This window comes from Acomys minous, assembly GCF_964271855.1.
Source record: "Acomys minous genome assembly, chromosome: 19".
Taxonomy (NCBI): domain Eukaryota; kingdom Metazoa; phylum Chordata; class Mammalia; order Rodentia; family Muridae; genus Acomys; species Acomys minous.
This window is the reverse complement of record NC_140499.1, coordinates 20,171,396-20,243,484: the sequence shown is the minus strand read 5'-3', so window position 1 is coordinate 20,243,484 and position 72,089 is coordinate 20,171,396. Positions and strand designations below refer to the sequence as shown.

The window sequence follows — 72,089 nt, the reverse complement described above, 5'->3', positions numbered from 1 at the left end:
CAGGAACTGATTGTTTTTGTAAAGTTTTAGTATTTTGACAATTGCGTACATATAACAAGTGCGTCATAATGGTATTGCCCGCAGTACCCTCCGGTATCTCCTTTCCTTCTCCCCCGAACCTCTTTTTCCTACCTCGTCTCCCAGTGACTATTCCATTAGGTAACATAGACACCACGCCCAGGCAGCTGCTAACAGCGTTTAGTTCTTCAGCAGAGATGTTGTCATGTGGTCAAGTCCTGTGCATGTGTCCTTAGCAGAGTGTGCTCATGGTTCCAACAGCAGTGTCAGATCTGTGGAGCAGCACTTCCTGCCACTCTTCCCCATCTTCCAGCTCTTGCCTTTTTTTTTTTCTGCCCCTCTTCTGCACTGTTCACTGGGCCTTGGGTGTGCGTGTGTGACACAGATATCCCATTCACAGCTCAGGGCTCACACTTCCTCTCCACATTTTGACCATGTAGGAGTCTGTGCAATAGCTGCCTCTCTTTACTAAAAGGAGCTTCTCTGGCCCAGGCTGAGAGCTGCGTGAGTCTATGGGCATCAACAGAAACATGTAGAAGGCAGTTTAACAACATGTTCTTTTAGGAAAACAATGGTGGTGTGAGTCTCTTGGCCCATGCTCTCCCCAGCCGTCAGCTTTGGACCAGCTTTATAATGTCGGGTACGCACTCCCTCCTGAGAAGCAGGGTACCCAATCACGAAGCAGTTGGTTACCCTCAAAATAGTCCAGACACTATTGCACCACTGAGCATCTCTTGCCCAGCAAGTAGGTATTGTATCGTACATGGTTGAGCCATTCCGAGTTTTCTCCCTCAGCAGCTTGCATAGTACCTTCCGGCATTGTGAGAGCTAGTCATCAGGAGAGAGTTTCCAGCTGTGCTCCGTCTTAATTTCTCCGTGCCCTATAGTCGCAGCATGTGGTGTCTTCAGCAGCACAGCTTTCTCACCTAGTGTTGGAAGGCACCCAAGAGCAGTGACAGCAGCTTTCATTTTTAAAAAGATTTTTTTATATTTGCTTATTTATTTGCGTGTGTGCATGTATTTGTGTGTATGTGTGTACATGATCAGACAAGAGAGAAAGAAATGTGTGTGTGTGTGTGGGGGGGTTATTTGTGCATGTGTGTTCCTGGGTGCATACATACGTGTGTACACACACACACACACACACACACACACACACACACACACACACACACTCACTCATGGATGCCGCACATGCCTGTGTATGGAAGCCAGAAGAAGCTATGAAATCTCCTAAATCTGGAGTCACAGGCAGTTGAAAGATACTCAGAGTGAGTGTCAGGAGAGCCATCTCTTCAGCCCCAGGAGCCTGTATTCTTTCGGGGCCCTCTAAGAACTCTCTGGCCAACTACTTATAGGAAGGTTTCTCACGCCTGGTAGTTGGGTCCTTGTTTCAAAGCCTGTGACTTCTGGGAGCAGCAACAATGAAAGGCAATCTCAAAGAAATGGATCTGTATGTATTTAGTCTGAGTTAGTATGAATTTCGGCAGCTACTCACGCTCAGCAGCTACCATCATGGCGAGTGCAGCTTTGGCCCTGCATCCAGCCAGGCTCAGTGTGGTCAGCAATCCTGAGTCCCCATCTGAACTCAGGGTTCTAGGGTGTATACCATCAGATCACACCAGCATGCCTATTGCTCCTGCCTTCACAGCACCTGTGGTTTACCATATCTTTACTGTATAGCTATTTGATTGTGTCCTCCTCGCTTACCTTTGTATCTGGAGCATTTAGCAAAGCTCCCGGCACGTGAGAAACAATGTTTTCATAGATGCATGCATGCGTGCATGCATGTGATGAGAGGAAGAAGAAGGAATACAGATTAAAGCTGATAAAAAGGATCTTCAGTATACTCCAAGGGAAAAATTGTACCCTTGCAATTAGGGGGACCCCAAGCATTGGAGCTGGGAAGTCTACCTCCCAAGTAGCGGCCAGAGGCGGTACAAAGATGGCCGACACTAACATGGGCTGAAGGCAAGCTCCCTGCCCCCCATTCAAGATACATTCTTGTATTTGCTGATTTTCTAACTGTTGTGACATAGGCAAGCTGAGGAATGAAGAGTTTATTTTGACTCCGCAGTTTGAGGGGCAGTCTGTTGTGGTGGGAAAGGCACAGTGGCGGGAGTGGGAGGCAGCTGGTCACATTTCTCCCTCAGCGAGGAAGCAAAGCAAACAACGCTGGAGCTCAGCTTCCTGTCCCCTGCCTGTGTTGAACATGGGTCTTCCTATCTCAACCAAGCCAACCAAGAAAGTCCTTGAGGGTCAGAAAGCCTGGTTTTATCTCCCAGGTGATCCCAGATGCTGCCAAGTTGACAATCAGTGTTAGCCGTCACATCTTGTTACCCACGTCAGGTTGAAACTGGCCAAAGTGCAGCTGTCAAAACATCATCTCTAGCAACAGAGCAATGAGCCAGCTCATTTATCCCAGAGCACTCGGGCCACTACGTATCCTCTGTAACTTTAAAAACACTGGGATAATGTATTTGAAAGATAAACACGTTATTTCAACACCTGATCCACTCACTTTAACATATGGCTTACATCTTAAATGTGTTTTTAAAGGATTATAGACTCTCAATTTGATAGGATTATAATTTACCCTATTTAAGGGTTACATAATTGAACAGAGGCATGTAATTTTTGTGGAAACAGATGCAGTATGATCTATAATATCCTAAAATATTCCTGCTGTCTCTCCTACTGACAGTTCCCCTGGGAAAAATAGGAAATATTTAAACTCAAGAAGGTCGTTCCACCTCTAACAACTCAATTTTTCCAGTGATAGTTTTGAGAATTCCTTTCTAAGGTCAATAATTTTTGAGGATTCTGCACTTTATGCTAATTATACTTTTAGTATTCAGTTTAGTGAAAAACATTATGGTAAAAGCTATAAACCCAGAAATGCTCTGAAGTAGTCTATTAATCACCACAGTACTTACATGTACATAAAAGACCAGTACAAATATACACCCCATCTTATTTATTCACAATATCAACAGTGTTTGTGGTAGGAGCACACGCATACAGCTGCCCTGTCACCTCTGCTGTGTTCCACTGTTTGTTTCTCTTGTGTATATTTGGTAACTCAACTTCTCAAACATGCATCCAATATTTAGAGTAGGAAATGGAATAACTAAGCAGGGATCATCTTAGCCAAGAAATAAATAATCACAATAACACACACACACACACACACACACACACACACACACACACACACACACTCAGGGGATCCTGTGGCTGGCCCCCACACTGCAGTAAAGCTGCATTTGGACTATACCAGAAATAGCCTGGATAATTAGGTGTCGTCTGTAGTGAAACCATGCTGTATTCTTCAGAGACCTGAAGCGTGCTTTCTCCTTCTTCCCCTTGACTGCTGCCACTAGATCCTAAGTATCCAGCAGGATCATTTGTTCTGTCCACACTTTTATTAAGTATGGTAAATGCAAGAACCCAGCCAGTGTCTGCTTTCCTACAGATCAGACTATCATGCCAATTCCTGGATCTACCATTTGCTTTTCCCTTATTCAAATAACATTTCAGCTTCAGGGCACTCAGTTATGACACACTTTCATAATGTCTCGATCAGCTTGGCTTTTGCATTTCAAAGAGTCCTTCATTTTTAGAGCCATCTCCACCTTACCTAGTTCCAATGAGTACAAGCAAAGTGTTTATGAGGCCCCCGCCCTGAGAGCGTCCCTGCTACAAGAGCTACCCTCACTTGTGACGTGTTTCCTTTGCATGGCCCATATCAGAACGCTGCTATCGTGCTGCTGTGTCTGCGGTTCATTTACCGCCTCTGCAAGCCTTCCCAGTTGCCTGATTTTTTAACGGCATCTTAAATGAGTCATAGGAAACATCTGCTGAACTAAGACCAGGCTGTTTAGCTTGTGCTGACTCTGAACTTCTGAATCACAAGCTCACCTCCTTATTAATCTCATAAACTCACGACCTTTTGATCATAATGTCAAGCTCTTTCCTGCTCCCAGCCCTCTATAAACAATTCTACTTTTGCCTGTTTCCCCGAAGGAAGGCTCCTTTGTTTTGAAGGTTTGCACTCTGCTGGTGGCCGTCTTCACCTAGTCATCTTCCAAGATTCATTGTGGCAATTTGAAAATAGCCACCTGCCCAGATGGCCAAGTTCATTCCCACGCTACTTCCTATATAATTAGGTTATATAGCATGCCTCGGGGAGAGTGCGGAACTACGCTTTTATTGCTCATATTGATCCATAATCAGATTCTCCTGCTAATTTAACAATTAATACTAATTTGTCACACATTGCAACACAGACTATTTCCAAGACTGTCTTGGCATAATAAACACTCAGTTAATTTTATTGAAAGAGCGAATGAATTAACATATGGTCTTGGGTTGGAAAGCCGAAGGCTCAGATCTCTCTTCTGCCACCACAATATGGGAAGGCATGATGCTGTGCATTAATTGTCAACTGTATGGAATCTAGAATTACCTAGGAGACAAATGTCTGGGTAAGCCAGAGACGAGATTTCTTGATTGGATTAGCTGGCCTAATCAGGTTAACTAACCTAAATGTGGGTGGGCACCATCCTGTGGGCTAGGGTTTGGGATGGAACAGTGAGGAGAAAGTGGACCGAGCACCAGCCTTCTTCGCTCTCCCTCCTAGCTGCAGAGGCAGGGTAGCCAGCTGCCTCACACTCCTGCTATCGCACCTTGATGATGGACGCTCTCAAACTGTGAGAAAAAAAATTCCCTAAGTTACTTTTGTTCAGCATTTTGTTTCAGCAAGGAGAAGGGTAATGCAGAAGGCAATGGTGCCTTCCATACGGTTCTGTCACTGCCTGTCCTAGCATCCCAGGCTGAAGCCGGTGTGTACCAAGAAAGGTGTGGTTTTGCATCATGCGTCGGTTCCTTTTCTGTTGTTGTGATAAAGCCCATTCTCAAGAGCAACTTAAAGAAGAAAGGTGGTTTTTACATATGGTTCCTGAAGGATAGAGAGTCCATCATGGCCGGGAAGCACGGCAGCAAGTGGCAGGAGCAAGGTGCACTTCCTAGCAGTTCCATGACAGCCCGGCAAAGCGTCACCAACTGAGGACTGAGTACTCAAATACATGATGAGCCTATGGGCACATTACCGCCTCCCCTGTACTGTGACAGGTATGTTACTCACCTCTTTGTCTGAAAAGGATTTAGGATACAAATGAAAATCAAAGACAGTCTCTGATGTCATTCATGTTGTAACCTTCACCTCCAAATCAGACCACCACTTTGTGATTTTTCTCTTCTCTGCACTTTTTCCTTTTCTCACCATCTAAGCTCAGTAAATAATTATTTTTACACATTTCTCCTTGTCTCTGTCTCTCTGCCTCTGCCTCTCTCTCTCTCTCTCTCTCTCTCTCTCTCTCTCTCTCTCTCTCTCTCTCACACACACACACACACACACACACACACATCCCACACATACACACCACACACACACACCATGCCCCCCACACAATAGATACACCCAAGAAAACATTGTAAGTCCATAATATTATTAGTCACAACTAATTAAAGCACAGTGATTACTGGCATGACTTAGCATAGAGTATGCATGCCTTCGTGGTCACATGGTGGACTTGGGACCTGATGGTTCACTGCCTCTGGCCAGCATCATGAGACAGTATTGTTTGTTCTACACACTACTACCTCAAAAAAAAAAATCAGGTATGAAAGATGGGCTTTTCCAGACACATGTCACTCTGGAGTTAAGAGATCTAAGCACGACTGTAGTAAGCTGTTTATGCACTCTCTCTGTGTTTCTTGTTATCTCTCTGTACTTACCTATCTCTAATAACAAAAAAAAAACATATGTGACCTATAAAATAATTCTGTCAAACTATGAATCCCAATCTAAAATTTATTCTATAGACTTGATGTTATTTTATTAACTTAATACCTTTAAGCTATACTCTGCGTACAGTAAGCATAGAATAAGCATATCATCATACCTAGAAAATATTTTTGCATTCTATATACTAATTGATACCTTTCACTAGCACGGAAAGTTTATGCCTTCCAAAATAATTTATTGCCTCGTGACGAACATACCAAATTGATGTAAGTTTATATGAATGTACACACCTAATTTTATTACAATCTCACTAAGATTAAACTGAGCAGGTCTTTGTATAACTGACTTATGAACTATTTCCAGTCACTTATCCACTTCGAGCGAATGTTAAAGAAACCAAATCGAGGCTGAGAGATGGCTTAGCAGCTCTTCCAAAGGACCCAGGTTCCATTCCTAGCACCCACGTGATGGCTCACAGCCATCTCTAATTGTAATTGCAGGGGATTTGATGCCTTCTTCTGACCTCCACATGCACCTAGCACACATGTAGCCTACATACGTACACGCAGGCAAATTTCCCATAGGCATGAAATAAAATGAATCCAAAAATTAAAAAACAAAACCAAAAACAAACAACCAAAGTCTGGTTTAGCCGAAGCTTCCACAGTTCCTCAGAGTTTTCAGTTGTAACAGAATGTAAAATTTTCTATGTGAAATTCCAGGGCAATTAAAACTCTTGATAACTATCTTTCCCAATGACTCTGCCTTTATTGGTCTGTAATTAATGATTTGACTTTTGACCAAAGTACAAAAAAAACCCCAACAAACCACTTCTTTCTCAGAAAACTTGTGATACAGATACAGTTTCCCAGCTCTAAGATGCCAGTGGGAATTGACCCCGACGGTCACAGCTGTAATGTCTGTATGTGAAATCCACTGGGAACTCCATTCTAGTAAGAAGCAAATGGGAGCTACTCATTCTCTTTATCCAAGAGCTGGCCTATGGCTCCCCTCGTTGCAGGCCTCCTCACAGTGGCCTCTCTATCCTACCACAAGCTCATCAGAGGGCTGAGGGTAGACACCAGCCTGGGCTATGGTACCAGGATCTCATGTTGGGGTCCCCTGGGCTCCTCCACCCTTTTGCTTTCCATAGAATGAGCTCAGATGTGACATACAAAGTGCAGAAGAGAAGCAGAGTGAAGTGCTGTACACCCAAGGGACAAAAGAGGGTGTGATCCCATGGGCCTCGGAAGAAAACACTCATAAAAGGAAAATTGGGTAATGGTTAAAGGGACCACTCGGAGGAAGACCTCATTAAACACATTTGTTGGTCTGTTTATACATGTGGGTGTCTTGCCTGCATGGACGACTGCACATGAAGTGCACTCCGTGCCTGAGGAGATTGAAAGAGAGCGTTGGATCCCCTGGAACTGGAATTACAGTTGTTAGCTAACACACGAGTACTGAGAATGGAACTCAAGTCCTCTGCAAAACCAGCAAGAGCTCTTAACTGCTGAACCACCTTCCCAGTCACAGAGAAGAAGACGCTAGACAGAAAGGCCCTTTACCAGCCACATTTTTATGTCGTTTTTTTTTCTTCTTTTTTAGTTTTTGAGCTGAGTCTCATGTAGTCCAGGCTAGCCTCAAACTGGCTATGACTAGAATGACCTTCAACTTCTGATCCTTTGACCTCCACCTCCCAAGGAATAGGATTACAAGAACGAACGTGTCTGGCTGTGTGCGCGCTGAAGAGCAAACCCAGGGCTGGTGCATGCTGGGTACACACGCTACCAATCAAACTACGTCCCTAGTCTCCACTTGGATTGACTTTTTTTATGGCAGGGGACATTGCTGTGCTATTGTTCTCTAAGCCTCTGCTTAGATAGTAATCGTATGGTGTAGGAAGTTTAGAATGCTACATATCCACCTACGGCCAGAGATAGTGACTCAGACGCCATTGATTAGATCAGGTCAGTGTCCTGCAATTTCAGACTCTAGAGCTGCAAGCTGATGACTACCAGGGAGGGTCCAGTCCCTGACCTTTAAGCCTGCTGTCATCTAGCTAGCTACTAGCACTCTGCCAGTGGCCTCATCAGTCTAGCAACTGACTGGAGGGATTGACAAAAGCCATGAGCCTAGGCTAGAGAGCCACTCATGTCCCAAATGTCTGTACGTCTTCAAGACATCCCCTCCCCCGGGGTCCAAGCTGCATGGCAGCATTAGTGGGGCTCTTGGGAGGCCTACTTGGCTTCTTACTGCAAGGCAAGGCCACAGCTGTAGAATATTCCTTTTTCAGTCTTTTTGAAGAGTACAAGCCAGGACACAGGAAGGCTGGAAGCTGGTTTCTCGGACGTTTAACCTCTCACACTATAGACAGACATTATCTAATAGCCCCGAAGCAGCTGTTCAGTAGCGTAGGGTCTGGGAAAACAATCCACACAAAAGATAAAGCACAACTTTGAATAATTAGCACAGTCCTTAGGACTAATGAAAAGATTATTAAAGTTAAACATTAGCTTACACAAAGCAAAATTTTCTCCTAAAACAGTGGAGACGTGTCATTGTCCACAGAAGCATTTATTTTCAAACTGAAGCCAATTAAGATGCTGGGCTGTGGGCCATAACTCCCACAGAAACCAACATAGACTTCCTCCAGGCTTCCAGACAGCCAGGCTTGGGATGAGAATACAGTGGAGACGGGATACCTGCACTAACACAGCACAGACTCCACGGAGGCCAGGCTCCACGGAGGCCAGGCTCCCTCTGCCTTCCAGTGTTGGTCAAGGGTCGGCCAGTGCTCATGCAACCTTCCCAGGGCTTCATCAACCCTCTGGTTCACAACCCAGCATTCAACAGCAAGATCTGTCTGCCAAGAAAGGGAACCTGGAAGCGAGCCAGCCTGTTGGTGCTAAGATGATTCCTGCCTGAGCACGGCCTGCCAGGCCAGGCGTTTATGGGAAGGACCTGGCAGCAGGACTGACATGCAGCTCCTCATCTGGTGGGGAAGAAAGGTGGACGAGTGAAGCTCTCAGACAATCCATCAGGTGGACAGAGAGATTGTTATAGCATCTTAAAGAGGTGGTGTGGCTCTCCCACAGCAGCAGTGCCCACACCATCATGAAGCATGCAAACTTTTCCTGGTGAGACAGGATAACCAAGGTACCAATTGCATCCAAGTCCAACGTAGCAAACCAGTGAGGTTTTGGGGGTTGCTGCAGAGCATGTGTAAAGAGTGGCTTACATGAGCATGGGTGACCCTAAACCAGCTGCATCCCCACCAAGACCTAGCCTTCATGGACAGCAGCCTCATCGCAGCAGCCTCTTCAATTAATTTTGCACTAACTGATCTCTCAAGATCAATTGCAGCTGAGAGAGGACAGGACAGAGGAACAGCTGGAATCCCTCCTCCTCCCACCAGGGAAGTGTCAGTAGTTATGTTACCATCACCATAGACCCAGCTATCCCTGTAATATGCTGCTCAATCAGTTGCCATGGCTACTAGGCCAAAGAAATATCTTCTCCAAAGTGGCATGGATGATCGTGTTATACCCAGAGAAAAGGCCATTCCACAACTGAGAAAGAGGCTCAGTGTTGGCTCACAGCAAGCTGGAGGCAGGGTTCTGGTGGACATATGAGGCATGCTAGGCAGCTGACCAGGGACCTCTCAGGTCTCCTGTCTCACGGAGAGCTGAAGGAGGCCTTGTACGTGCAGCTCTCCCTCAACACACCAGAAATTATGACCCCATTGAGCAAGTAGCAGGAACCAGAAGTTCTTCCTGTTGTGTGCCTTTTTCCTTCAGGCATACCATAACCATCCCATTGCATCACCGAGCAGAGATAACATTGGCCTTGTAGTCATGGCAACACAATAAGCAGAACAATACAGTGACAGATAGGTCTAATGGTACTGGGATGAGTAACTCTCTAGCAGAAAGGGGAGGCGGATCACACTGGTCCCTCACCTGGGATTCACCCATCACCCGCTCCTGACCCAGAGCTCCATGTGGTCTTAGAGAGTGGCTAGAGTAGACGAAAGTGGAATATTGGCTGAAAGATGAGCTCTATAATTCTGCTTTGGGGGCCCTACCCTTGCTAAGGTGGGACTTTTCTGTGATGCCACTGTGTTTGAGTCATTCCTGCTGTTGTGAGGAACCCCAATATACTCATTAGTTCATCACAGTAGACTTGAGTAGAATCTTTTCTTTGGTTTGACATTGGTTTCCTGCCCAAGGTGAGTATATGTTTGTTCATATCTCCCCAGGACAAGCAATAGAACACTTCCTAATGCAGAGGGGCTGCGGTCCAAAAGGCATTTCTGTGGTAAGTAAAAGAATAAGGCTGACAAAAGGGAGGCGACAAGGCTCCTGGAGCCTGTTTGCCTGGGAGCATCACTCAGTGAACTCAGTTTAGGTCTCAAGGCCATCCAGCTATTTGACACATAGTTAGCACAGGTAAGCTTAGTGTCACATCATCAAGAACTATAAACACTTTTCTTAAGTGACTTTTCAGAGCAAGAAAAGGAGTGTGGTATCAGCAGACACTAGTCACCTGACAAAGGGCATTATCAAGGCACAAAACACGCTTGGGTCAGGAAGCCAAGGGCAATCGTGAGCAGAAGCAGGAAGGTAAAATGCTCAGGAACACACACATTCACACACACAGTCACACATACTCATACACACACACACATACTTACACTCACACACTCACACAACACAGTCACACACACATACACACACACTCTCACATACAAATACGCATACACACATACACACATAGTCACACACACATATTCTTTCCCACACACACTCACATACAAACACACTCACACACATACACTCACACACACATATTCTCTCACACACACTCACACACAAACATACACACAGTCACACATATACACACACACACACTCACATACAAACACTCACATCCATGCATATTCACACACACACACATACTCACACAGTCATACACACATATACACACTCTCTCATATACAAACACTCACACTAACACACATGCGCACTCAAACACACACTCACACAAGGAATATCATGGTTACAGGTGCTTACCATGCCTCATGTGTCCACCAAATCCTTGCTGCTTTGCTTGGAGTCCAACTCTGCACATCACAGAGCATGGGAAGACAGAGGTGCCACGGTCCCTGGGGTAAAACCATCTGATACAACTTTGTGCTCCTGAGATAGCCAGGCCTGTCCTAAGTCTAGCGTTACTGGGTTCAAATCAAACAACAGGGAACCAACCTAAAGTGTTTACTAGCACAACTGCCTCCACAGCTAACTGAGGAGCTTGGAGAGTCACTGACTCACAGGAAAGCCAGGCCAGTTCTATCCATGCTAAGCTTTGACTGGAGATCATGGGTCCCATCCTCTCCATAAAAGCCTACCCTGAAATCAGTGTGTGTGTGTGTGTGTGTGTGTGTGTGTGTGTGTGTGTGTGTGTGTGTAGGTGTTGCTTTCTACTCATTTACTGAAAGAGTCTCTGACTGAACTTGAAGCTCACTAATTCAGCTCCACAGTCTGTCTGCCTGTCTGTCTCCCCAGCACAGAGACTGCAGGTGTGTGCTGCCATGCCCAGATTTTCACATGGGTGCTTGGATCAATGCCAAGTCTTCTTGCTTGCATAGCGAGCATCTTACCCACCAAGTCACTTCCCCAGCTGCTGTGACTTTCTTTTGATGAGGAGCCATTAATAACTTTCCTTATCATGAGATCCAATGACCCTGCTGGTTTTTCCTGGACAAGCCAACACTCCTCCCCAGCATTCAGGTTTCTGTTTCTTTCAAGGCAGCAAATCCATTCATTCCCAGAATTCCCAAGTGGAAAAATGGCTGAGTAGCTGTCTGTGGTTCACACAGTTCTGAGCACGGTGTCTTACATGGCTGAGGACACAGTTTTAGCCGAATGGCGGTGGCTGAATGGAAGAGTGGGTGAATGTGTGAGCCAGCGGACGGATGAGTAAGTGAAGGAATGAATGACTCTCTCAAGCTGCTGTGGGAAAGCCCCTCTAGTCACTACTGCCTTCACCCAGGGTTGCCTCAAAAGAGGAAACATGTAGACTCCCGGAGGAGTCTGCCAACACAAAGTGACAGCCTGAGTGTGTCAACCGCCCACGGAGGTATTATTGTCTGTCACCCTTTTCTCTTTTTAGATCTCTCTGCCTTAGTGAAAAGGAATGGGAATGACCAGCCTCTCTGTGGGCGGCACGTTCGGGGAGACACATCTCTGCCTTGTGGGAGCCCACATAAGGACTGTGTGGAGCGATCGATAGCTTCTGCACCTTGCCCCAGTGCCACAGTGCCAGGCAGTGTGCCAGGCTCTGTGCTCCGCTGGGCACCTTCAGCGTGTTATCTTTGAGCATCTTCTCAGACACCTCAAAGGCAGATGCCACTCCACAGAGGAAATGAGGTCTCAGGAAAGTTGAGGTACCCAGGGGCAGGGAAGAGCTAGGGCTTCTCGAAGATGTGGGAGCTCCACTGTGACCCACTTCCCTGTGAAATGGCTCCCCGTCTTCTACTGAATCACTCAGAGTGGGCTCAGATCTGCAAGTAACCAAATGCCTGCTGTCTGCTGAGCCCTGTGGGGGAACAGATGCTTAAAAGAAGATGAAGCCCATGATCTCGAGGAGCTCACAAAGAAAGCCTCAGAGAAGACACTGAGGCCTACAAGGGGAAAGAGGCTCTCTGGGGGGGGGGGGGGGGAGGGTTGCACATACACAAAGGGTACCAACCAGTTCAGCATTCCATGGCCCTGTCCTTGAGGAAGACCCAGCTGTGGGGGCTTTGACTGCACACTGTTTCAGATTTAGTTATCAGGCTCGGCTGTCTTTCTAAAGCTCATACTATACATATAATTTCCATTCAAATTCAAAATCTTTCCGATTATTGTGTGAAAGCAATGTTATTCAAGGATTTTTTTTCCCTGAAAGAGCACCTATCTGACATGCATTTTTAATTTTATGTGCAATATGCAAATGTCATCACTGTAGTTGTTAACCGCGGTGCAGGATTGCAATTAACTATGGAGCTGTGCATTTTAGTTATATGCTAATGCTAATGAGATTTTCATAAAGCAACTCCAATTACCAGCCCTATTTTTTAGCTGCAACAGCTATTGCAAAGCAAAGGTGTTGCCTTCCCTTGGAATAAATTACCCTTTGTCCTTGGCTTCCTCATCACATCCAATCATCCTAGAAAGTAACTCCTGCTTCTCTCTCTTATATGCGGCCTTGCTCGCCGATGGGATATTAATGGAGACTGTGGGCAAGCCCGTTTAGATACCAATTTGCCCTGTGCAGGCAGTGGGGGAAACTTCCTCCTGTTGTATACTGCCCCAGCAGAAGAGCGGGGAGCTTCCATTGGCCCAAGTAAACAGGAGCTGCAGGAGACTGAAACTCAGACAGTGAGTTAGCAAAAAATAAACCACACGCGAGCACAAGGCAGTACGCAGCCTTGGACTGAAGATGCCAGGCTGTGAATGGGCCGTTAAGCTCCGATTTATGGTCAGACAGAAGACTGGTAGAGAATGGCTACTTCAGAGAGATACAGTGCGCCATTCATTTAAAAGACAGGCCTACAGTCCTAGGCCAGCAAGATGCCCAGCAAGCCTGGGGACCTAAGGTCAATTCCCTGATTCTATGGTGGAAAGAAAGAACTGACACCCAAAACTTGTCCCTGTGTGCCCATGTTCACTCACATACCACATTACACATTCTCACACAAGACTGAAAAAAGGAGGGGGAAAAAAAGTAAGTATGGGGAAACAGCCCTGTTTTGGTCTCGGGGTGTGGCTCAGTTAACAAGAGTCCTCGCTTAGCACACACAAACTCTAAATTTAATGCCCAGCACACTATGAGCAGGGCATGGTGGTGACTGGCTCTATCCCCAGGACTCAGCCAGAGGATTTGGGAGTTCAAAGTCAACCTCAGTGTATTCAATCAGCACTAGAGATTCTAATGTGAATCAGACGAGGAAAGGGAGAAAGATCCTGGGCTTTGATTTTACTAATGTAGTAATTATTTTATCATTTTGTTTTATTTGAGACAGGGTTAGCCTTCTAAGTCCTGGGATCACAGGCATCAGCCACCACACTCAGCATTTACGGACTCTTTTATGGGAAGGAAGAAAGTTCAAGAGTGTGGTAAGTGGTGACCGACCGAACTGGTATAATGCCTACCTCCCACAAGGGCACGGGCAAGTAGAACTTAAATATGGAAGGTGAACTTGGAAGAAACAATGATACTTTTTATGATGTATTTTTTAGAGGGAAGCACCAAATGAAGGAAAACATATATATTTGGGGGGGAGGTGTGTGTGTGTAGGGGGGCAGATAAATGGGATCAAGAAGTGCCACATGGGGCTAGAGAGATGGCTCAGAAGTTAAGAGCACTGTTTGTTCTTCCGAAGGTTCTGAGTTCAATTCCCAGCAACCACATAGTGGCTCACAACCATCTATGATGAGATCTGGTGCCCTCTTCTGGAGTGGAGGTACACATGAGGGCAGAATACTGTATACATAATAAGTCTTTAAAATCTAAAAAGAAGAAGAAGAGAAGAAGAAGAAGAAGAAGAAGGAGGAGGAGGAGGAGGAGGAGGAGGAGGAGGAGGAGAAGAAGAAGAAGAAGAAGAAGAAGAAGAAGAAGAAGAAGAAGAAGAAGAAGAAGAAGAAGTGCCAGAGATGAGGAGACTCCTAAGCTGAGCCTCTTGGGGACTGAGTGTTTGCTAGGACAGTAGAGAGAGGTGGTCCTGGTAACAGCACGGAGAAAGTAAACAGATGGCATGGGACCTAGCAAGTGAGTGTCAGTAGGTAGCAGAAAGCACACCATAGACAACAATTAGGAAGGTTTCTTCATTGCCACTGTACGGAGTATTTTTGAGACAGTTTCTTTTGTAGCCCAGGCTGGTCTTGAACTTATGATCCTTTGACTTCTACTTCCCCTGTGTTGGGATCACTGGCATGCACCACCAAGCATGTGTGGATGGAACCCTGACACTAAGGCATTTCTTCCACAACTGCCCATGGGGCACACAGTGGAGGGGTGCAGGGTCAAAGAGGGGAAGCAAATCGTGCAGGTCTCTCCTTCTAGCTGCCTCTGGCAAGACCCTCTCTCTCCATGCAGGACTGACCTAGAGACAAGTAAGAGGATTTTGTTATATTTCATTTTTCCCCTCATGCAGATGTTGACTGTGTCCCTTTGGGAAGCAAGGAAACAAGTACTCTTGCATCCTGAATATTCTCATGTGAGTAGTAAGAATGAGTACGTGAGGATGTTGACGGAAGAGCTGAGGGCCTTTCCTACTCTTCGTTAGCTTATAAACAAAAACAAGGAATGCACAGAACCCAAAATACCAGCAAGGAGAAAGAGAGAGAGAGAGAGAGAGAGAGAGAGAGAGAGAGAGAGAGAGAGAAGGAAAGATAAAAAATACTACAAAAACTAGGCAGGAATTGTTTATCCGCAATGGGGGCTACAGTCTCTTCTTTCACACCAACCTACCTGCCTGCTCAGGAGCTGGAAAAGGACAATGGAACACGGACTCCACAGAACCAAATCACAGGAAGCTGGCTTCCATTAGAGATGCAAGTGGATAGACGTGGATAAGTGCGTGAGTGGCAGGAGGGGCGGCTGCCAGGCTCTCCCATTAACTGGGAAAGTGAAGCGAAGTGCCTGACCGAGTGTGAAGGGGTAAGAGTCAAGGACCACGGAAGTTTGAACAAAGAGGTAGTGGGGAGATGGTCGTTCAGACCTTGGTGACTAGATGACTTCAACAGAGCCACCAAGGGTCAGGCTGATAGGTGGCTGAGAGAGAAGTGCAATCATGGTGCCTTGAGCACTGAAAACAAGCTGAGAAAGTAGAGAGATGGTCAGGGCAGGGAGGCATTATACTGGCTGGGCATTCAGAGATATGGACCGCCAGGCCCAGAACGAGGCTGAGATGGAAGGCAGCGGTAGTGTGCGAGGTCACTGGAGGGTGACAAGGTCAAAGAGCCCATTGATTGCTGATTAGATGGATCACACAAAGAATCTGATACAGATGCTGAAGCCCTCGGTGGCAGTGGAGAAAAATAGAGAAAATACTGTATAGAGGGGCAGAGGGATACTGTCCCGATGACACGGCAGTTTGTTGTCACCCTCTGGTCACTTTTCTTGCTGACCTAGCCTTCCTCCCCTAAGAGGCTGTATACTGCGTTCAGGAGCCCCATCCAGCTAATAGGTCTGGGGCCAACACGCTGAAGCCATCCAGAGGAGATTTTTTCTCCCTAAGAATTTACAGGTGAAGGGAGCTGGAGATGTGGCTCAGTCAGTACTCTGCTTGCTTGGAGAGCATGACGCATGCTGGGTGTCGGGTGGTGCAAAACGTAATCCCAGTACCTGAGAGGTGGAGGCAAAAGGATCGGAAGTTCAAGGTCACCCTTGGCTGCATGAGACCCTGTCTCAAACAAATAAACAAGCAGAAAGAAAGAGAGAGAGCATCCTAGTGTAGGGTTGGGCCTTGTATTCGGCAGAATAACAGTCCTGGAGGGTCGGGAAGAGGGTCTATGCATATAGGACTGAACTTGAGGATTTGAATTGGGACAATTCTCTTGCACTGCCAGGTAGGCAATGACGTCATCTCAGTGTCTCTAAAAGAGAGGAGAACGGATGGACTAAAGAAGCTCATACACTCAGTGCAGGGACAGAGGGTGGTTAGAGGGATGCAACCATAGCCTAGGGATGCTGGAGCAAGCAGAAACTGAAGAAGACTAGGACCGACTCCTCCTGCACAACCGCCAGAGGGCTTAGAACCCAGCCGACTCCACCTTCATTTCACTCCAGTGACACTGGCTTCAGCCTGTCAGAGAATACATTTCTGTTGTCCTAAGTACCAGGTCTGTGTTGGTTTTTAGAGAAGCTGTGGGATGCCGGCATGGCTGGGAAGGGTGCAGTGGCCGGAGCTGCTGCAGCTATCTTGTTACCGTGATGGAACAAGCCTGAGGATAAACTCCAACATCCTGGGTGAGACAGAGCAGAAAGACCCGTCGAACTAGTCAATTATCATGCAACCCTTCAATTGACCACGTACTGAAATAAGAAGTGTTCCTTTGTTAGGTCCTGGCAGATGGACTCTACGTGACTTGCTGCCAAAGGCTTTCTAATTGATAAAGCTTGTCTTAAGGGTGGGAGCAGCAGTGAAGACGTAAGAGGGGACTTGACCCACTTTCCAGGCACAGAGAGAACATCTACCTACCGAGCAGCTTTCCTTTGACTGTGAACACCACGTGAAAAGGTGCTAGAGCTTGGGGCTTTGTCAACTATGCAACAGGCTGTACACAGGGCCCAGAGAGTTCAGGAAGAAGGGGGGAGGGGGAAGCTTCTGGAAGGCTTAGGAGACTCTGCACAGAGTGTTGTTGTGATAAGAGTGTACAATGCATGGATGGAGTGGGGAATGGGAACATTCATTCTTTGGACAGTGACCAAAGAAAATAGGTATGAAGCTTGACGCTTTAAACAGCCCCAAGGCTGCCAGGAAAACCCTTCTACGGATGCCAGGCCTAAAGTGGTTTTCGACTGTAGTGCTCACACAGCAACTCTGTGGTGTTTGTTAAGTACATCAAATTCCCAACTCGGGACATCTTGGTGGGATCCATAGTCTGTGTTTATAGCGACTATCTGCAGTAGGTTAGCTACCGCTGATTCATGGACATACTTGAGGTACGACATCTAGCGCAGCCCCATTCTAACATATATGATAATGTTATTATATAATCTATGATAAATATACTTCTTCAACATAAAGCACATATGTAAATACCCGCCTCCCCCCCCCCCTCTCTCTCTCCTCTTTTTCCCTCACGCACAGAATCATACATAGTCACAAATACAATACACACACACACACGCACACACACACACACACACACACACACACACACACACACACACACACCACTGTTTGACTATCCAGGTTAGACAGATGACATGTGCATTTAACTGGAACCGAGTTTCACAGAGTGACACCCTCAGCACACCCAATGTCATCTGACAGTCCTGATTTTTTTTTTTACTGCATTCTACCTTCTGGTACAGGGTGCTTTCTGTTCTGCTCAAGCTCTCCCAGTTGGGAAGGGGGTGCACATTTGTACAGAGGAGTAACACGTCCGTGGTGTGAGGGCCCCTGCTTTCTTTGCTTGTTCAGCACCCCACATTAGATCAGAAGGAGTAAGTGGCCAGCGTCCTGCCTCTCCGGCCTGTGGGAGTAACGAAAAGGGAAGGAAGGAGGAAAGGCCGCGGAACTCTGCTTCAGCAGTGGGCACAGGGGATGGGAAGCCCATCCTGGTGCACAACAGCTTTCTTTGGTATCTAATTCAAGGGTCTAGAGGTGACACTTACTACTGGGGCCAAAGGAGAAACAGAGGATAGGACTTTATTAACGAAGGGATTCAGCTTTGTCCCTGCACTTGCACAAGACACACATCTCCCCCAGATGCATGGACCTGGCCGGGCTGGAGACAGGAAACGCAGCAGTGTGTGTTCATATAAGCTTTGCTTCGCTTTCTGCTTGACGCTGTCCGCATGACTGCCCGTTGGGTTAATGACTCTCGTCTTTGTTATTTAGCACGACACCAGGGACTAGGTGATTACTAAATACGTAGATTTATTTCTCACAGTTCAGGAGGCTGAGCTCGGGGGACTGTGTGGTGACAGCAGGGATTATGAGCGCACACGGAGGTTGAGAGCCGTCAGCCCAAGATCAGAGCGAGGTCAACCAAAGGCAAGACTTTTAGCCAGTGGCAACAGGAAGTCCTCTGATAAGGCCTTGTCGTCTCCCCTGGAGCTCTGGTAGCCTAGTCATTCCTTCAACACCTTCCTCTCAACACCCATGGCACTAACAGGGCAGTTGAAAGGACACAACCCCAAAGAAGCTTGAAGCACGGGCTGGGCTTCCGCAGGCCTGAACCTTTACCCTTTCCTCTGCCTCAGTCACATCCTTAAGGGAAGGACAAGAGACATGCTGAGGGAAGAGGAAGAACGAAGAGAGGAAGCGTGGTTCAGCTGGTGGAGAGGTTAGCTAGCATGTATGGGACTCTGGGTTTGCTCCTGGGCACCACAAGCCAGGCATGGTGGTGCAAGCCTGAAACCATAACATCAAAAGATAGAGGCAAGAAGATATAAAATTCAGGGTCATCCCTGGCTATACATAGCAAGCCCCAGGCCAGCCTGGGCTACATGGGAGTGTGTCTCAAAAATAATAAAACAATCCAAGAAAGTTACACATTCTAAAGAGGTCAGGGAATTGGGTTTCATGACGGGGAAACTGCTAGCTGCCATTCTGGTGTCACAGACAAAGGACTCCTCATGCTAGACAGGTTAACGCGTGGTTCTCGGATGGGGAAAAAAAATCAGAGCAGCAGGTGTCTAGGAAGTCGCTGAGAGTTGCTGAACCACAGAGAAGCCTGGGGCAGCTTGGCATCCATCCTCACCCTGGGTAATTTGAACCCTCAGAGTCTGGGGAGGCCAGACTGCGGTCCAGCATTCTATTTTTAATTCATAGCATGGAGATAAGAGTTAAATATAAAGCAGATTAAGGCTTCCCTTAAGTCTCCTCTACAAAAGAGAAACTGGAATTAATCCACAGGAGCACTCTATGGGCAGCTCAATACCATCATTTCCCATGAATAAAATTAGAAGCAGAAAACTGTGTCCTTATCCTTTTGACATCCAAGAATTATCACCGTCAAAGCACTACGGCCCATGAAATTATTTCACAGGTTACTCTGGCTGGATGAAGCGGTCTCATTCTGTGAAGACGTGTGGTTTCTAACAGAAGCCAAAAGGGAAAATAATTTCCTCACCTCATAGGACAACTGGTCCCATCGCCAGGCCCATTAACATAAGCTGATGGGTGTGAAAGCCATCAGAGCATCTCAGGGCCACACCTGAGAAGCCTCGAGCATGAGGGCCTCAGTTTATTTTGGAACTTTGGGTTCCTCGATTGTGTGGGGTTACAATCAGCAGAGTAGCCTGTGTATCCTGTGTGCTACAGCTTAAAGGTGCCCCACCACAGGTTGGGATGTTTTTATGTTTAAGTCTATTCATTGTTTTTGTTCTGTGTATTAGTGTGTGAGTGGTGTATGTGTGTGGTCTATGCACATGCATACTTGTGGATGGGCACATTCGAGGGCATGCATGGAGGCCAGAGGAGGCACCTGCTGCTCCAGGCTCTGCTCATGGGACAGCGGATGTAGTGAGATGGGCTGACACAATCAAGCCCCAGTGATCCTCCAGTCTCTGCCTCCTTCCAGTCTCTGGTCCTGGGTTTAAGCATGTGTAGCCAAGTCCATCTTTTTCAAGGATGGCTTGTGCAAGGGCCCTTACAGAGAGCCATCACCTTAGGCCTACTTTTACAAATTTTTAGCCACACTTACAGATATTCTCTTTGTGGATGAAGCATCAGATAGGAAGCCAATCCAACCACAAGAGCCTTTGTGCCTGGCGGTGTTCACTGGTTCACACAGCAGGCATCAAGTAAGAACGAACACAATAGGCTCAGGACTGATTACCCTGGCTTTGAACCCCAAGCCTGCCAATTACTCACTGTGTGACTTTGGGGACATTGGTAATCTTCCTGTGCCGGAGTCTTCACTTGTGCAAAAGGAAGGCGATACTGGCCTGTGCCTCCAGTAAGGATTAATTGTGAAAATAAATGCAAAGTACTCAATGGGCGCCTGGCAAGAGAGGGAGAGCTGTCAGCTGTCTGTGGTTGTTAGTATTGTGCCTCAGCAGATGTGAGGAAAACAGGTCTGGAAAGCTCTTGCATGCTGCTGCTGGTTTAGTCCAAGCTGCTGAAGGGTGCAGTCCTGGGGGCCATGGCAGGCCTGGAGCTACGACACCAGCTCACTCACTCTGAAGGCTGGTGGCGCACAGAGCTCACACCATGTCATTTGTAGTGTGTACCTAAGATCATTCTGGCAAACCAGAATGCTTTCCCAAATACTTCTGGGTTTAGGTGACACTTTTAGGGGTGCAGAAAAAATCATGAGGCAAAACTCTATCCGTGGCCCACACAAAGACAGGGATTCCGTGTGCCCAGAAAATTCCACGAACTCTAATAAGGCCTGATGTAAGACGGAACTATACGGATTGGGGGTGGGGGGCTGTGATGGTACAAAAATGAAGAAACACTTCTTGATTCTAAGTCTGCAGTTAGTGGAGGGCCAGTTTACGGCAGTCGCAGGCAGAGTAGGCTGTGTACAAAGGACACTGCACAAGGCAGGTTTATGGTGTCTCCAAAGAGGAATCAAGAGGTGGGGCCCACATTAGTGTAAAGGTCGAAGAGCCCAGATGTTTCCATCCATCCTGGGCAACATGAGAGCCTAGTCTCCCACCACCACTCCCACCACCAAGACAGGAACTCAGTCTGTAAACCAAGCTGGTCTTAAACTCACAGAGATCTGCTTGCCTCTGCCTCCTGAGGCCTGAGAGCAAAGGCAAGTGCCACCGCTGCCCAGCCTAGTCTTTTCTCTTTAAAAAAAAAAATCTGGAAGAATGTTAAGCTTATTGAGCATAAAGGGCATTTTCTGGAAGAGAGGGCATAGAACAGCGTTTTGTGTAGTCTAGGCCGGATTCAAACTTGCTACATAGCTGAGGGTGACCTTGAACCTCTTATCCTGTCTCTACCTCCCACATGGTGTGGATTACCTATATATACCAGCATGCCCAGTTTATGCAGTGCTGAAGACAGAGCCTGGGGCTTTTGTGCATGCTAAATACCCACTGAGCTGTACCCTCAGGCCAAGCATGAAGTGGAAAACCAAGTTTTCTCATTTCCTATGTGCTTTTGGTGAGTTTTGATGGGCATGTGGTTCTGTGGGGTGCATTCTGTGTGTTACAAATGCAAAAATACTTCTGTTTCTTTGAGCCTACTTCTTTTGGGAAACATAGGTGCAAAGAAACAAAGAACATGAAGATAGTGCCCTACGTGCATTTAAGAGATAAAAACTCAGTGTGTGTTTCAAAGCATAAAGAACAAGCCATTTCAATCGCAAGTGACTCTTCCAGACGTTTCCCTTACCGTGACTTGGGGCTCAACACATATTTATAATGCATAGTGCTGTTCATACTACAGAAATACCTTTGTTTTTCCATTACCAAACAAACTTGGCTCTCGGGTTCTGATAGGCAGTGTATAATCTTATTAGAGATAGCTCAGTCATTTCTAGTGTATATTTGGGCAATGACAAGGCTCTCTCCTCCGCCTCAGGGGAGAGCCTAGGTCCTCATCTCTTGCTGGTGGTGGCTCGGCTCTAGTCTCTGTCTACCTCAGCAGAGGAGCTCATCTTCCTGTTTTTTTGTTTGTTTGTTTGCTTTTGTTTTGTTTTGTTTTGTTTTTTGGATTTTGGCTAGTACCCACTGCGAGGAATCAGCACAAAGGACCCGAGTTACAAACTACATATTGCTCTTGACCCACCTAGGACTCCGATGGCCTAAAATCACCTTCAGAAACCTCCCTAAAGGTTCAGGAACCTCCAGCTGCCTTTCTCTGCACCCCAGGGTTTATGAGGGCAAGAGGTAGTGATGTTGCTTTAGCCAGCCCCACAGACGCTCTCCCTGTGCACAGATAACTCCCATAGGAATGGTTAGGCGCACAGGACTATTGGAGTACACGTATCTAATTAGTTTCTCTCCCAAAACCTCTGCACATTAATCTGCTGTTCCTGCGACCTAACCTGGCTTATCAGATACTGGATGCAATTCTAGCATTTGCAAGATATGGTTTTATAAACAACAGTGCCTCTAAATCCAAGCCAGCTACTTAACCTAGTGCCTAACAAAAGCTATGAGAAATATCGCAGCCCAGATTTACCCAGGCGTGGCACCTGCTTGTTAAGGGAATTCCAGAGGTAGTTTTTCTCACTCATGATTTTCACCTGTGAGCTGATGTTCCCGGAAAAAAAGAAAACAAGTCTACACTGCATCAGGCATTTCTGTAAGGCTGACTGACTGACTAGTTTTGGAAAGCTGGGATGCTACAAAATTATCTTGGGAGTTTTTTGATCCTCTAGTCATCCATTGTCCACCTACTGTCCTTGAGATTATAAAGTATATATGTCTTTTTGGAATAAACAAATAGCTCCTTACCTTCTACTAACCTAAAAGCTAAAAATGCCATCAAAAACTATACCGAGTGTCCTGTCTAGTTCTGTGTCAACTTGACACAAGCTAAGCTATAATAATCAGAGAGTAGGGAGCCTCAGTTGAGAAAATGTCCCCATAAGATCCCTCTATAAGGCCTTTTCCTAAATAGGGACTGATGAGGAAGACCGCAGTCCATTGTGTGTGGTGCCATCCCTGTGCTATGAGACAGCAAGCCGTGATGAGCAAGCCAGGAAGCAGTACTCCTCCATGCCTCTGCTTCAGCCCCTGCCTTCAGGTCCCTGTCCTGCGTGAGTTCCTGCCCAGACCTCCTTTGATGATGGACTGTGATGTAGAAGAATAAACTCTTTCCTCCTCGAGACACATTGGTCATGGTGTTTATCACAGCAACAGTGACCCTACCCTGAGATTTCCCTCTTTGGCTGTAACCCACCTTCCTGGTGTTCCCACCAACATATTTGAAAAGCACCTTGGTTTATACCCTTCCTTGCTCTGTTGGTATATATAAAGACTTCACAAAGTTGTTCTCACACTGGAACATGGCCTTTAAGATAACCTGAATCTGTGTTCCCAGACCATAGTCCCACTCATGGTTGGCTCCAGAGCAAATCAATATCGACACCTTCTCTCTCCCTTTCCTCCACCTCTCAATCTCCCTCCTCCCTCCCTCCCTCCCTCCCTCCCTCCCTCCCTCTTTCCTTCCCTCTCTTCCTCCTTCCCTCCCTCCCTCCTTGCCTCCATCTCTCTCTTTCTCTCCCTCCTCCCTCTTCTTCTCTTTCACGTTTCCTTCCAGGCAGGAACTGAACTTTTTGCATTCACTCTTGCTACGTTACAACCTCGGCCCTTTGAAGATGCTTCCACACAGAGCCTTGGGTTCTGCGTTTGACTTATTTCTGTGCTCTGCGTTTCATGGCTTGAGTCGCAGCGACCAGAAGAGAACTAGCAAGAGAAGCAGGGCTGCTTACAGCACGGCCAGAGGCAGAATCTCTCAGCCGAGGCAGAGAGAACTGCATTTATGAATCCATTCTAGCCGGCCTGGTGGCGCGTGCCAATGGCTGAAGCAGGAGAAGTGCGAGTTTGAGGACAGCCTGGGCTACATCTACTCTCTCAGCAATTTGGAAGTACCCGGTGCAGAACAGTGTACTTTGTCCTCCAAGCGTCTCCTGTGGTGATGACTCTTTGTGCCCTTACATCACCTCTCTGCTCGCCAATCCCCTTCACCCTGACCACCGCTGCTCTAATTTTCTCCCCCGGGGTTTGCCACTTGTATAGCCTGCATGCAATAAAGCTGTCTTCCTGGAGTCTGCTCAGAACAGGCAGAGTGGGAGCCCAAGAACCGTGGTGTTGGCCCTGGCACTGCCTGCTTGCCAGGGCCGCTGCTAACGTCCTTCACGCCCACAGCATCTCTCCCCAGGATCTCTGTCTTTCACTTCTCCTCTCCTCTACCCCACACTGAGAGTCATTTCACTTCCTTCTTACCTTGACCCCATTGCGTTTCCTTACAACATCCCCAGTGTGTGTGTGTGTGTGTGTGTGTGTGTGTGTGTGTGTGTGTGTGTCCCCTTGTGTGTCCATCCTTTTCTGCTTGCTGATATCTCTGGGCCTGATGGGCTGACCACTCTCCATCTACCCAGAATTTTCTTGCCTGCTCTACCACAACACCTAGAGAGTCCTCAGTCGGCAACAGCTGCCCTCGAGTGTGTGCTGGGTGAGCTGCAACTACTGGCACCTGCTATTGTGCCCAGCTTTACCTTTCAATGAAACAGCAACTTCTCTCCTTTGCCTTCTAGACACTTCTAACTCTAAAAGCTACTCTAAAATCACATTATATTCTATCTTGTCACCCAAGCTTAAATAGAGCATGCGATTTACCAAAGGTTTGCCAATTAAAAAAAAAAAAAAAAGGTTTATGAGCCAGTCTGGTCATCGAGAACTGGGGCTTCTGTGTTGCTATCTCAACACAAAGCAACAGAGTGTGGAAAGGTTTAGCTGGGTCACGTGGTGTTGAGACCCTGTCTGACGCTGACTCCCAGAGCCCAGAGTCTAAACTACTACGCATTAAGTATAGCTCCATCTTCAGGAATGAAGGCTCCTAGTTCACTCGTGAACAGAGGAGCTATCCTGGGCCACCCCAGCCCGGTGCTCTGGAATGCTGGGCTGAGACCTAGCCTAAGGCAAGCATGGTGGGTTGCCCCTGGTGTTGGAGAGGCGGAGCTAGATTTTTTTCCTTTTCTGCAAAGAACTAGGTAGAGTAGGAGGCAAAATCCACTGCGCCTCCCACAGCGGCACGCAAGACTGTTAAAAGGTCGAAACTGAGAACAAATCTTTTACAGCGACTCAATTAGCTTGTGAAAGTAGTGTTTCAGAGGTACCTCCACAGGGACGAGGCAGCTTCTCCCAGCGACCTGGACATAAGGCACAGCTGCTCAGGCCTCCGGGCCCAGAGGAGAGAAACTAAGCAGGGCAGGTTCCTGGTGTGTGGAGATGCCTGTGTCCGGAGAGCATGTCCCATGTTCACACACTGGCAGGCAGCCCAGAAGGAGCCAGGACAGCTGTTAGGTCTAGCGCCTGTCTGTTTAACCTGTTGATACCAGGGACAGACATCCTAGCTTGCTGGTTAGAAAAGCATTTTCAAAGCTAACACTCACATAAGTCCATGGTCAATGTCAATCAGGTAGGGCCAAAAGGATGGCAAGCAGATGCAGTGGCTCCTGGGAGAAGACCCCATCTGTGGGCAGGTATAAAGCCCAGAACCCCTGTTAAAAGGGCATGCAGAGTGGTCCACACTTATAATCCCAGCTCTGGTGAGGTAGGGGCCGAGATCACTAGGACTCTCTGGTCAGCAATCAAATCAGTGGGTTCCAAACAAGAGATAAAGTAGACCTCATCCCTGATAAACAACACCTGAGGGACCTCTGGCCTTTACATGAGCATGTATGGTATGCACCATCCATTGCACTTGAAAATGAATGTGTTTGTGTATGTGGGCACAAAGAGAGAGAGAGAAAGAGGGGGGAGGGAGGGAGGGAGGGGGCAAGGGCCCGTTTGGATGCTTTACAGCTAGCAATACTTGTGAGGAGAGTCATAGTGCCAAGTAGGAAAGCGTGGGTCATGTTCAGTTCAGTGTAAGATTAGAGAGCTGAAAGGCCCTTGAGAGTCTGGATTGTGGGAAGAATCAGTAGCTCAAAGCCAAAGAGACCTGTTGAAGATGTGCTCTATCACTTGGCAAAGCCAGAGATAAAACCCACAGGCCAACTGCTAATGCAAGGATTCCACTGTACATGACAGCTGTCCCTTGCTCCACATCCTGTCACCACAGCTCCAGTGACAAAGTATATGAAAAGGATGCTTTGAAAACAATTTCTAAAGAACAGTTGGAGGTTTTAAATTGAAGGGTTTTGTTGGCACCAACAGTCCCTGTATCATTTTTTAACATCTTGCTAAAAAGTATTTATTTTTCTAATTATAAAGACTTTTTTCTAATTTTAAAGATTTAGGAATAAAGGCTAGGTATGGTTGAACAGACTTATGTTCCTAACACCTAGAAGCCAAAGCCAAGGGTTGGAGAGATGGCTCAGCTGCTAAGAGCACTGGGTTCTCTTCCAGAAGTCCTGAGTTCAATTCCCAACAACCACGTGGTGGCTCAAGACCATCAATAATATGAGCTGATGTTCTCATCTGGCCTGAAGGTGTATTTTATGTAGATGGGTACTTTGTTTGCATGTATGTCTGTATTCAAAAAAAAAAAAAAAAAAAAAAACCAAGGCAGAGGCAGCAGACTTGCTTCATGTTCACATTAATATATTGAGTAAAGCAAATATTATTGTTCCCTAATTACACACCTCCTCATGTTAAATACAAAGTGGAATTTAAGAGAGAACGAGTGTCTATCATCAAGAGAATAAATGACAATAAATTCTGGTGAGACTTTGTGGGAAACACACACACACACACACACATATGTGTGCACACACATGCACACAAGGAGCCCTTGTACATCACTAGTGGGAACATACATCAGTCCAGCTGTCATGAAAATCAGTATGGAAAGTCTTTAAAAATCTAAAGGTAGGGGCTGGATAGATAGCTCAGAAGTTAAGAGCACTGACTGCTCTCCCAGAGGTCCTGAGTTCAATCCCCAGCAACCACATGATAGCTCATAACCATCTATAATGTGATCTGATGCCTTCTTCTAGTCTGCAGGTGTACATGCAGGCAGAGCACTGTATACATAATAAATAAACAAACAAATAAATCTTTTAAAAATGTAAATGTAGACTCACCATATGACCCGGCCACACTACTCCTAGCTATATTCCCAAAAAACTTCAAGTCCTACCCATGAGACGTGGGGTACATTTGTGTTTAGTGTGATACTGTTTCCAGTGACTGAGAAATGGAACCAGCATAGATGCCTCTTGACAGATGAACAGAGGAAAACCATTCGTTCACACACTATGGACTTTCATTAAGTTGTGAGGAGCCATAAATGTGTGACGTGTGCAGGAGAAGGGATGGGGCAATGTGCTAAGTACATAAGCTAGGTACAGAGAGACAAGCGTGCAGATTAGATGTGCATGTGTGTGCATGCATGTGTGTTGCACTTGTGTGACAAAACTAGCAAAGAGACTGTAAGAAGGAAAAAAGAGGGAGTTTAAAGAAGAGGGTGAACGAGAGGGAAATAAAACCCAACTGATGAAGAAGCAGAAGTGGGGCTATTTGGGAAGGAGAGGACCAGCCCAGGGGCCGGGAGTGCTGAGGGGATAGACAAGGACAAACACATGCCTGAAGAGGCCACAGTGAGACCCAACTGTATGCTAGCTTAAGATTAAATAAAATAATCAGAAACCAAAGCTAAACAAAACAATAGGAAGCAACAAGGACAGTGAAGAGGAGGGCAACATGGAGGAGGGCAGCATGGAGGAGGACAGCGTGGAGGAGGGCAGCGTGGAGGAGAGCAGCGTGGAGGAGGGCAGCGTGGAGGAGGGCAGCGTGGAGGAGGGCAGCGTGGAGGAGGGCAGCGTGGAGGAGGGCAGCGTGGAGGAGGGCAGCGTGGAGGAGGGCAGCGTGGAGGAGGGCAGCGTGGAGGAGGGCAGCGTGGAGGAGGGCAGCGTGGAGGAGGGCAGCGTGGAGGAGGGCAGCGTGGAGGAGGGCAGCGTGGAGGAGGGCAGCGTGGAGGAGGACAGCGTGGAGGAGGGCAGCGTGGAGGAGGGCAAGAAGAAAACAACGCAGCAAGCTGGCAAGCCGTCGGAAGAAGTTCCTGGAGATAGGGGTACGAGGTAGGACCAGAGGTCCGTTTCTTTGCTTTACTTTGAAAAAATAAACTCAGAAGTTATGAAAGATCAGTGATATGTTAAAATATAAAGAGTGGGTTTTAAAAGATATCAAAAATGCATTTAAAAATACAAATGTTGAATGAGAAGAAAGTTGCCATGGATATGCCAGACAAGGAATTAACACACGGACAACAATAACACCTACAGATTAGTAAGAAATAGACAAACAGTGCAGAAGCAAATGTGCAAATAACTGAAGAGAAAACTCACAGATAAATGCATCGCAGTGCTGAGTAGACCCATGAGAAGATGTTCATTTCATCTGCTGTTGGGGAAGCACAAATTAAACAATAAAGATATGTTGTTCCTCCTCACTTATTGGATGGACAGTTTGGGGTTTGGTTTGGTTTGGAGGGACTCACTCGCATACTGGTGTTACACATTTAAGCAAAAGTTACACACACACACACACACACACAGAGAGAGAGAGAGAGAGAGAGAGAGAGAGAGAGAGAGAGAGAGAGAGAGAGAGACAGAGACAGAGACAGAGACAGAGACAGAGAGACAGAGACAGAGAGAGAGACAGAGACAGACAGAGAGAGAGACACAGAGAGAGACAGAGAGAGACAGACAGAGAGAGACAGAGACAGAGACAGAGAGAGAGACAGAGACAGAGAGAGACAGAGACAGAGAGAGACAGAGACAGAGACAGAGACAGAGAGAGACAGAGAGAGCATTTAACCCAGAACTCCTACCACTTCTGGGAAATCTGTCCCACAGAATACTAGTCATCTCCTAACAAGACACAGATAAAACATGAATGGCAAGGGACTGTGTTAATAGACTGGCTATCCAATCATCTTCACTTTCGTGGAGGATTGGGTCAGCACCTACCCTTCCAGGATACCAACATTTGCAGAGGCTCAAGTCGCTTATATATAATATCATGCTGTTTGCATGCTGGCACTAATCTCCACTATAAATGCTATATTGTGCTGTTTGAAGAATAATGACAAGAATGAAGGCTATATATGTTTAGCACAGATGCAGTTTTACTTTCTATTTTCTGTCTGTGATGATTGTTGAAACCCCAAACACAGAGCCCATGGGTATGGAAGGGCGGCTGTATTAATATTTTCTTCTGTACATCAAAAGTTGCCATAAATACATTTAAAAGAAAAGTCATAAACTGGAAGAGAGTAGCTGCCACTCACAAAAAGACCCAAAGATTAATATCCAGAAAACTTGTTTCATCTATGTGAAATTGCCAATATATAATTTCTGACCTACAAAATGGCAATTTCATATGCTTACAAAATTTTTTTCCAAATCAATATGAGAAAGGCAGCTCACGCCAAAGAAGAAAATTTACAAAGGATATGAATTTAAAGATGAAGAAAACCAGTGGCAGATAAATGTCTAGAAATAAACTTTACTCACTAGAACCCTTGGGGTGAAATAAAAATTATCAGGAGGTAGTATTTCACCATAGAAGGTTGAGGAAAAATGAAAGACTAAAAAAATGTGAAGAAATGGGAAGCCTTTTTGTTTGTTTTCTTTTGAGACAGGGTCTTGCCACACTCTGTAGGCTTCCAGAGAATGTAAAAATGACAGACACTAAAAACTCAACAGACACACAGACACACAAAAAGCTGGGCCTGGGTAGACCTGGATCTCAGATGGAGAACCCACTGCAGCCTGGAAGTTCAGCATGTTGACTACATACAGTCAAACAGGGTGCAGTTTTATTACATTCAGATGAACAAGGAGCCAGGGCTAGTATATACAGCTGAACAAGGAGGCAGGGTTAGCTAACCTCTGTAAGAGCAGGGGGCAGTATTCAGGTTATAAACACCCACACCGGAAGAAAGCTGTGGTGACACAGTCTATGGGCATCCACACAAGGACCAGAGGAAGGCTACACCATTTCCTCTGAGCCGCACCATTCTCATGAGTCTGAGGCAATGTGATCCTTGACATGACTGTGCCTGTGTCAGAGAATACACCTTCACTCAGAATTTCACTCCTTCCCTACAGAGTCTCTTGTAACTCAAGTTGTCCTTGACCTCACTATGTAGCCCTGGCTGTCCTTGACCTCACTGTGTAGCCCAAGCTGTCCTTGACCTCACTATATTGCCCAAAGGGACCTTGATCTCACTATGTAGCCAGTGCTGACTTTGCACACCTGCTCCTCTTGCCTCTACTTCCCATGAGTCAAAATTATAGGTGTGTGTCACCTTTTCTGGGTGTGACATGGTGGTTATTACAATATAAAGGCATAGAAATTGAGGCTGGATGTGGTGGCACACACCTTTAATCTTAACACTTAGGAGGCAGAGGCAGGCAGATCCTTGTGAGTTTGAGGCCAGCCTGGTCTACAAAGTGAGTCTAGTGCAGTCAAGGCTACACAAAGAAACCCTGTCTCAAAAAACCGAAAGAAAGAAAGAAAGAAAGAAAGAAAGAAAGAAAGAAAGGCATAGAAATTGGTACAGATTTGACAATACTATATGAGGTTCTAGAACACACTCTTTGACCTTTCAACTTCATTTGTCTAAGTGAAAGAAACATGTCCAAGAAAGATTTATGGAATATCATTTAAACTGGTGCAAATTAGAAAGAATATGAACGGATTCACACTTTACAGTAAAGAACAGATCCACAGAGATAGATGCCACTGAAAAATTAAAGAATTAGCTTTGTGTATGCCAAAGTGGATACAGATTTTTTTTGTTGTTAAACATTGAATAAGAAATGAATCATACAGCTGGGCATGGTGATGCATACCTTTAATCCCAGCACTCAAGTGTCAGAGGCAGATTGATGTCAACCTGGTCTACATTGTGAGTTCCAGGACAACCAGAGCTACACAGAGAAACCCTGTCTTAAGAAACACACAAAGGTATTACAGAAGAGCACCTAGGTTAAAAGCCTTGATGTATACTTCAAAGCTTTATAGAACAGCCAGACACAGTGGCACATGCTTTTAATTGCAGCATTCAGGAGGCTGGGGCGGGTGAATTTCTGTGGTTTTCAAGGCCGGCCTGACCTATATAGTGAGAACCTGTCTCAAACAAACAAACAAACAAACAACAACAAAAACAACAAAAAACCCTAAGTATACAGAACACTATATATGTAGTAACATGTGGATGAGGTAATTTATTTAAGACACTGGTAAGAGAAGGACAACAGAAACATAAGAAATATTTATGATAAATCTGAAATAAGTGTATTTCTGTTTGATTTTTTCTGGCTTTGTATGTCTGAAATATTACATGTATAATGAATGTTTCTGTTTATTTGGGGATTCCGTGTATGTATACAATACATTTCACTGGTATCTATGCTTCATTTCCCCTTCCAGCTCCCTACAGACCTTCTCCCAACAGGAGCCCTCTGTACTCTATGCTCTTCCTGTTTTTATAATCCTCTGAGTCCAATTAGAGCTGCCACTGTGCACATGGTGTGAGACCCTGCCCTCGACCATGGACGCTCTACCAGTAGCTATATCCTCAAGTAACTGCTTCTGCTATCAGCCATCAGCAGCCAATAGCGCCTCAGGTAGGGGTGGGGCCTTGGGAGCCCCGCCCATCTCCCTCCCTCGGAATGCTGATTGGCTTGATCTTGTGTAGATCTTACGCCGTGAATCACAGCTTCTGGGAGTTTCTCAGTACAATGGCCGTGCCAAGTCCAGAGAAATATTTAAAACTTAAAAAAAAAATTACGTTTTCAATCTAGACAATTGCACAGACATGATGCATGCTGCAGAGTTGTTTTCAGAAGGGATCAGTGGCCACGGCTCGCAGAGAGGTGTGAAAGCCACGTTTCCTGCACACAATGTACTCCACTCTTTCGTGGTTTGTTGTATTCGGCAGAATTGAACTCTTACTTTACTAAAAGGAACGTGACACCAGTCTGGTGTACCATGCGGTTGAAGTGATGGGACATAGGTGGTACGTAGTGCTCTAAAGCTGGCTGTGTCATATTTCCTCACTTAGAAGCAGGTGACGTCATAGATGAATGCTGCCCCACTTGCCTCATCCTGTTCATTAATGAGCCATTGTGTTCCCTGTGCTCCTTCGGAGTCTTTGAAGGTTTGGTTTGGAGAGTCACTCATGAACCTCCAGTTCCTCTGTGGCTCTGGCTGGAGCCCTGAGGTCACATAATTTTTCAGGAGAGTAAATTGTGACATCAAGGTCTTTTGCTTTGATTTAGAATGAAATGGAGCACTCCTTATTAACGAGCTTGCTCGTCCGTTTATGTGGGTGGAAGTTGTCAGGAAGGGATGTGCTACAGCTCCGACCTGTACCCCGACGTGTGCTTTCTTTTCTCAAGAGCTCAGTTAATGACTTGCCACCGGGATCCTGGGTGATGCCAGGAGGGAGACTGAGTTGCAGTCATTCTAACACATTTTTTCCTAGATCTCCAAGACATGGAGCAAACGTGCCCAGCCTGTGCCCAGCAATGCCAGCGAGACCAGTCGCAGACACTGGCCAGCAGTGGCCCACGCCCATTGGGCCATCTCCACAATAGGGCCTATGACTATTATTGCCTTACTACAGAGATCACACCATTGTTAGAGACTCAGTAGCACTCACGGGGCTCCTTAAAGACTCTCTGCCCTCCAAGCCGTTCCTTTGGCAGATATTTTAGGAGCTGCTGATGTTGAGGCGCTGGCAGAGGACTGTTCTTGTATCACACTGGGGCCTTCCTTCCAAAGCCCTTCTCACTCAGAAAAAAAATTCATCTCTTAGGAGGAAAACAGAAGGTTTTTCTTTCTTTCTTTCTTTCTTTCTTTCTTTCTTTCTTTCTTTCTTTTCCCCTTGTAATGTTGAGAGCATCTCAGTGTGGCAGATTGGATCAAAATCTCCCAAAGGGCTGCACAGACAAAAGGAAATGTCTAAAATGTCCCAAAAGGAGGCCACCCTGCTCTGTCATTGGTTTCTCCTGGTTCCTGTCAACACCTCTGTGGGAGGTGTGTCTTCAGACAGGTGACTTAGGAGAATACACACACACACACACACACACACACACACACACACACACACACACACACACACGGCGCGCTTGCTTCTCCAGCCTGGAAAAGGAGGCTGAACTGATCACTGCCACTGCTAGCCACACACCGGCCTTTGTAAACTGCTCCTGGTTGAGTATTTTAAAGCATTTTTTTTGGTCAGTTGAGAACAAAGGAAATGCCCTCTTTTGGGTTGGAAGAAAACAAGTTAACAACTTCAATTGCCTCCCCTGCAGCCTGGAGCTGATTGCTGAGTAGCCTTTTACCCTGAACGTTTTGTGTGTTGCTGGGAAGCCTGCTTATCTGAGCCAGTGTCACCCTGGGGGTCACTAAAGAGCAAGGCCTTTTCTGGTGGATCTGTAAAACCCTGAATCCTGTCCCCAGAGACAGGTTAACACTAGATGTCAAATGTAGCGAGTTAAGGAAAAAAAAAAAAAAGATTTTGATTTAAACTACTCTAACGAGTAATGCGTACACACTCAAGCATTTACGCTAACTCAAGATGGAGCTCCTCCGCTGTTCTCAGAGACACCCTTTTAAACTCCGCTTTTGGGGACTGAAGGGGTGACGCAGCAGGTAAGAGCACTGGTCGTTCTCCAAGAAGACCCAGGCCGGTTACCAGAGCCCACATAGCATTTCACAGCCATCTATAGCTCCAGTTATAGGGCATTCGATACCTTCCCTGGTCACCAAGGGTAGTGGGCATCCACTTGGCACCATACATGCAGGCAAACACCCATTCATATCCATAAAATAATAATAAAAAAACCAAAACCTCCACACTGTGATTGCTGTAACCAGGAGGCCAGGAGCTCGAGTGCTGATCTGTGTTCTCTATAGGAACAGAACCAAAGTGATCAATGCAAATATGTTAAAACTATTAGATCAAATGTTTTTCAAAACAGCAACAACCGCTAAATCACAGCCAAGAGGCTGAGAGCCCAGTAGCTGTTTGGTACTTGAGGCTACTGTCTCAGCACCCAGAGTAAGCCCACCGTGGCTCACACCCTGGAAAGGCCTAGAACCCGGAACTTGGTGATTGCTCCCGCCATGGGGCTGGGTGCCTCAGCAGCCCCAATCCAGGTTCCCAGAGGTTTGCTGGTCCTCAGTCAGCGACAGAAGGGCTGGAAACACCGGTTCAGGTAAGCAGTGGAGGGGAGACTCAGAAACCGCAACAGGGTAAGGCGGCTTAGGAAGGAAGGCGCCAGCAAGCACGCAGGGTGAATGCTAGTCCTTCTGCCCTGCTCCTTTTTGTCTGAGCTGCCACCAGAAGCTGCCACCCACCTTTGGGGGTAGGCCTTCCCACATCAGTTAAGGCAATTAAGACAAGTTCTCAACTGAAGCTCCCTAATTAGGAGATTCTAATTTGTGGCAAGTTGACTTTTAAAACCAACAGTCACAGCCTTTCTAGAAAAGAAATACTATTGATCCCCACCCACGCCTCCACCCCGCCCCCCATCCCAGCCTGTTTAAGTAAGTGTCCTGAATGGTCCCCAGGAAGGGTCTTATCTGCACTACAAAGTCAACCCCACAGGGCATGGGGAAAGGGCTGCTGTGGGGCTGAAGTGAGCTTCTTTCTATGCGAGCGGGTTCAAGTACTGACGCCCTCTGCTAAATGTGGAGCTAGCTCCAACGAGGAGGAGTAAAGGCAGTCAAGGTCATGTGTCGGGGACGCGGATATGATACAGGTTGAGTACTTTCAAGAGCAACCACAGAGAAGTGGTTATCTCTTTGTACAAAGAGTTCTCTAAGCCTGAGCATGCAAGCTCCCCAAGCGGCATTTGGATCTTGACCAACTCAGCTTTCAGAAGTCCAAGGAACAAATTCCTGTCGCAGGCACCGCAGCAGCAGTCTGAGGGATTTTGTCCAGACAATCCTGGCTGACTAACACAGGGTGGAGAGGGTGGGTGGGGGGATGGGGACGACGGACGCTACGCCCTCAGATACGTCACTTGGGTGTACTGCTGTGAGGCGGAGGCACCCAAGAAGCAACAAACATAGGACGGACTTCCACTAAACTTTTCCAGTCTAACTAAACATAAATTCTATGGATTAGGGCCAGCAAGATGGCTCCCTGGGTACAAGGGCTTTGCCACCAAGACTGATAATGTGAGTTCCATTCCCAGGAAGCACATAGTAGGGGTGAGAACTGATTCTTGGAGGTTATCCTCTGACCTACACATGTGTGCTGTGCAAACACACACACACACACACACACACACACACACACACACACTGAATAAATAAACAAACAAATAAATAAATAAATAATTTGGGGGGTGGGGTATGAGGCCAAGACAGATTCTGATGACAGCCAATAAATATTTTTTAAATTCTAAAAATGGAGCGAAATTGTCAAAATCCGCTCCCTGGGAACTTCATGAGTTAGAGCTTAATTCTTGTCACAGGGTGCTGAGACATCTGCCCGGCAGAACTTAAAGCAGTTATTCTGCCTCATGACCATTCTTCTGAGCCATCTATGTTTGCTAAAGGTCAGGCCACGCTCCCTCAGCAACCTAACACAAGCCCTTCCCAACCCACTGCTTCTGTCACTCTTTCCTGCAATGTCCTTACAAGGAAGACAAAGTTGTAATAAGCCTGCATGCCTTTTCCTGTTAACTCCCCACTTACGAGCTTATTTCATAGCCCAGGGAAGGTTTCCCTGGGAGGCGTGCAAAGCCTCGGCTTTATGTCTACTCATAGTCTGGGACAAAGGCCCTTGACATTCTCAGGAGCAGATGATGGACGTCATGGGTCAGTCAGGAGAGTGCTTGCCTTTTTTTTTTTCCTTTGGTTTTTTTGAGACAGGGTTTCTCTGTGTAGGCCAGGCTGTCTTCCAACTCACAGAGATCCGCCAGCCTCTGCCTCCCAAGTGCTGGGATTAAGGACCGAGGCCACCACCATGCTAGTATTTGGTTCTACTGTTTCCCTGATTGTATTTGGAGAAGTATGGAAGGTGACGTGTCAGGGGATGAAGATGAGAAAGAAGATGAGAAAGAAGGCTCCAGGCCCCCTGCACGGTGCTGTGGGACTCTACGCACATTGCTTCTTCTAGGGGTCATTTCTTTCTTACATTCCTCACGCTCTATCGCTGTTTATAATAATCACGCTGCCAAGATCCCAGCCACTTCCCTAGACTTGACTGACTTGTTACTGAACCATAACTCAGCTGCCCAGGATGACATAAAGTTGTGGGTTTTCTGTATTCACAGTGGAGGGAAAAGGCTTCCTACTCGGATGTTGTCATCAGCCACCTTCACAGACTTTGCATTCCCTGTTCATGAAAGACATGTACAAACTGGACTTCTAAATAATTAATAAGATATTTAAGCCCCTTTCCCTCATGTTGGATAACAAGGTTGAATGGCATAATCTTGAATTTGTTCTTTTCAGTTCAGAAAATGTGTCTAAAATTTGGAAAGAAACCCAGTACAGTACTGTGATGAATTCTAGTGGGCAGCATTAATTACCAAGGATTTGGGAAAATCTTTGAAGAATTACACTGAGCTGAGGCTGCAGACACAGATAGGTTGAAAGAGCGCTTGTCTTGCGTGGTCAAAGTCCTGGGTTCCATCCCCAGCAACACACAAGTAGAACTTGGCAGTGCTCACCTGAAATCTCAGCACTAGGCCATCTTCTGGACCAGCCTGAGATACAAGAGAGCCTGTTTAGGATGCTTGTTGCTAGGTAGTGTCTTCTATCTAGCAGCATGGCAAGGCTCACTCATGAAATCTCAACAATATGACCATGAAAACAAGACCTGAATAATGACCAGGCCAACTGATGCGCCAATGTGGATGGGAGAAGGGAAATCTCAAAACAAAACAAAACAAAACAAAACAAAAACAAAAAACAAAAAGCCATTGCCTGGATGAAGAGCTACAATCAATGGCCGCCCAGAGGAGAATCAGTCTTCTCCATGGACTGGTCCCTAATAGGGTTTCAAATCTCGAGTGACCAACTCTAAACACATGCACAAACGAGCAGCACTAAATGGGCTAAGTGGTGTGTGTGTGTGTGTGTGTGTGTGTGTGCGTGTGCGTGTGCGTGTGCGCGCGCGCGCGCGCATGATTAAAATTATAGCATTTGAGAGGAAATGGTAGGAGATTGGAGGAATTGGGGAGAGGAGAACGGTAAGGATAATGTAAATGAAGTACTCATGTATGAAATTCTCAAAAATAAATAAATAAACAAGAGAGGCTGTTTACAAAACAAAACAACAATAAAACGCCCTCTCAGTTGGTGTGCTGTGTTGTTACTCTCTGGGCCACTGTGATAGCTAGCTCAGGCAGGCCCTCTTTGCTTCTACAACTTACCAAGAAACCAGTGGAGACATGCCAACTGCCCCCTGCTGGTGAGAATGGGTCAATACTCCTAAGACAGCCACTGACAACCCTGGCTCAGTACCACTCCATTAGCTTCCAAGGGACTCCAAGGGCTTTAACTGCTTGCTTTGGAGAGCTGAGACAAAGGGTCTGGAGAGAAGGCTCCTGGCATGCATGCCAGGCTGTTCACACCAGCCTGTGACTCCAGCACCAGGTAATTTTATGCCCTCTTCTGGTATTCAGGGGCGAGCGCGCGTGCGCGCGCGCGCGCGCGCACACACACACACACACACACACACACACACACACACACTACGTACACATACCAACAAAAATCTTTAAGAAACTGAACCTGAACAGTGGAAAAAGAATCAAGAAGGGTTTTTTTTTGTTTTTTGTTTTTTTGTAGTTACACTCAGTCTCTCCCATCTTCCCGGTGTCCTTTCCTGTGAAGTAGATAATAATATTATTAAAATCTAGAGCACGCTAGACCAACAGTAGTCACCCTGTCTTAGGTGCCAAGGCCCTTCTATCCTTCCTGACAGACATATGCATAAAGCTTTTCCTGAAGCAGTCTGCAAGGTCGAGCCTCATGTGTGGCTGCCCTGAGCTCTGAGACTTAAGACGCCCACACCGCTGTTCAACTCCCGGCTCTGGTGTTCAGTTAGCTGTGAGACTCAGACAAGTCAGCAAGTCTCTTGGACCTTATTTGCAAAAATATAGTCAATAATGCAGAACGCACAGGTCATTATGAGCATTAAGTAAGATCGTTACTTCAAGGCAAGTGCTTCCACATGAGTGTTGCCGTCAGAAGGTATAAACAAGAGGAGGCAGGGGTGAGAGTGGGGTACCCACTTAGCCACTAGTAGGTGTGTATCTGGAGCCAAACACCCTGGAGGCTAGCAAGAATTACACATTAGACCTAAGACACTCATCAAGGATATTAACATTATTACAGTTGCTTAATATTTAATTCTTAGTGTTCTGTAGGGGACCAGACTCTGTTGAGAATGGAGATTTAGGCTTCCACGGACTTCTTGAGTCTCAAAGTAAAATGCATACGTAGTAAAAACTTCTCCCAGACATGACGGGAGAGCCACTTTCTACGTGGTCTCAGAACGCACTTTCCAACAAGGCGGACACTGCTTTCAAGCACTCACAGGGAGCTTCCGCTCCGCCTGGCTCCTCTGGGAATGAGGGCGGTAAATTATGCTAAAGGTTAGCGTGTAGGCTACGCTGTCTGAGCTAAGCTTTTCTGCTCTAAAGGCTATACCATTGACAAGGCTAAAAGCTGGAATACTGGGAAACGCACCAAGACAGTCCAATGCAACTCAGAAACTTTTTATTTCCCTTTAATCAATATTTTATAGCACATATCTTGATTAAGGTTTCTCTTGTTGTGATAAAACACCGTGACCAAAAGCAGCTTGGGAGAAAGAAAGGGTTTGTCTGGTTTACACTCCCCACCCCCACCCCCGCCCCCTCCCGCCCCATAGTCCATCATATGGGGAAGTCGAGGCAGGAACATGGAGGACTGGCTTGCTCAACCTGCTCTCTTGTGTTCCACAAGACTGCCTGCTCAGGGGTAGCACCACCCACATGGGCTGAGCCATCCCACAGAATGCCCCAAAGGCTTGCTCACAGGCCAATCTTCCAGAGGAATTTTCTCAGCTGTAATTCTGTTTTTTTCTCAGATAGCTCTGGCTTGTGTGGAGTTGAGAAGCCAAAACAAACAACAACAAAAACCCAGGGCAGCCTATGTTAGGGTTGATTTTTTTTCTTTCTTTCTTTGACTCCACAGTCTTTACTTTTGAGCACTGTCCCTATTATGTGTGAGGTATCAAAAAGTGTCAAACCCAAGACAGCGTTTTTTTTTTCGGGGGGGGGGGCTCGCTTGTTTGTGAGGAAGGACTATATATCTCACTTTGCATTTATTTTGCTCCCAGCAGGTTTTTCTTTGTTCACATCTCACACAGTGTATATTTAATTTAGTGAATTGATTTGGTTGCATGGCAAACACCGCTGAGAATCTAAGGAGGAAAGTCACACTAGAAAAAGCCTTTCAAGAGTACAGGCAGCTGTTCAAACACTGTTCTTCCTGTGTTTCCAGAGGGAAAACAGTGGTGAACAGAGTAGCTAAGTACAAATCACCAAAGAGTGAGACACTACTTCTAGGCGCGCGGGGGGGGGGGGGGGGGGGGGGAGCTGTGAGGCCCACATTCGTCAGAGCGTGCCAGCAGGGAGTGAGTATGCACCGCCTACCTAATCCTCTGAACTGGATGAGCCCGCAACCCAGAGGCTGCCACTTGGTTTACATCCTGACTCACCCCTCCGGGAGTATTCCTCTCTTTTTAGCAAGAATAAGGAGCCAAGAGAACAGCTGGGGCGGGAGGTTATCTCGGTGTTCCTGACAGAAACCAGCTCACGAAAGCCCTGAGAAGAGCGATGGGTGTCTCCCAGTGTCGGGAGCGAGGCTCACAGATGGGATCCGTGAAGTGATGAGGATGGACAGACACCCGGTTTACTTCCGTGAGTCACAGTGGCATCTGTGGGAGAACACACAAACCTGCTGCCCACCGAACTCCTGAGCTCACAGGTCTGTTGCATCCCGGATTCCCAGCCCAAGTACTTCTCTATGATCTCCTTGGGTCCCAGCAGAATTCTTCCCTCTCTTTTACGGTTATAAAAATGAAAAATTGACATCTTTCTCATCATTGTCAATATTTCTTAGAATATTTTGCTGACTGTTTCATAGCAGCTCACTCCACTCATTTAATAAAGTCTGTTTCTACCAATAAAACAGAGCTGTGAATGACCACGTATCCACGCCTTTTAAGCCAGGAAGCACATAAAACATGTTTCCTGTGTAAAATACACACAATGCCTATTCTAATTGATGCATTAATCACAGTTGTGTGTATTTTCTAGTTGTAACTTTTTAGAATCTCAAAAACTATCTAAAGGTTGCCAGTCGATAACCATCACAGCTTTTGTTAATACGTAAAAAATGATAAACTTCATTGTGTTCTTCATTGGCCTTTTGAATGCTGCTGAATTTCCCTATAGGTTTGCTTGTAAATGCATTACTTATTGTAAACAGATACACGATTGAAATTACAAAGTATTTTATACAGGGGAAGCACTCAGCCAGGTTTTGGCCTACTGTTTCCATGAAGATTTTTGCTATCTCAGAAATGATTAATATAGTCTTAAGTTTAAATACTGTAGTTAAACATTTTCTGCATAGTTCTTTTGCATACAGGTTTACAACATGCTGAAAGAACTGTGGCAATATTGTGTGATGCCCCCAGGCAGACAGCCATAGCATTCCTCTATTCATATTTCCTGACCTTTTGACATACAAATAGGAGCATCATTTTCCCCTCTGTATAACCCTGAAATACTAAAGACCTAAGGCTTGAGGTAAGAAATGCTTATGGGCTTTTACACAACAAGAGGATGGTTTATTCCATGACATTGTCTCAAGTGCCACTCATGGGCATGATCTCACTCCAGTGTTAGGAAATATCCATGAAGCAGTCAGGTGTGTCCTCAATGATACATGACATATTCTGTCACACCTATGACGTATGACAAGATATGACAAGGAGGAATGATGGGCAAGCAATATCACAAAAGACACGCTGACAGGACAAAGGATCAGAAAGGATGTTATTGAATTTTGAGGGCTGGTGGCAGAGGAGAGGAGGGGTGACCAATTTTTTAATAAAAACATTGAGTCGGCCCTTGATGGATAGGATTTATGTGTGAGGGAGTGTAGAGATAAACCCTTCAGACTGAGGGAACAGCATGATTAAGGACTTGAAAGTCAGAAAATATGGGGGTAGGGAAATAAGAAGACAGGATAGGCAAAACAAAACAAAACAAAACCTGTTGGTTTGAGGGTAAATGTACAGGATTGTTAATCCTTGTGAGACAGGCACACTTTCTTTCCAGACCACAAGGTCCACCGAAAGGAAAGCCACATACAATGGGGGTCTAGGAATGTGCCAGACAATGTTGGAAAGAGGTGTGCCTATAATTGAACACCCCAAGCCTTGGTATGTTTTTCAACTATCCATTGAGAGTCATCTAGTGCCTTAGCTGCTGTTCTGTGGAGGTGAAGAGACACTATTACAAAAGCAGCTTATATTAAAAACAACTTAGTTCCAGAGGGTTAGTCAAGGGTCATCAAGGCAGATGGCGGGCAGCCATGGCGCTAGAGCAGTAGTCCAAAGTCTACAACTGATCTGAAAGATGGAAGCACAGAGAGGGAATGCCTGGGGCTGGCATGGGCTTCAAAGTCCCCCTTCAGTGAAATACCTCTTATAACAAGGCCACACCTCCTAATCCTTCCTAAACAGTTCCACCAACTAGGAACCAAGCATCCATATATATAAGCCAATGGGGGCCGTTCTCGTTCAAACCACCACACTTACGTTATTTTAAAAAGCAAAGCTTAGTGACTACATGGTGGGGGAGGAGGTCCCCTTCTGTCACAGGCCTAGGGGATGGGAATAGGGTGAAAGAGGGAGGGAGGGAGGGAGGAACAGGAGGAGACAAGCAAGAGGATAAAAAATTGAGATGTAATCTGAATAAATTAATAAAAAAAAAAGAGAAAAAACACAAAGCCTAAATCAAGGATGAAAGCACTAGGGTTTTTCATGGAAAACAGTCATATCAGTGAGACTTGGGGAAAAAAAGAAGGAGAAGAAGAAAGGCAATGGGAAAATGGGTTTTCTAGAACTGACTTCCATTAGCTCAAACCTTGGTGATGAGGCACGCAACCTTTTATCAGATCTTGTCCCATGGCACACAGGGGCGTGTTGGAATGGGAAATAAGGAGAAACACACACATAATTCTTTGGTAAGAAGGAAGGCGCCATGTAGCAACACTTATCTACCCACTACTGCCTATTTCTCATCAGTCAAGATTTGTCCCACCAGGAATCATCTCTGTCACACTTCCAAGTTACTTCATGTGACCGTTTCAACTACCAGGATGTCAGGCCCCACAACCTGTTGTGTAGAGTTTCATCTGAGTATAGAAGTGACAGGAAGAGGCAAATACTTGAGGTAAGTGCTAGTGTTTGGTGTGTGTGTGTGTGTGTGTGTGTGTGTGTGTGTGTGCAGGTGCCACGGAGGAAGTATGCAGTCCTAGCACAATTGGAGGAGTCAGTCTGTACTGCCACAAGAGTCCTGGAAATCCAGCTCAGGCTTAGCAGTAAGGGCCTTAATCCATTGAGCCACGTTGCCAACCCCTGTACCATTTATTTATGCAATTAGCAGCACAGGTCTGTTTGCATAAACACTACAAGGATGTGCATAATGTCTTGTGGTACAGTGTTACAATGGCTGTGGTGTTATTAGATGATAGGAGTTATTTTCCGCCCCATTGTGACTTTATGAGCTGTTGTCTATGCTCACTGTCCTTGGTGGCTTTGACGTTATGCAGTAAGGAGTTAAAGGGGCTAAGCTGTAGAGTCAGTCCTAGCCAGTGGCATAGCATTGGGCTGGCTGACCACTCACTGGCTGAGAGTCCTGGAGGAGGGAGGGACTTTACATCTAAGGATGCACTTAAGCATTGAAATGGGATAATGACTCAAGAGAAGAAAAAGAGCATCCATGTGGCATCAAAGAAATGAGTCTCTGGGAGGGTAACAATGCACCTGGGGTTAAATTCTTCTCTCTGCAGCAGCATTTAGGAAATTGCCTCCTTCTCACTACAAAGACAGAGCCACTCACTGTCTTAAGGATAGTTCAGTATATTATCTGAGTTAGCAGACTTTGAGTATCACATCACATTCATTCCAGTCCTATGACTCCATCATAAAATTTTGGCATTTGCAGCCGGGTCTTTGGAAGAGGGGCTCAGCTCTGTGTAATATCAAATTCCACATGATTAAGTAACATCCATCAACGAAAGATGGGACTATAAACACCAGTGTGGACATAATGGACCACATTTGGCCCACTTGTTTGGGACTGCAAGGAAAATACGATTACATAAAGAGCCCTCTGGCCTCAAGAAAGAATTTTCAATTGTAAATTGCTTTTGAGCAGCAAATGCTGAAATGTAATAGTTTATCCTCAAAACTGAGAAAGAAAAGGATTTCTCTCTGTCTCTCTCTGTGTGTCCATGTGCATGCATGTGTGTGTGTGTGCACATGCATACATTCGTGTGTGTGTGTGTGTGTGTGTGTGTGTGTGTGTGTGTGTGTGTGTGTGGGTTTTCTACTCAAAGTTAATGCTAGCCAACTTATCCCTCTTTTTCTCTAGATATTTTTTTCTTAATCCAAACCAGCTTGGTACATTGGTAAAAAGAACTAGAAATGCAGCCAAATACCCAGGATTTGAGTTGCTTCTGCCTCTGTGAGAAGCAAATAGTAGCAAAACATCACTTTGGAACTCCATTTCCTAGACTGTAAATGAGGATAATGATGCGCACCCTGCCAACTTCAGGGCTTGCTCAGAGACTAGAGTGACCTAGAGCTGGGAGACACTAAAGTGCTCTTCAGAGCAGCGTTAGCGGTGTTTTCCGCAGTGTCCAACACAGCCCTCTGTAATGAGACAAAGTCAAGGCGTGGGCACCAAGACAGGCTCCAAGGCTGGCAAAAAAAAAAAAAAAAAAAGGAAAAAGAAAAAGAAAATGTCTCAAGTTTCTGCTTCACCCACAGAGTGGAACGTGCCCGCGTAATGCTCCACTGATTAGGCTAAGTTGTCCCAAACATTTTGAAGTTCCATTTCTACAAGACTTTATCTGTCTAAAGTAACGTGACTGGCCTACTCTCTGGAGTCTGCCAGTGGTTCTGTTGAGTCTTTACTGACTTACAGCTTGGCTTGCCTTTGAGTCTAAGTCCCTGTTTAGCCTGTTGCTTTATGTATGACACTGATCTGTAAAAACTTCTTTCAGCCTCAGTTTCCTCACCTCTAAATGTCAAGATGACCTTTCTGGAGAACTATTAGAATGTTTAGAAATAGAAGCCTTGGCTGTAGCTCCGTTTGGTAGAATGCTTGCCTACTGTGAACTAAGCCCTAAATCTGATCCCAGCAGTGAATAACAACTGTAATCCCAGTAGTCTAGAAGTGGAGGCGGAAGGATCAGGAATTCAAGTTCATCTTTGGCTACATAGCATCATGGTGAGTTTGAGGATAGCCTGGGATACATAACAACTTATAGTAAAGAAGGAGATAGAGAGGAGAGGAGAAGAGAGGAGAAGAGAGGGAGGGAGGGAGGGAGGGAGGGAGAGAGAGAGAGAGAGAGAGAGAGAGAGAGAATTTAGAAATTACACTTTCAATCCCAGCATACTGCCTGAAACATAGCAAGCATACAATTGATAAACTACACATTTTAACCCTTGTTCTGCATTTAAATCAGCTATGTCACTTACAAGAAGTTTAAGCATTGAGCTAAGACCCTTTGGCTGAACACATCATACACTTTGGTCACAGAACTTGGAGAAGTCAAGCTGGTATTGACCTGCATGCTTCCTGCCAGTTGTCTAGCTTTCACGGTGCTGAAAGATGCTATGGAAGCTGTGGGAGAGGGGTCAGGAGTCTTCAATAGTCTTGCCCTTGAGGACTGTGATCAGCTTGGGAAGATATACCCATTGATGCATGAATATTAGGGGTGCTAACCAACTACTTTCTGATTAAGTCTTCTGCCACTGGAAGAAACTCATGCCTGGTTGTACAAATCTGGCCAAGAATCCATAAAGTCCTCAGAGCTGAACTACTATTATTGTTTTGTTAAATGGATATTGTATCTAACCGCCCTCTAAATTCATATCTCTGTACCTATAGATGAATACAGCTCTCAGTGTTCAACAGAGAAGTGTCACTGTACTGTGGACAGCAGTTAATGCAGAGGCTCCCAACTGGTCAAAAGACAGAGTTAGTATCTGTGCAGTGCTCGGGGCTAGGTGAGATTGAATATTACACACACACACACCCCTTCTGAGCTCAGGGAATGTGACAGAAGAAAGGGGTGTATTCATTTGAATGAAAATGGCCCCCACCCTCTTATGTTTGAATGCTTAGTCCCCAGTTAGTGGAACTGTTTATGAAGGCCTAGGAGGTGTAACCTTGTTGGGTTGGGTATGGATTTCTTGGAGTAGGTGTGGTCTTCTTGAAGGAGGTATGTGTCTGGTGGTTGGGTTTTGAAATTTCAAAAACCAGGCCGACTCTCTCTGTCTCTATCTCTGTCTGTTTCTGTCTATCTCTGTCTCTGTCTCTGTCTGTCTCTATCTATCTCTGTCTCTGTCTCTGTCTATCTCTGCTGTCTCTGTCTCTGTCTGTCTCTGTCTCCGTCTCTGTCTCTCTCTCTCTCTCTCTCTCTCTCTCTCTCTCTCTCTCTCTCTCTCTCTCTCTCTCTCTCTCTCTCCTGCCTGTGGATCAGTAAGTTAGGTCTCAGCTACTACTCCAGTGCTGTGCCTGTCTATTCCCCACCATGATGATCATAGCCTTGATCTCTAAAACTGTAAGCATCCCCCCCCAAATTAATGCTTTCTTTTATAATTCCTTTGGTCATGGTGTTTCATTACAGCAACAGAAGAGTAACTAAGACAGGATGGAAAGATTTTAGGGGCCAGAGGTCTTGGAGGAGTGGGTCAAAACAGTATTTTCTGGCATTGTTTCACTCGTAAAGCCACAGAAGGTTTAGCTGTCTGAACAAAAGCTGCACAGGCTCAAGGCTGTCCATATCCATCCCAGTACAGATGGAGAAGGACCCACCTGTAGGTAGGAAGCCTAGGAAGGGCAGAGAGAGCCTGTTTTCCTTAAGGCTGAGGTCCTTAGGAGGTTGTCCATGCTCCAACACATGGCTCCACACATAGACACATGTAGGCAGCATTAACTGAACTCAGTAAGTGAGCGGGACAGAGACAGAAAACATGAAGTGGGGAGGAAATGTGAGGGGATCTGAGAGGTGTTGAAGGGAGGAGGAAGTGAATATGACCCAAATACATTCTATGCATGCAAGGAATTCTCAGTAGTAGACTGAGGAAAAAAATGTAACCACTAAGCAACATAAGAAAAAAAAATTCAGAAACTGCGTCTGGAAACAATGCCAGATATTTCCAGAATGAATTGTGAGAATATCACAGGTAATTGAAGTGGGCTGAAAGGTGGCCTCTCAAAAGGCACATCCATGGCCCAGGCTCAGAGTGTATGAATGGTTTCTTATTTAACAAAAGTATCTTTCCAGATGTCATTAGAGATCTTAAGATGAAGTTACCCTGGATGGTCTGAGTGGGACCTCTATCCAGTGATGGATCTAAGTCCTGCTGAGAGACAGGAGAGGAGAGGAGAAACAGGGAGAGACAGAGACAGAGACAGAGACAGAGACAGAGACAACAAGGTGACAAGAGGAGAGAGTGAGGCTGGGGTCAGAGCTGCTGTAGGACCTCTGGAGCCCTGGGAAACTGGAGGAGGCAAAGAAGGAGTTTGATCCAGGATCTAAGGGAACACAGCCCACCAACACCTCAACTTTGCCTTCTTGACTCTGCAATGATCAGAGAATAAAATCTCTGCTTTTAACCCACTAAGTGTTTAGGCATTTGTCTGAGCAATCTAGGAAATTAGTGCGGCTTTCCCACAGCAGCTCGGAATGATGCTGACATGTATATGACAAGCTCCTGGCCAACAGCAGCTCCAGGCTCCAGGCTTCCTGGTTCCCCAGTGAGTGAGTCTGAGAGTGTGGTGAGGAGGGTGCCCCAATTTGGAAAGCCTGCCCTCAGCTTACTTAATAGCTTGATCTACCATGGGCTGTCGATACCAGGCTTTTTCCATTTTATTTTATTTTATTTTATTTTTTGTGCAGATTCAAAGAATTTGTTCCCCTAAAACTCTCACTGCTTCGAAGGTTTAGAATTTAAAAATAACATACACGAAACCTCTGTTCAAAGAAATGCATAATACACTTCCAAGATCTTCTTTGTTACAATGGTCTGCCTCTTCCTGAAGCTATAAAAATTCAGAGAGCCACTTTACCCAGTTGTGCAAGATAAAAGAAAAACAACTGAAACAGGCAGTCAGACCAAGGTAGGGAGCGGCCAGTGCCTGTGGGTTGAAAATGGCCCTGAATGCTAAAAGAAATCACTGAGAAACAGGGGTGTGGGTATGAAGTGACATATTTCAGTTGCTTTTTCTTAAGAGCAATTTCCTAAAAGAAAGAGCTCTCTGTCTCTGTCTCTGTCTGTCTGTCTGTCTGTCGTCTGTCTGTCTGTCTGTCTGTCTCTTTGTGTATGTGTGTGTGTGTGTGTGTGTGTGTGTGTGTGTGTGTGTATGGTGTTGTCTTTGTATGTGCATATATGTGCAAGTATACATACATATGGCGAGGTACGCATGTGGAGGCAGCCTTGGGTGTCATTCCTCAAATTCTACCCTCTTTATTTTTTTTCAGACAGTGTCTCACTGGCTTGGAGCTCATCAAAACATCTAGAATGTCTATCCACTGAGCCCTACGGATTCACCTATCTCCACCTCCTTCACACTGGGATTATAAGCATTTCACATGGGTTCTGGGCGTGCAACTCAGGCCCTCATAATTAACGGTCTGTGTCATCTTCCCAGCCCTGAAGGAAGCAGGGCTTTTTACATATTTCTACCAGGGCCCAGATCTCAGGTGTGAAATTGTTGGAGCAGGATATCTGTCTGTGTTAGAGTAACAGATTTACACACCATGAGTGAGATGGGGCAAGTGCAGTGCACTAGGGGAGGTAGGAATTGCAGGTTAGAGATGAAAAAAAAATTATTGTAGCTCTCTATTTCCTGTGGCATATCCTAATTTGTTGTGGGGCCCCATATTCAGCTATGCAGAAAAAAAAAATGTTAAGTTAAAAAAAGAAAAGAAAGAAAAATGTTAAGTTAGACCCCAGTCTTTTCTACTTTTAAGAAAATTCTGAGGTTAATGCGTGGAGGAGGGGAACTACTGTTGAGTTGGTTCAAAATTTAATCTCCTCTGGTATTGACCATTGTTTTCCTCCTCATTTCCAAGATAGCCTCTGTGGCATGATGGAGGTTGGTTAACTGTGTAGTGATGGAGGTTGGTTGACTGTGCAGTGATGGAAGTTGGTTGACTGTGCAGTGATGGAAGTTGGTTGACTGTGGAAACTCTAGTTCCAAAGTCTTTATTAGTCTGGGTCCACTCTCTGAGTGTCATCTACTGGTACTGGCTGGGGTGTGGCCAGGTGTGGCTCCTTTAAGGGCATTATGCTGAAATACACTAACTGAGGTCCCTGTCATTTGCTCCAGGTAGGTAGGAGGCTGCCATCTGTCAGGATTCTTTATCTTATTCCCAGGCCTCTGCAAGTACATTGCTTTATGAAAATCTGTGTGTTGCCCTTTTGGTTCACTGGGACCTAGGTTCTCCTCCACATCACATGTAGGCATTGGAGATGAATCTTAAAGAAAAATTAACCTGAGTGAGAGGAAGGATAGAAGGACCTGGAGGGGACAGAAGCTCCACAAGAAGACCAACAGAGCCAACTAACCTGGGCCTCTTCTATCCATTATCAGTCAAGAAAATGCCCCCACAGACTTGTCCACAGGCCAGTCTGATAAAAAAAAAAATTCTCTCTCGTCTTCCCAGATGACTCGTTTGTGTCAACTTGGCAAAAACCTAACCAGCTCAAGCAGCCAAAGAGCAGAGCCAAGGAGTCAGAGAAAATGGAAAACTACTAAGAGGAGTTAAGGAGAACTGGGCACAATGATATACACTTGGGATCCTAGCTCTCAGAAGGTAGATGCCAAAGGATCAGAGATTCAAGGCTAGCCTGAGATACATGCCAAAGTTGATCCAGCCTGATATACATGAGGCTTTGGGTTGAGATGGGAGAAAGAGGAAAAAGGAGAGGGAAAGAGGAGGAGGAAGAGAGAGAAAGAAAGAAAGAAAGAAAGAAAGATAGATAGATAGATAGATAGATAAAGAGAAGGAGATTCTTGTTAAATTGGCCTAACAAGATAAGAAAAGAAACTTGGTTGATGGCTGTACTGAGGGATGACTCAGTGGAAGTCATTGATAAGCCTTGGTCGAACAGATCAAAGACAAAATGGGGACCAAAGTTGAGGCCTACTAAAGAAGTGGAGGAAGCCTCACAGAGTTCAGTCACTGACAGAATCTTTGTCACCAGGCACCGCCTTGGGACAGTCTAAGCAGGCATCTCCTTCAGTCCAAACATCCTGAGACCCTTTTGTCCCCAAATTGTCTGAGGTTTTCTGTCATCTTCCTCCTGGCCTCCTTTTTGGCTGATGCCTGGAGGGTGGAAGGTGCTAGATGAATTTCCAGCAACGCACGCAGCATCTCTGCTGAGTTGAAGTCCCTCCAAATCTCTGCTCTCCCTCATGGAGGGAGGCTTTCTTTCTGTCTGGAAGAAGCTGTTCTTGAATGTTTATCTGCTCCCTGTTACACTAAGCCATGTGTGGGAGAGAGGTAGCAGGAGGAAAAGGAGCTTTTTCTCACTCAGTAAAGGATACCTGCCAATGTCACTGTCCTTTTATAGCTCTAATTCCTCTTTGGGGACTCAAAAAGCAAAAATCAGCATTTTTCTCTTCCTATGTACTCCGCCATCTTGATCATTCCTGACATGCCGACGTCTAGCTGAAAAAGAAAAATCACACAAAGGTAACTCAAAAACAAAATCAATATTCATATATTGTGAAGCTACATTATTCCCACTGCAGATTCGTAGGTGCTTACTGACCCCCCCCCCTCTGTATACTTATGAAAATGCAGCCAGTTCTCATAGTTTGAGTGGAAATTGGAGATTTCCTTTCTCCTTAATTCCAAACCCATCCTGGTTTTTCTTTCTACCCGACTCCAGGTAGGCAGTCCTACTTAGGCAGTCATAGTGATGCAAGCCTTTGATTCCAGCTCCAGCTCATCAGATCTTAATCATAGTGTTCAGGTCATCCATGTGGCTGGTTCAAGAGGAGCCATATTTAAAGGAAAGATAAAAACCAAGATTAATGTGGTTGAAATTAATGGATGCTATCATAAGGCAGTGGGCTTTAGACTGCTGTATATCCCAAGCACACTAGGATTTTTTCTCTGTAGAACCAGATGCGGAAGCCAGAACCTGATGCCATTTCAATGACAGTATGGTCCCTCCAATGTGAATTCACAGTTATCAGTGTCAGTTCCACCTGCACCCAGTCACAGTCTGAAAGAAAACCTGCAGAGTTCTTAAGTTGTAAGTTATATGCCCTGCCGGCTAACAGGGAGAGCTCCTGCACGTGTTCTACTTGTCCGCACCTGGGATGTGACTTACCCCTTTATCCAGTGTTTCTATGCTGTATATGCCACCATGCCTAGTAGTCACTTAGTAGCCAGCTCATCTACGACTGACTCGCAGTCATGCAGCAAAAGTAACCCTTATTTTAATAATGATCCAAAGTCAAGGATGATGATATTGGTTATTAGGCTGTGCCAAAGGTAAGCCATAAAGTGCTGATTTTAAGTTAAAAAGAGAAAGTTCTCAACTTAGAGAAAAGGAATGCATATTGAAGTTACTGAGACCAGTAATACCATATTTTGAGAGACCACAATAATGTGGTTTTTGTTACAATATATTGTCATTTTTAATATAATTTTTGTTCATCTCTTACTGTGCCTGACTTAACATATTTTATCATAGGTATATGCTTAGGGAAAATGTCAGTGTATATAGGGCGTGATAATATATATGAGACTTCAGACAGCAATTGGGGATCTTGTAACATTATCCGTCCCTGTGGATAAGTGAAGATTACTATCCTGATTTTTAAAAAAAATAATTCATTTATAATACTTATAATTTTGAAGTTAGTATTCAAGAGAAATATGTGTTTGTGTCTAAATTGCCTCAAATGTTATGTTATTACATTTTTCGATAATGCGCATATGTTGGTAGTCCCATGCCGACAGCCAGGAGGTAGAAGCAGGAAGATCAGAAGTTCAAGGTCATCCTCAGCTACAGAGGTGAATTCAGGTCAGCCTGGCCTACGGGACTTGTCAATCAATCAGCGCTGGAACCAAAGATTCTCGTGTTTTCTCAGTCATGTGAGAAGGGAAAGGACACACGTGCGAAGGAAACGGGTCCTCTTCTTCTGAACAACATGAGACCCTTTTGTTAATGTCAGTCTTCCTCAGAGAGCTGTTGTGTAGCTGGCCATGTTAGCTGAAGTGGGTTTTCACTTGTCAGAGACCCCGAGCCTCAGTTGCCTCCTTTATAAAACTCAAGTGTTACATAAACCACATCACTGTCCTCCCAAGCCTGAGCTCCCGTTAGGCAGCCCTCAAAGCCTTCAGTCTGGCAGAAGAGCAGATCCGGGGAAGCCTGGCATGGAAAGACAAGGCGACGGGCCCTGAGCTGACAGAAAAGCTCAGACAAAACAAAAAGAAAACCACTTTCCGAAACATTCTTTGTGGTGTGCCTGCAATTTACTTCTCCCCAAAAGGCAGAGTGCTTTTGGTGTGAGTCCAAACTAGACGGACCTGCACGCCTTGCGTCTGACTGCTGTAAAGTGCCACAGCCACAGTTCAGCGATGAGCGTTCTCTGGGTTTCCTCAGAGTGACCAGACCCTGGAGGTGGGGAGAAGGGGAAGGCAAGCTGGAGCAGTCCCTACGAGGGCTGCTTCTGACCTCGGCACATAGGGAGCACTCAAACGAGAGACAGAGTTATTTTCTCATCTATGTAGCTTTCCAGGAACAGGAAATCCACAGGAAACATTCCCCATTGCTTTGAGTAGCATCAAAAAACAAGACGCAAGGGTCCACACTGAGAAAGTCTGACGAGTAATCTCAGTGTTTTAGCCAGCTTCTCCAGCTTTACACTGCTCACTGAAAACACACACAGAGACCTCTAAACACACACGTGTGTAAAAATTAAACACAAGTTATCTTTACGTCACCCCCTTTCTCCCCTCCCTCGTGTGTGCATGTGTGTGTAGACAAAAAAGCAAGTATATAGATTTAGTAATAAGATTTACTAATATATATATTAGTATATATATATATTCTAGAACAGATTCTGACTCTGTTGAAGCCACTCTAATGTTGTACATTTGTCCATCAGGGTCTTGTGACACTCCGGTATGGCAGAGAAACAATTCTTGAACAATGTGCAAACTTCACTGAAGCAGCATCTAATGGGGCTGTCATCATGATGTGTGTCAGATGGATCACAAAAACCCTGTGGACAGAAGCCCAGAGATGTACAGGGACAACTTTCTGGGAGAGGGACATGCAGCCACGACAACATCAAATCAAAACCAGGGAGAAGTTGGCCTTGGAGAACTGCCATAGCCAGTCCGGTGACATGCTGGTGTGCAAAGTGAGTATGCTAACCAAGATGAAGTGCTCTATCTTGGATGCCATCCCTTAACGATTGTTGACATGGTAACTTCCGATTTTTCTAGTGTGCCAACGGAAAAAAAATCCTAAAACTTACAGATATGTTATAAGAGCAAAAGAGGGCGAGAGTCAAGCCAGGTATGGAAGTGACACCCACAAGCCCAGCATTTAGAAGACTGAGACAGAATCAAAAGTTCCAGGCCACACTGGGCTATGGTACATTTAAGGTCAGCCTGGGCTGCATCAAGAGATTTTTGTCTCAAGGTAAAAACAACAAAACCGGCAGAGCCGTCAGTATAGGAAGCATTTGATCCTGACTCTCCTAACAGGACTCAGGCCTCTTGTCTGACTCATGGGGCTGCTAGACAGTGAACTCAGAGTTTGGTCTTGTAGAGGGCATGGGTTAAGACTCGGCTGTGGCAGGGTTGACTGTCCCTCAAAGAGGTAGACACTCTTACTATCTATCATCTAGGGAAACGGACTTCTGGCTGAGGAAGAGAAACTGAGGGAGCTGGAAAGGAAGTCCTCGCGTGTGTAGGACGCAGTCTGAGGCTGACACAGAGTGGCTAAGGGTGGTTACCTGTGGAAGCAGAGGCTGTGTGAAGAGATAAGCGCAGCAAACCAACCCCTCGGCTTTTTGACACACCTCTGACTTCTTGGTGAGGTTATTGTAGTGTAATAAGAACTCCCCAGGCAGAGGAGTCCTGACAATAGGTATCTGACCGTCATCTCTAAGCCTTCCGTCAGGACTGATGTCTCTGTGGGCTCTAGCAGGCTCCATAGGAAAGAAGGCAGGAAGTGGGCTGGTAGGGGGGCATGAAGCAAAGTCCAGGCTGACCCTTGAAGCTTTCGTCTGACTGACAGGTCTTCAGCATAAGGCCCTGTCTGAGGCTAAGCTGATGAAGAAATTGAAGGCTCGAATAGCTACTTACAGATTGCAAAACTAGTGCTTTTACAAGTGCCATTTGTCAATGTGGACACATCTTAGGATTTCCTAATCCAAAGTATTAAATTTGTCAGTGTAAATTTTCTTTAAAATTAAACGTGTCCTGTGAAATAGACTGTAATTCCTAAAATTGACCTGGATTTCAGCCCTACTGGGATTTTTGGTTTTGGGAGACAATTGGAATAGCCAAACTGAAACAGAGGAACGGTGTGAGAACCTAGATTAAAAATTCACTTTTAAAAGGTCAGTGCCCGTGGCCCTAAGTGCCCGCATAGCCATTTGTCTATCAAGAGTGCATCACTGAAACACTTCGACCTACAGGTGAGAAGCCAAAGTGCACAGGAAACCATGCTTCTGTTCCTAACAGGTACAAAGCAACACTGTCCCAGTGGCAAACAGCAGCAAACACCACAGCGTTCTCATTCATTCATTTTTTTAAAATCTGATTTTTTTATTTGGTGTTCTTGGTGGTGGGCTTTTAAGGTAGGTCATGTAGCTCAGGCTGCCCTAAAAGCTGTGTAGCTGCAAATAAGATGGGACTTCAGATTCTCTTGCGGCCAAGTGCAAAGTGCTGGGGTTAAAGGTGTGAGCCTCAACACACAGGTGTGTGCCTTTAACACCACTCTTGCTCATTAGGCAACGTGAGAGAGCATCACTCACACAGGGAGCTTGGCAGAAAGGTTTCACGTGTTAGCTCTTAGATTGTACTGGTATTTACTCTGAAGTAGAGGTTGAGCCTTTCCTTTCCCCTCTTCCACCTCAAAATTAACCCCAGGAAGTAAAATAGTTATCACTTGGGAGGCTAAAAATCTTTCTAATCTTAAAAGCGTATCATAATATATAAATTATAACTACCAATACATACACAAATGAGTCACAAAATAAAAAGCGGTGCAAATATCATTAAGAAGGCTACAATGTCCCATGTCAACTACCCAGCATGGAGAGTGTGTGTTGATATTGGGATCCTGGCCTAAACATGCTTTAAAGTGGTTTTAAAGATGGTTCCCGGGGAAGGACAACAGGACAGATGCCCCCAGCTGGTTGCCGTGGGAGCTGCATTGCTGAGGATAGTACTCTCACGGGGAGCTCACTGGTGTTGACTGAAGTCTGAAGCAGGGTTGAGGCAGCTAGCCCCATCCCAAGCTAGCCTGCTCACTTCCTCTTTCAGGCTGTGCAGGACATTTGGTTTCATTCCTATTGTAACTTGTACTCAAGCATTATTTATTAACAGGTGATGGGTTTTCTCGTTCTTCCTGAAGTGTAAGTGGTTCACCCATTGATAGGATGACCGAGTAAACAGAAATCTAAAGGCCAAAATCCACTTATTGTTTCAGCTGGAAGGAATGAATTCCACTGTCAATTCTCCATAGACTGTGGGACTGAGAGGCCACGCCCCTTGCCGAGGGTCACAGACTGGAGTTAGGTCTTCTGCTCCGGACTGGTCTCCGTGGTAAAAAGCTTCCGGGCTTCACACCGGGCTGTTGGAAGGAAAAAGGTTTTGAGGGCAAGACGAAAACAGCTTCGATCTCTCAAATGGCTCAAAACTTGTTGACTTGTCTGGGAGAAGAGCCTGGCAAATCTCTGCTGTCTGACCTCCTCCACATAAACCCAGAATGTATCCAAGGATCCCGGCTGCCTGGAGGACGGGAAGACACCAGGGGAAATCTCCCCGAGGCTCAGAGACTGAATCGCGCACATGCCTAGGACTAGATACAGCATCCTGGCTACTGGTGAGGCTCCAGGGACACTGCAGTCGCTCAGTCAGGCTCTGAGGTCCTTGAAGTGCTAGGCATTGGGGGGAGCCCTGGAAGCAAGGCGGGGCGGGGGGGGGATGAGGGAGAGAGCCCTGGAAGCAAGGTCATGGTACTACAGCCAGGATGAAGGCGCTGATATGCTGAGCCACAGATATTTCAATATTTACCAGCAGCACAAGTTCATCAGCAGCCCTGGCATCACCTTTGTATCTGCCTATTTCAGATGAGATGCTTTCCAAGGAGTAAATTCAGTACAGTGCACTATGACAGAGAAGACATACCTGAAGTACAGGATATCCCCCAGGCTTAAGGCCCAGGTGAATCACAGTGTGTACGGCACCAAATCCACGCAGCCTTTGGGTTGTAGGGCCTGAAGTTCCTCCTTCCTACCACTCCACCCTTCCTAGCAACATGAGGGGTGGGAGGGGGCGTGTAAAATACTGCATGCTGTTTTGAAGAGAAAGTCATAAAAGACCATGAACTGAGGGCAGGACAAAGGCTGCCAGCTTTCCATGGATGCCTTTGTCCTCTTTACCTCAGCTGCTTGCATCTGTCCCCCAGGCACACTTTGGCTCTAGAAATGACCGGGTTCCACACACCGTTTCCATTTAGTCAAGACTAAGCAATTGCCAGGCACAGTGACACACACAGAACTTGGGAGATAGAGGCAGGAGGATCAGGAGTTCAAAGTCATCCTCAGTGATAAGACAGACTGGGCTACAGGAGATCTTGTCTTTGAAACAAAGATAAATGATGACAGACAGACAGACAGACAGATGATAGATCCTGAGGAGAGAAAGAGACACAATGAGGAGATAGAAAAGGACAAAGAGGAGGAGGAGATGGCTCAGGGACTTGATCCATGATAATAGACGGACAGATAGATGATAGATAGAGACATATAGAGATAGAGATAGGTAGTAGAGATAAATAAATATAGATAATAGATATAATTATAATAGAGATATATAGTTAGAGATAAATAGAGATAGATGATAGGTACACAGATAGGTAGATGATAGATAGATGATGATGATAGGAAGATAGAGATAGATAGATAGACAGACAGACAGACAGACAGATAGATAGACAGACAGTCAGACAGATAGATAGATAGACAGACAGACAGACAGATAGATAGATAGATAGACAGACAGACAGACAGACAGATAGACAGACAGACAGACAGACAGACAGATAGATAGGCCCAGCCAGCTAGTCAATGAAGATATTATTTAGGAGAATGCACTTTGGCCTGGACTTGCTACAACTCTTTAAATCAGCCTGGAACCCATTCGGTGACTGAATCTTCCATTCATCTTTTGTGCTTCATTTTGGGCAGATCTCAAGAGTAAGATACTGGTATAGCAGGGTTAGGCTGCTCAGGTGTGAGAACCTGACAGTACTGCCTAGCCGCAGAAAGGGAGTGTCAGTGTGGGGTGACCTGTATTACGCAAGACTCCCACAATCCACCTTCCACAGGAGGCCATCGAGATCACTGAAGGCAGTGTCCAGTTTGCTGAGAGGCACACTGCCCCCACATCAAGTTTTTTTTTATTTTAAGAACGACAAAGCTTTTCAAAAACATTCTCTCCAGGTTTTCTGCCTTTCCAGGCTTACCCAAATGGCTTCTGAAATACCTTCTGTTTATGGAGTGCAACCTCCAGGATGAGGTAATTAAAAGAAACCTATCAATTTGAGACCCCCTTCATGAGTAAATAATGTTGACATACTGTTCAAATAAACCCACAGTTTACCTCAATCTGTTTTTAGACAAGCCCTCCACTTTAACCTCCAAATGGGAAAAACGAAGAGCCTTTCCTCTTCTTGTTTAATGAAGAGCATATGTTCAAAGACAGTACCCGGGGCTTCTTCTGGGAAGAGCCCTGCTCTTCCTCCACCCCAGCCACACAGTGAAAGCTCACGTGGGAGCTCGCGTGCATCAACCTCCTGTATGCAGAGGTCACTCTAGAAAAATGGCCCACTGCTCAAAAAAGCACCAGCTATGCTGAGACGTACCGAAGCAGAAGCAGCCAGCTGTGACAAAGACCAGTGTGTGTGCAGAGAGAGAGAAAGGAGCTGGGGTGACACAGGTGTGTGTGTGTGTGTGTGTGTGTGTGTGTGTGTGTGTGTGTGTGTGTGTGTATACGCACATGAGTGCGTGCGTGAGCACACTTTCTTACACACAGCCTGCTGGTCTAATGTACACTCACCAGCTGCACCAGGAGACCAGTTGCTCCCTCTTGGGAAGGATGCTTGGGAGGTACCAATTTTCTCATTAAACCTATGAGTACACACAATGGCAGAAGGCCAAAACAGTCCTCAGAAGCATGACGCTTAAAAACATCTGTTAGGGGCACAGAGGTCCTAAGTGGGGGAGGAGAAAGAGAGAGAGAGAGAGAGAGAGAGAGAGAGAGAGACAGAGGAGGAGGAGGAAGAGGATGGCTCAGGGCCTAGTACTTTCATTGCCAGACTATGAGTCACAAAGCAGGTACGTCAGCTCCAAGAGGCAGAACGCACTAACCTGAGTGTGGCTTTACTAACACCTGAAGTCCATTTCATGGGAATTAGCCTTAAATAGCAAGCTGCTTATGGAGCTTGAAAGGCTCTCTCTGTCTCAGGATGCCAGGAGTCCTCTGGATTTCCAGTGGAGGATTCTGACAGTAAAGGTTTACTGTAGTGTAAAAGAAATCATGGAGATTTCCCCTCTGAGCATACGGACTTGGTTGCTAGAGGCACCTGCAGGCCCAGGCAGGTTACTCGGCAATATCCCCTTAAACACCAAATTATGGACTATTAGGGCTGCTGCTTGAAGGCTTCCGTAATGTGAAACCCTGACAAATTCCCAAATAAAAGCTATAAAACCAACCATCTTTTAAAACCTGCATGACTGACACTGGGAGAATTACAGCAGCGTGGCAGGTCACTGTGAAATAAAGCCACCATAAAGACGCTTATGGCGCTGCCATGGAGAAGGCAATTAGAAGGTGACTCTGCGGCTCTCAGATTGGCTCCTGTCCTTCCCACAGCTCCCTGTGCCCATCTCCCCTGCTGCAAGGTGGATCAATCTACAATAAAGCCGTAGGTACATCCCTTTCCAAGGTCCCACTTGAAAGACATCCAGATTTAGAATTGGACAGGAAACAGTATTCCCTGTGACCAGCCCTTTTCGCCTCCCAACACACACGTGCGCGCGCGCGCGCACACACACACACACACACACACACACACACACACACACTGGTGGAAAAGGTCTGGGTGTGCCATTGGACCAGCATGAAGCCTGGGTGTTTGAAAAGCTTTCACTTAGAGATTTTTTTTTTAATTGGGCATTAAGCGATTTGGTTTGGTTGTTTAACGCATTGACTACAAGGTGTAAGAGAACACTGAGGAAAGGGGCACAGACATCCGCTGAGAACCCCCAGAATTGTATTAGAAGCTGTAACAGCATGTTCTGGAGTGGTGGCCCTGAATAAGTGCTATGTGTTGTTTGCAGCATGTAGAACAGGCCTGGCTTTAGTCAGCAGAAGTCACATCTTCCCGTCCAGGGTAAGCGTGCTAGCTCTCCGCACTGGCCCAGAGACGCTGAGGCATCGCCCTCCCACCCAGCTGCACAAGGGTCAGAATGTGCTCCTGATTTTATTTCCACTCTAGGAAGTTGTCCTCCCCGTGGGATGAAGCCCCGCAAAGATGCCTGCACCATGGTCCTCAGGTCCCATGAATGAGCCTTCTTATCTGGCAAAGGGGACCTTGCAGATAAGACTAAGCTTGAGATGGGAGATCACCTTGGCTTATCCACATGGCCCGCTGTAGTCAGTCACAGGGGTCCCTGGGAATGAAGGAGGGAAAGGGAGAGTGAGGGAACGGGAGAGTGAGGATCCGAGCGAGAGCAGCACAGGAAGATGCTATGAGGGAGGAGGAGGAGGAGGAAGGCGCCAAAAGCCAAGAAACGCAGGTGGCCTCTCAAAGCAGGAAGGAGGTCCCTCCCTGGAGACTCCGAAAAGGAGGAAATCTTGCTGACACTTTCTTGGCTTCAGCCCAGTGACACCCTTTCAGACGCCTGATGGCTAGAACTGTAAGGGTGTGCATTTGCCTTGTCCTGAGCCACGGAGGTCGGAGTGATTTATTACAGCAGTAATAAGAAAAACAAATGCAGTGCTCTAGCTGGGGTCCCGGTCCCCCTCAAAGTAGCAACGCTTTCCCAGTGCTGGTCTTTTCAGGAACAGCTGAAAAGACCCGACTCTGGAGGCTTCCGCTGTGGATCCCTGTGCAGCAAACACGAATGATCCCGGACCTTCATCCTGAAGTCGGTCCAGAGCTGCAATGCAGGCTGCGGTGAAGTCTGTTGCTTTAGGCACGGGTGTTTTACCACTGACATCATTAAGAATCAACATGGCAGGTGTTCGTTTGGCTCTGGCTTTCTTTTCCCTTTTTTATGTATATGTTGTATGCATGCATACATTCATGTGTTTGGGTGTGTGGGCACATACCTGTGCACACGTGTGCACATGGAGGCCTGAAGTTGATGTCAGAAATCATCCTCTGTCACTCTTTTACCTTATTCATTGTGGCAGGGTCTCTCAGCCAAGCCCAGGGCTGGCTGATATAGCTAGTCTTGCTAGCCGGCTTCCTCTGGGTCTCCCCTGGGTTTAATGTGGGGTTCTGGGGGCTGCAAATACCAGCCCCTTATACTTGTACATCAAACACTTTCATGGCCGAGACATTGGCCCAGCCTGTGGCAATGTTTTCAATCTCCCTGCAGTCCTTACTGCCTGTCCTGGGGTGATTTGCTCTGACACATCATAATCCTGTGTCCACTTGATGGGATCTGAAGTTACCTAGGATACAAACCTCTGGGAAGACTGAGAGGACATTTCCAGAAAGTATTAACAGCTGTGTGAAGCCTCATCTCCTCACAGGTGGCCCATATGTAAAGAGTCTCCACTGAAAAACATGGCAGCCTGCCTTCTTCTGCTTCCTCTGGAGAAACCATGTCTATCACCTCAGACCCCAGAGTCTTTGGTTTCCAACAGGAGCGGAGGACATTTCAGCCTTCAGCATCAGGCATGGGAATCCTGTGGCAGCCAGCTGGGTGGACTAGTCAGCTACTGGGTTCTCAGCCTCGCTAGCATGCAGTCGCATTGACCTCCAGGCCCATACCGTATGATAACCTACTTTGATAACACACAGCATACTGTTGGTTCTGGTCCTTCTAGAAAACCCTGGTGAAGTAAGCCCCCTCTCCCAGCCCAGCCTGTGGCTGTTCTCTGTGTGTACTCTGTCTCCTTCGCAGCATTTCTTCCCCCTTCTGGCTCCTCGTTGACTCCCTCCAGTGTTTCTCCCGTGAACTGCGCCCACAAGAAGAGCTCAAAGCCTTGGAGATTGGTGTTCTGTTCAGAAGCCATCTCCTGTGCCAGTGCCTTTAAGGTTCTTTCCCACTTTCTTTTCTGTCAGGTTCAATGTATCTGGTTTTATGTTGAGGCTTTTGATCCACTTGGACTTGAGTTTTGGGCAGAAAGATAGACAAGGATCTATTGGTGTTCTTCTACATGCAGAAGTAGCGAGACCAGCACCACTGGCTGAAGATGCTTTCTTTCTTTCTTCCTTTTTTTCTTTGTTTCCCTATTGTATAATTTTGGCTTCTTTGTCAAAAAACAGGTCAATCAATAAATGAGACCTTATGAAATGGAAAGTTTTCTGTAAGCCAAAGAACATATTCCCTAGGACAAAACAGGAGCCTACAGAATAGGAAAAGATTTTTACCAACTCCACATCTGATAGAGGGCTAATATCCAACATATATAAAGAACTCAAGAAACTAGATATCAAGAAAACAAACAATCCAATTTTTAAAAATGGGCTACAGATCTAAACAGAGAATTTTCAAGAAAGGAAACTCGAATGGTCAAGAAGCACTTAAAATTTTTCAACACTCTTAGCCATCAGGGAAATACAAACCAAAACTACTCTGAGATCCCATCTTACACCTGTCAGAACAGCTAACATCAATATTACAAGTGATAGCACAAGCTGATAAGAATGTGGAGGGGGAATGGCCCTCCATTGCTGGTAGAAGTACAAACTTGTGCAGCCACCATGGGAATCAATATGGTGGCTCATCAGAAAAGTAGGAATCCATCTACCTGAAGACCCAGCTATACCAGTCCTGGGCATATACCCAAAAGATGTTCCACCATGCCACAAGGACACTTGTTCAACTACATTCATAGCAGCTTTATTCATAACAGCCAGAAACTGGAAACAACCTAGATGTCCCTCAACCAAAGAATGGATAAAGAAAGATAGAGTTATACAATGGAGTACTACTTAGCTGTTAAAAAATGACATCATAAAATTTGCAGACAAATGAATATATCTAGAGAAGAGTGCGGTAACCCAGGCCCAGAAAGACAAACTGACTTATGTACTCACTTATAAATGGATATTAGTTGTTAAGTAAATGATAATCCCACTATGATCCACAGACCCAGAAAGGGTGACTAACAAGGAGGGCTCTAAGGGGGATGTGTGGATCTCCTTGGAAATAGGACATAAATAGATGTTGTGGGTAGACTAGGGGCAGGTGGGGATGGCAACAGGAGGGATCAGATGTATGGAGGAATGGAGGGAGAGAGTAGGAGGAGAGAAGATTGGAACTGGGGGGCATATGGGGTTAGGGGTGGGAGCGACATGGAAACTTAGTGCAGTGGCCCTAGTGAGGACCCCTAGTAATGGAGGATATGGAGCCTGAACCGTCTTCTGTAACTCAGCCACAAAATGCTTCGCCTACAATCTGGCCTGCCTAAAAGAAGTGCTGGTGCAATGGAGGCGTGGAACTTGGGGGAGTGGCCAACCAGTGCCTGGCCTAATTTGAGGCCCATGGCACAAGTGGAAGCTCATGCCTGACACTGCCTGGATGGCCAGAAACATAAGGCTGAATAGATTAGAGACCTACTGAGAATTTTAAAAAATTAATTAAATGATTCTTGCTATACTCATAGGTCAGTGCCTAGCCCAGTCATCATCAGAGAGGCTCCTACTGGCAGTGGATGGCAACAGATGCAGAGACCCACAGCCAAGCATTAGCCAAAGATAGACCAGATTGAAGATCTCAGTCAGGTCCCTCTGTGGAGCTCAGGAAACCCTGTGAAAGAGGGGGAGGAAGAATGGTAGGAGCCAAAGGAGTCAAGGACACCAGGAGAATATGGCCCAAAGAATCAACTAGTTAGGGCTCATAGGGACTCACAGAGACTGAAGTGACAGTCACAGAGCCTGCATGGGTCTGCACTAGAGCCTCTGTGTATATGCTATATACAGCTTGGATTTTGTGGGACTCCTAACAGGGGGAGTCAGGGTATTTCTGACTCTTTCACCTGATCTTGGGACCCTTTTCCTCCTACTGGAATGCCTCCCAGCCTTGTTATGAGGGTTTGTGCCTAGTCTTATTGTAACTTACCATGCCATGTTCAATTGATATCCCTGGGAGGCGTGCTCTTTTCTGAAGGGTAAAGGAGGAAGAGTAGAATTAGGGGAGAGGGGAGGTATGTGTGCTGGGGGGCTGATAGGAGTACAGGCAGGAGACATTGAAGTAGGGATGTATTGAAAACAAAAAAAAAAAAAAAGGAAAAAGAAAAGAAATGATTTGATAAGAATCTACTATACTATGGTGTACCAACTATTTCTACTGTACTAGAACACTGTACTGCCATGTGATGTGTCATGCTAACAGCCTCTGATTTTTCACCTTCTCATAAAGCATCCAGTAAGTTAATCTCTACATGTGGAACTGGAGGATTCTCTTTTGGGTGGACCTTTCCCAGAGTTCTGCATGCCTCATCATACTGATATAGACTTTGGTCCCTATCTTACCATTTACTCATGACATGCCCTTGGACAAAACAATTTATTAAACCTTACTTTATCTGTGAAAGATAATACTATGAGCCTTTCTTCTGGTAAGAAATGAATAGGATTTTTTATTTAAAGTGTTTTGCATAGTGTGCCTCTCACAAGCTCCCCATCTCCATAAATCAGGGAGTGGCAGAAGCTAGAGGTGTGTGTAAACACAATTCCAAGGCACAATGAACAATACTGAAACCTGAGGCTTCAGATGCAAAGTGTTAAAGAGATCCCTACTTCATATGGAACAACAGCAAGCAATAACACAGCACCACCTGTGGACCCTCTTCCTTAACAGTGGACATTGGAGCAAGACAAAGCAAAGTAATCGTGAGATACAATACACAGCCCTGTGTGGATGACACTATTCCTGGGAGACGTAAACAAACCTCTTTTCACCCAGATGGGGACCTTACAACAGACCAAACCATCAGTATCACCTTGGTGACCCAATGGAGTTACTCACAGGAGCATGGATGACTCAAAGGCAGAAACATCATCAATGGTCCACCCTTGTGTGGATGGAAATCTACAACCTGGACCTGTCTGCACAATCTGTAGGCAGGCAACAGGTCATAAGTCCCTTCTCCCCAGTTTATATAAGCTCTAAGACACAGATAACTCAACTTCTTCCTGATTTGAGGCAAAGTGACTTCAGGGTCACAGTAAACAATTCATTATTGCTTGACCATAAATGATGCCTTGGGAATTCACCAATGGCCATGGTGCAGCCAATATTCATCAGGTATTATGCTCTCGCACCAAGATAACAAAGCATCAGAAGCTAGTATATGAATTTGTAATCAATATTGTCCTGTATGAGCAGGAGACTTTCCCCTCCATTCCAAAGCATTTTAGTAAGATGCTAAGAAAAATCGATGACTTACTAAATGCTCGTTACATGGTTAAAGCAAACTGCTTATCACCTTTGCTTTTATTATACAGGACTGCCTTGACACATTTCCCGTGGTGATGTGCTTGCCCATCTTCCTCAAAGGAAATGATGGTGCTCTTGATTCCATCACAGGAAATGAAAGTTCAGCGGCAGAGCCTCTGAGAGCTGGCCCCTACCGGCTGCAGCCAAGATGGCGCTACTGTAGGAAACCAAGTGGGGATAGTGCTGAAGGGCAGCAGGTAAGCAATTGGCCACAAAGAGCAAGGAGGAAAAAGACAGAAATCAGGAGATTGGGACTCGGTAGAATTAGTTGTCTTGCGTGTGAAATGTCACCCACTGGCTCTCCTGTTTAAACACATAGTAATCTCATGTCCCTGCTGTCATTCCTTCCTTATGATGGGCGGTGTATCCTCAAGCTGTGCACCAAAATAAACGCTTCCAGCATTGAGCTGCTTCCTGTTAAGCTTTAAGAGCAGCAACGGGAAAAGAACCAACGCAGAGTGACACAATGGCAGTACTTAAGTGTTTCCTACCCCTGAAGTGCTTTGTCACCAGCCTGATTCACAAAGAAATAAAATTGTGTTGAGCCTGGGAAGATGGCCACACGGTAGTGTGCTTGTCACAAAAGCATGAGGTCCTGAGTTCACACAAGCTCCTACATAAAAAAAATCAGGGTCAGTGTCACAGGCCTGTAACCCCTGCACTTGGGCATGTAGCATGGATTGGCAGATCCCTTAAGCTCACTGACCAGCAAGTGCAGCCAAATCTGTGAGCTTCAGGTTCAGTGAGAGACTCTGACTTAAGAAAGTAAAGGTAGGAGCTAGGTGTGGTGGCCCTTTATCCCAGCACTGGGAGGCAGAGGCAGGCAGAGCTCTGAGTTCAAGGCCAGCTTGGTCTATAAAGAGTGTTCCAGGACAGCCAGGGCTACACAGACAAACACTGTTTTGAAAAACAAAACAAAGCAAACAACAACAAAATGTGGACAGTAGTGGAGGAAGACACCTGACAATTACCTCTGGCCTCCACATGCGTGCGCACGCGCGCACACACACACACACACCTGCACACATGCATGCTCATACATATATGTAACACACAAATAACATACCACACACACACACACACACACATGAACAAAGAAATTCATGTTATTTTTACTTTTTAGTTAAAAAATAACCAGCCATGTAAGAGTGCATATTAATATGCATACGTATGCTCTGTTATGACAAAATAAAACCCACTCAATCATACTCTTAGGTACATTCCTCAGAAAATGGATGTTTATGTCCTATTTCATTAAATCATTTGGGGCTTTTCTCCCAGGGCTGGTTAGTATTTTAATATTTTTAAAATATACATTTCAAATTGGCTCTTCCATAGCCAACTTCTGCCTTCATTTCCCTAGGAATCCAGAGAGAGACCGAAGTTGTGCCCTACGCTCTTGTGAATCAATTACTCTGGTTGCCTGTGACAATGGCCCCTCCTGGGAAAGAATGGTCAGCATTATGGAAGACGAACCTGAGAAATGCTGACTTAAGACAAAATGATCTCCCTACGTTACAAAAGATGCAGAGACGTCCTGCTAATAGAGAGCAGCCTTCCAGCAACGACTGGACTCAAATAAAAAAAATAGCAGCTTTATTTGGAGGTGGTTGTTGTTCATGTAAAATTCCTCCAAAAGGCATCCACACATGAGTCCTCTCTTCCTGGCGTGCTTAAAGGAAGATGAGTGTAACACTTTCTAGCTGAGGTTGAGCGCCTGCAGCCACCCTCAAACACCATCTTCTCAGTTGCTTCTCTTCTGAGTTAAAATTCTGTGTATTTTAACTCTGTGTTAAATGATGCTCATCCTCTCCACCTCATTGGCAAGCCATTAGATTATAAATGTAATGAAATTATGGATGTGAAAAGCATAGTATGATATCTAGGACTTCATCTGTTCAGTCTTATTGCATTAAAAACAAAATAACAGGGTGGGCAAGATGGTTCAGTTGGTGAAGGTACTTGCCACCAAGCCTAACGACCTGAGTTCGATCCTTGGGACCAGCACAGGGAAAGGAGAGAGCTGGCTTTGTAAGCTGTCCTGTGACTTCCACATGCATGTTCTGTCCACCATGCAATAAATAAAACAGAATTTTAATTTTTTTAAAAAAAGAAGAGAAAAACCCATATCTGAGAGTTAAAATCAATCTAAAGTGAACTTGTATTTCTTCCTAGCACCATTTCCTGGGGTGGCTTGCTTGTTCCTCTGAGTCCCTCACACTCGGCAAATGGTTGGGGTTGGGTCTCTCTGTTCACTCTCCACACTCAGGACCTGAAACTCGCCTGTACCTGTCATCTCCCCTCGCCCCCTTTCCTGAAGCTCTGCACTGCATACTCCACTTTGCCTCTATGCCTTTGTTCCACACAGTGATGACCCAGATTCTCCAGCAGGAAAACCTAGGGGAGCCTCCAGCAGGCAGGGCAGGAAGCCTTCCACGTGATGTTCTTACCTCATGTGAGTAGCCTGGAACAGAGGGAGGAGGACACTCACACACTAACTGTTTTGCCACTTTCCCTCAATGTTTTGCTCTTGCTAGTAATCTATATGCATATTCACTGTATCATTATCATCATCATTATTATTATTATTATTATTATTATTATTATTATTATTATTGTCACACATTGGTTTAGTAAATAATTTTTTTTCTAAATAAGTTTGGGGAAAAAATCACAACTGGTCCAGCAATTAATTCAGGTAGTAAGTGAACTCCATTGTCTGTCTACACCCACCCCCAAGCCCCGTGGAGCAAGAGTTCCCAAAGCACACACCCCGAGTTATTCCAAGGCCGAATTCAGGACAGTTCTGCCTCCTGTCTCACTTTATGTCCATGATGCATGTTGACAGGAAGACAGATTGGAAATTTTATTGCGAAAGCAAAATTTCTTTTTAAAAAAATCAGAGCAATATTTTTGCAATTTCTGTTAGTCAGCTATTGAAGATTTAAAATAATATTAGTTGTGCATAAGTGTGTGCACGTACCTACCTTGTGTGTGTACATGTGTGCATGTCTATGGACATAAGTCCAGTCACCCTCGGAGTGCAGAAGAGGGTTTTGAAGCCCCTGGTGCTAGAGTCACAGGAAGTTGTGAGCCACCAGAAAGGGAGCTGGGAACCAAAGCCAGGTCCTCTGCTGTTAACTGCTGAGCCATCTCTCCATCCCCAATAAACAGTTCTTAAACTGATCCTTAAAGGGACAATCATAGCATAAGAGATGGGTAAAATTACCGAATTAAAATGTAAATAATTTCTTCATTAAAAGTGAAATTCTTCACTTTTATTGAAGAATTCTTCAATAAAAAAGTGAAAATATGAGCCACCACTTGGGGGAATATTTGCAGATATTATATATATATATATATATATATATATATATATATATATATATATATATATGCACATATATATATATATATATATATATATATATAGTAGACATTATGATAGTGGGGTAGAGTTCAGTAGGAGAGATGCCAAGTATCAATCCTATCACTGAAAAAAAAATTCAACTATGAGTGCGTAAAGAAGTCCCAAAAAATCAATTAGGAAAAGGCAAGTGACGCTATTCGTAATTGGGAAAAAGCATGAACCGCGTTGAAGAAGAATCCCAAATAGTTAGTAAATACACAAAAGATGTTTGAACTTAATAACAAGAAGAAAAAAAATGAGTGCAAAGTCCTGAGATAGGCTGAAGACTGAAGTCTGACAATAGCAGGCGTTGGTGGAGCTGTGAGGCAGGGAACCCTCGGCTCCTGCAGTAATTGGAAGTGTCAGTTTGGCTCATCAGCCTGGTTCCACCTGTGGCATTCAGGCCATGACCACCCTCACATCCAGTGAGATGTAAAACCTGCGGAAAGTCTTGTTCATCCACTCACAGAATCACGGAAGAGAAACTCATAATTCTTTGTTCACAGTAAGAAAACACTATATTCAGCGTCCATCAGATAAGGAAATGGCAAGTGACTTGTGTATCCACAATGGACAGGAGCAGGGGACGTGTGTCACAACTATGTGGTCAGTCGCAGTGAAGCCCAGAGTTGCAGAACTAAGCAAAGAACATCTCAGAAGGCTATCTACAGTATGATATTAGTGTAAAGCGAATTCAAAAGCATATAAAATGTAAGGTGAGATATTCATATATAGTAGAACCATGATAAAAAGCCAAGCATTGGAGGCAGGGCTGGCGAGATGGCTCATCGGTAGAAACACATCTGCAGATGTGCAGAGAAACAAGTGCTGCTCAATTCTCCAGTGTCCCCAGGGTCTACTTTCCCTCCTCAGCCTGTCCAGGCACAGGTGGTGGGAGGGGTACACAGCAATGTGGGCTCCTATGAGAGTGAAGACTCTGGAGACCCCAGCGCTTTCTGGGTCTCACTACAGATGCAGCACAGTCTGAGACAGGATGTCCTGAGGAGAGTCCTCTGTGAGCCTTACACCTGTTGTTCAAATGTAAGCAGCTTTTGCTGGGCTTTCGGTGTTCATATTTTGATGGGCACATTAGGAAAACTCCATAGCAATGGTTGCTTGCCGAGAAGAGCTCATGCGTCAGTCTCACGCCTTTGGTGTGCAAGGCCTTTGGAGGCTGTGTGACTGCCACGGTACGCAGCTCCCACTGCTGTCCACAGCCTCTAGCTTTTAGTCCCTTGTTTGTATCGGGTTTAATGAGGTCAGGCTAACGGGATTGGATGGTCTTAAACTGAGTTGGTATTGATCTCCACTAACCGTGGAAGAGCCTACTATAAAGTTCTGGCTCAGGGGGGATATCGCGTTCAGCTAACTTTGTCTTCCACTGTGAGGTGGACTCCAGTGTCCATCACCTGAGGAGATTCACGCTGATGCCCTGAAGCTCAGATCTGCAACCAAATAATTTATATCCGCAGAATCTCCAGACCACAGCTCCTGCTTTTCTATCACGCAGGGTCCCTTTCCTATCAGGAGTTGCCACAGAAACAGTGACTCGGGCTTATTTTCTCTGCTTGCTTCCCCTGGAAGCCTTGGAACTTACGCTGCTCTAGTGAAGCGGGGGCCATTCATCATAGCGAGGCGGAAGTGGGGCCCAGCAGCATGGAACACAGAGGCAGCATGCCCGTGGTTTACCCTGTTTTCATCAAATGGAAACCTGACTGTGGTACCCTTGCCACACTGGCCTCATCCTGGGTAGTGCTTGGAGGGCAGGCAGCTGACATTTTCCCGAATCCAGGAGAATGCAGCAATCTGGGCAAAAGAAGACCTGCAAAGCCATATCTTTTCTCCCTCTGCCCCTGTACCCCGTTTTCTCTTTGCCCTCCCACTCAGCCTTCTCCTTCTGTCTGGATGGCTTCACTTGTGAACAGAACTCACTAAGAAACCACACCACTCTGCACTCTGATGCCAAAATGAAAAGGCAGCAGTTTCTATTTGTCCAAGTAGTGATGCGTGTTGGTGCAGGCCACTAAATGCTGCTGCAGAGCACACCCTCTGATTTGGGGAGCCCAGGCAAGAGGTTATTACTGAATTGAGTTGGCATTCGGAAGTGTGTCTTCTTTGGACCATTTTATGTTGCTGTAACACATCACCTGAGCCTGGGTAATCCATAGAAAGCACAGGTATGTTGCCTCACCACTGTGAGGTGGAGAAGTCTGAGGTTAGGGGGATCAGAATGCAGTATCGAATGACAGAAGGGCAGAGAGGAAGCAAGGTGACTGAACTGCAGGCGCAAGCCCTTTAATGGCTGGCATTAATCCATCTGGCAGGTGGGGCCCTCATAAAGCTGGCGCTGGGGGTTAAGGGTCCAAGAGGGGGCTTCTGGGGGACATATTCAAACTATGGTACTAGATATACAGCATGTACACCCACACTTAAGAATATATTAAGGTGAGCTCAGCAGGTAAGGGCACTTTGCACCTAATAAACTTACGTTTGATTCTGAGACTCACAGGGTGGAAGAAGAAAATTGACTGCAAGTCTTCTCTCTCTCTCTCTCTCTCTCTCTCTCTCTCTCTCTCTCTCTCTCTCTCTCTCTCTCAATGTACAAATGTTGGGGTTGGTGTATCTGTTGGGACTGAGCTCCAGGACTCTGCATTTTGATTGGTTGTGGTTTTCTGTAACCATCTCAATGTGCTGCTAAGAGAAGTTTCCTGATGATGGGTAAAGACTACACTCATCTGTGGGTCTAAGGGCAAACGTTTATAGATTGTCGTTAGGGATTATGCTAGTGCACTAAAGCAGTGGTAGGGCATCCTCTTGTAATAACCAAGGCTCCAGTAGCATTGAGAGGCTGGCTAGCTATTCAGCATCAGGCTAGGTCTCCCTCGCCCTGAGCCAGCTCTTAAGTCCAACTAGAGAGCTGTTGTTCATCACCGAGGTCTGATGCTACTTCTTCCTTAGGGCTATCATGACACGCTGGATGTTGGTGTGGTTCATAGGCATCCTAACTGGGTAGGACTGTTGGTTACCTTAAGACTCAGGAAACATAGCAGAAAGGGACATGGAAAGACTAGGATGGCCAGAGGACCAGGGAGTTTGCTGAGAGGTCACATCTCCTACTAACATCAGAAGCTACACCTGGAAACTCTCCCCAACCTGACTGCCCAAATGTGAGATAACAAAAGACACATAAACTGTCTTTTTATGGGGGAAAAGTCCAAGAGGCCCCAACCCTGCACAAGAAGCTACAGGTAACTGAGGGAAGCTAGGCTCGGGAGAGGTGGTGCTCCCAAGAGCACACCAACTGGCTGTCCAGTGCCAAACAGTCATTCCTGAAAATAAGCATAAGAACACTTAAAATTAATTGTAATACAGCTTGCTGTTTACTTACATAGTGCATTTAGATACTTAGTGAATACCTCCTTTCTCAGTTATTAATGCAAGGCTCTGAGGACCACGGCGGGTGGCACGTGAGGACCAGCCCTGATGTGGAGACTTTCCAATAAAAGACAGTAGCTGTAACATTAAAATTAAAATGAAACAATGATGATAGTGTTTGAGAGGTGAGTGCAGAGGTCACCCCTGCCTAAGGCCTCTTTGGGAACTACTGTTAAGTGTTTAATAAAGGAGGTGTTAACCCCAGCAGAGGGAGGCAGGTCGTCAGTGGGAGAGGAGGCAGAGCGCAGTACAGGTTGAGAGGAGACTAGATCCAGTGTGCTGGGGTCTTGAACACTGCACTGAGGGGCTGGCATCTTTGTTATAAAGGCACTGAGAAGATGCTGCTGAAAACCAAGCATGGGACAGTGACACCTTCTGATCCATGTCTTCATTTTTGTAAATAAACACTTTCGCTGATTTTTGAGAACTTCATACAATATATTGTCACCACATTCACCCCAAACACCCCTCACTTAACTCATACCAGATACATCCCGACCTCCCTAGGCCCCAATCTTGTGTCCTTTTTTCCTTTTTTTAACTTAATCGCCTCATTTGTGTCGTCCGAGTACTTCTGGATGTGAGACCTGCCCGAACCACACCCTCCCCCAGAAGCCATCAACTGTGGCTCACGACCCATCCAGTGGAGTCTGTGTGAAAAATACTACACAAGCCTGAGGCTAATGTGATAGCTGTGGTACTTTATTCAAACTATGAAATGATCCTCCCCAAATGTATTCATGAATGTGCTTCCACTTTGATCTGATCATCTAGA

At 45.8% G+C, this 72,089-nt stretch overlaps 1 protein-coding gene across 2 annotated transcripts; it reads left to right on the top strand.

Moving 5' to 3' along the window:
* Positions 1 to 44,607: 44,607 nt before the first annotated feature.
* LOC311590353 (uncharacterized protein) lies at positions 44,608 to 55,664 on the top strand. Of its 2 annotated transcripts, XM_084769248.1 has the most exons (6): positions 44,608 to 44,739; positions 45,403 to 45,521; positions 48,002 to 49,339; positions 50,198 to 50,221; positions 52,654 to 52,911; positions 55,215 to 55,664. In XM_084769248.1, the coding sequence occupies exons 3-6, from the start codon at positions 49,307 to 49,309 to the stop codon at positions 55,248 to 55,250; spliced, it is 351 nt and encodes a 116-aa protein (XP_084625374.1). In that variant the 5' UTR covers positions 44,608 to 44,739; positions 45,403 to 45,521; positions 48,002 to 49,306; the 3' UTR covers positions 55,251 to 55,664. The 2 variants fall into 2 exon arrangements, with proteins under 2 accessions (XP_084625374.1, XP_084625375.1); XM_084769249.1 differs by lacking the exons at positions 44,608 to 44,739; positions 45,403 to 45,521 and adding an exon at positions 47,485 to 47,640.
* Positions 55,665 to 72,089: the final 16,425 nt, after the last annotated feature.

Bases quoted from the DNA above. Each gene is read 5' to 3' on its own strand.
- LOC311590353 (XM_084769248.1), top strand. From the start codon at position 49,307: ATGATATACACTTGGGATCCTAGCTCTCAGAAG. The intron at 49,340-50,197 runs GTAGATGCCAAA...GCCGACGTCTAG, and splicing joins GGGATCCTAGCTCTCAGAAG to CTGAAAAAGAAAAATCACAC. The intron at 52,912-55,214 runs GTGAGTATGCTA...TTATTGTTTCAG, and splicing joins GTGACATGCTGGTGTGCAAA to CTGGAAGGAATGAATTCCAC.